General features: G+C 33.8%; 4 protein-coding genes, 1 non-coding gene and 1 pseudogene across 6 annotated transcripts; 3 read left to right on the forward strand and 3 right to left on the reverse strand.

Annotated features, from left to right (window-relative positions):
- Positions 1 to 3,358: 3,358 nt before the first annotated feature.
- Positions 3,359 to 5,249, forward strand: LOC114739358 (cytochrome P450 78A7-like). The gene is made up of 2 exons (XM_028927414.1): positions 3,359 to 4,360; positions 4,446 to 5,249. The coding sequence occupies exons 1-2, from the start codon at positions 3,359 to 3,361 to the stop codon at positions 5,067 to 5,069; spliced, it is 1,626 nt and encodes a 541-aa protein (XP_028783247.1). The 3' UTR covers positions 5,070 to 5,249.
- A 20,361-nt stretch (positions 5,250 to 25,610) lies between these two features.
- Positions 25,611 to 25,691, forward strand: TRNAL-AAG (transfer RNA leucine (anticodon AAG)). The gene has a single exon. It is a non-coding gene; the product is annotated as a tRNA-Leu (tRNA).
- Positions 25,692 to 25,776: 85 nt separating this feature from the next.
- On the reverse strand, positions 25,777 to 50,111 carry LOC114739360 (stress enhanced protein 2, chloroplastic-like). Of its 2 annotated transcripts, XM_028927416.1 has the most exons (4): positions 50,107 to 50,111; positions 34,536 to 34,540; positions 26,436 to 26,792; positions 25,777 to 26,296 (listed from the first exon to the last, which is right to left on the reverse strand). In XM_028927416.1, the coding sequence occupies exons 3-4, from the start codon at positions 26,757 to 26,759 to the stop codon at positions 26,027 to 26,029; spliced, it is 594 nt and encodes a 197-aa protein (XP_028783249.1). In that variant the 5' UTR covers positions 26,760 to 26,792; positions 34,536 to 34,540; positions 50,107 to 50,111; the 3' UTR covers positions 25,777 to 26,026. The 2 variants fall into 2 exon arrangements, with proteins under 2 accessions (XP_028783249.1, XP_028783248.1); XM_028927415.1 differs by lacking the exons at positions 34,536 to 34,540; positions 50,107 to 50,111 and having other exon boundaries at positions 26,436 to 26,909.
- Positions 33,277 to 35,510, forward strand: LOC114739361 (uncharacterized). Its single transcript, XM_028927417.1, has 2 exons — positions 33,277 to 33,746; positions 35,214 to 35,510. The coding sequence occupies exons 1-2, from the start codon at positions 33,453 to 33,455 to the stop codon at positions 35,427 to 35,429; spliced, it is 510 nt and encodes a 169-aa protein (XP_028783250.1). The 5' UTR covers positions 33,277 to 33,452; the 3' UTR covers positions 35,430 to 35,510.
- LOC114739362 (uncharacterized) lies at positions 37,698 to 40,246 on the reverse strand. Its single transcript, XM_028927418.1, has 5 exons — positions 39,819 to 40,246; positions 39,151 to 39,201; positions 38,907 to 39,040; positions 38,622 to 38,713; positions 37,698 to 38,238 (listed from the first exon to the last, which is right to left on the reverse strand). Exons 1-5 carry the CDS (start codon positions 40,122 to 40,124, stop codon positions 38,060 to 38,062), a joined length of 762 nt encoding a protein of 253 aa, XP_028783251.1. The 5' UTR covers positions 40,125 to 40,246; the 3' UTR covers positions 37,698 to 38,059.
- Positions 42,193 to 57,613, reverse strand: LOC114739359 (E3 ubiquitin-protein ligase RKP-like; annotated as a pseudogene).
- Between the last annotated feature and the right edge of the window lie 1,818 nt (positions 57,614 to 59,431).

Raw genomic sequence — 59,431 nt, forward strand, 5'->3', positions numbered from 1 at the left:
CTCATTTCCCCTTCCGTCAAATCTGACCAGCCTTGTTGTACCACCTTGCTAAAATCAGAATGTTCCATCCACATGAATTTCTAGCTTGAAGTTGTAATGGGCGCGTATATTATGGAAACACATGTCAACATATAGCATGAAGTGATCCGACCCTAAAAGTTCTAGGTGGAAGACTTACGCCTTGGGGAAGGTTTCCCTGAAGTGTACATTAGCCAAGGCTCTATCTAGCCTCTCTTTTACGTGGTTTTATTTGTTCTTTTCTTGCTCCAAGTATAATATGATCCTTGATAGCCCATATCCAGAGGCCACAATCAGAAATATGCTTCTGGCAATTCAGTCCTTTTTGTAGAGCTCTAGGTCGCCTTCCCTACTTTTCATTTTGTCTTGTGAGATCATTAAAGTCCCCAACGCACATCCACGGCCCATCGATGCCTCCTGCAATAGATCAAATTTTTTCCCAGACTTTCTTTCTGCCTTCTTCCTTAGGGGGACTATAGACACAAGTAAGATACTGTGGCACGCTGACTGAGCTTGAGGAGAGAGCTACGTGAATTATATTATTGGAGGAGTATAGGACATTGATGGGAATATCATTGTTCCACCAGATTGACAGACCACTGATTAGACCTACTAGATTGTTCAATCCATTCTTCATTAAAATCGCACCTTCTTCATAGCTGATGAACTGTCTTTTCTTTTTGCTTGGTTTCCATGACGAATACCAAGTAGGGTTTATGCTTTCTGCAAGCCTCTTTAAGGTTTTTTATTGTCAGAGCCACCCCAATGCCCTGACAGTTCCACGATAACAGCCTCATGGCGCCCCGAGGGCTGTTTGAGGCCAACCACTCCTGCCTTCAGTAGTATCCATCTCCTCCTTCGATCTTTCTTCGCATGCAGTTGAAGGAGGATCAGTCGGGAAAGAGAGGAACTCTGTTCCCCCATTTGATGTTTGGAAAGCTAACCTGCATCTAAGTTTCTCTGCTTCGCGTATCGGACATTTATCTTCTGGCCCCCTTGGGTTTCTCCTTATTCTTAGTCTTGCTGTCTTCTGTTCTGTTAACCTCTCCCTTGTGCTTCTTCCTTTGTTAGGGCGAGTCAATGTTGGGAGGGGATCTTTTCAGTTTCACCCCTTCTAATCTACCAGTCATGGTTGATATAGGTGATGTTGGGATAAAGGGCATTATTGCTTTTGAATTGTCTTGTTCTTCTGTTGTCAGCGTAATAATTCGTCCCTTACAACCCCCTGCGACCTTCTTTTTCTGGTTGTGGCTGTTGGACTTGCAATCCATATTGGGCCTCTTTGACTTGCCAAGGCTTGTTCTGAGGGCTCCCTTTGTAGGTGATTTGGTGGGCATGACTTTTAGAGTCATAGGATGGGAGCCCATCTCTATGCTTAGGCCCAATCTTGTTGCATCTTCTTGTAGTCTTGATTGAGCTGTCTTTTATCAATAGACTACTCGCCATATCCACCCTATTACAGGAGACTGTATCCCTCTAACAGCCCGTCTCTTGCCTATCACACATCGCCGAACTTGTCTAGAGGTATAGGACATCCTACCTTATGAATTGCCATGTCAGAACGCGTGGGTTGTAGGACGCGTCGCCCTGCTCTCCGGAGGTTTCGACATCTCTTTGAGTCACACCATTCCAGGTTCACCGGCTTGATTTGTTGTTCCATCATCTTTGGCAGTGCTACCTTCAACCAGCTTCCAAAGGAAATCTCTTCTTCCACCATTACGTCCTCCTTTTTACACAAACATTGTTCATGTCCGATGATTCCACATTTGTAACAAATACTTGGAAGTCTCTCATGACTCATACTTCACTTCTGTCTAGACATCTTCTTTTCCTGGCTTAGGGACCAAGAAGCTAGTGATTAAGGGGTCTCTGATATGTATTAGCACTCGGGCCCATAAAAAGTTACGTATCGTGCGTCCATCTCTCAGTGGGTCTTCAGCCATCATCACCTCTCCAACCTCATAGCCTATCTTGATAGCGTTCATTTTGTTCATGAAGATAAAGAGGAGCCCATTGAATTGGATCCAGAATGAGCATTTGTGAAAGCACACCTCTTTATATATCATATCGTCTTCCCACAGCTGCAAGTTTAGTAGGTGTGATTGTATTGCCCATGGTCTTCCACAAAGGACATGATGAAAGTCGTCTCTTTCCGCAAATTGGAAAACAAACACATTTTTCTCTATATCTAAGACTTCAATCTCGCCTTTCAAGTTCTATCCTTTTCGCACCACAAAGATAACAGTTCCTTTATACAAATCTTTGGTCACATCCAACCTTCCTATTAGTGAACCACCCATCCAGACTTGTTGATTTCGTTCAAGTTGGATTCTTCCTTGATTCCCTGCGGAGGAACCCTGCCCCACTTCCATTCCTTCGTGACACTACCAAAACCTACCGCCCACCTCCAAGACTCTGATTTTGCTGGACTCACACTCTTTCTCCGCAACTCTCACTAATCTTAGGAAGGCACTCTTACTCACTCACTTTAGGTCATCACAGTGGGTGATAACCGACAAAGAATGGGGAAGATTCTTAAGAACAACTGGAAAAGGCCACATGAGGATGGTAACAAGACTCCCCTAGGTGGAGAGAAAAGAGCTCACTCTGGTAGCGAGAGAAAGCTATCACTCTACGAATTGCCTCTAAAACAATTGGAACCATCCATTTGCATTTTTCCATGAAAATATTACAACGAGTTTCAAGTATGCAATGCAATTACCCAAAAGATCTCACAAGTAAACAAAATGCAATGATAAGTTCTGGCTACACTTTTTTTTTTTTTGTGGTTTTTTACGTTGGAGATATTTTGCTGCTTCTTACGACTCCTTAAATATGTTCTCAGTATTCACTGATGAGGAAGCAGCACTAGGCTGTGGATCAAGTCTAGTAGTCTAGGGCAACGGCATCACATAAAGACACATTAAATGACTAGCGTTGCTGCTCTCGATGCATTACATAGGTCGCCGTCTTTGGGGCCGTAATTTTAAGCTTCCCCCCTTCTCTCTCCTCTTTGTGCCTCCTTCCCCAGCCACACATCTCTCTCTTCTCTGCCATCGCACCCCCTCCACATACCATACCCCACTCTCTCTCCACCTTCCTGTTTTCACGTGAACCCTCCTCTCTCTCTCCTCATTCATAATCACTATATTCATTAACTTATTATTATCCATCAATTACTACGGCCATCCCCTTTTTAACCCAAGCCCCTCTACTTGCACTTTTCACCCCCGAGCAATATATATTCGTAGACTACCCATCGCTCTGAGAGCATTCTCGTGTTTTCTTCGTTGTCTCTGATTTATTCTCTGCTGTTCATTTCTACGCGAAGCCTCTTCAGATGGAGGTGGGTTCGTGTACGGCTACGAAGCCCGCGAACTTGTGGGTTTTCACCCTCCCTGCTTTTCTCGGCGCCGAACACTTTGTCGGCGACGCCTACGCTTTGCTTTCCATCTTTCTTGCCTTTCTCGCTATTGGCCTTCTCACCTGGGCCTTCTCTCGTGGCGGTCTCGCCTGGAAAAATGGTCGTAACTCTAGAGGGCGAGTTCCTATCCCTGGTCCTCGGGGTCTTCCTGTTTTTGGCAGTTTGTTTAGCTTGAGCCGTGGGTTGGCTCACCGGTCACTCGCCGCCATGGCCTGGGCTCGGGATAATACTCAGCTCATGGCTTTCAGCCTCGGCTTGAGTACTCCTGTTGTTGTGGCCTCTGATCCAACCACTGCCCGCGAAATTCTGACCTCCCCTCACTTCGCCGACCGCCCTCTCAAGCAGTCGGCCAAGAGCCTCATGTTTAGCCGAGCCATCGGCTTTGCTCCCAATGGAAGCTACTGGCGTCTTCTCAGGAGGATAGCTTCGTCCCACTTGTTTGCACCTCGGCGAATTATAGCCCACGAAAAAGGACGCCAGCTTGAGTGCGCCGCCATGCTGCGCAACATAGCAAACGAACAGAAGCAACTTGGAACCGTGTCTCTACGAAAGCATCTCCAAGCAGCTTCTCTCAACAACATAATGGGTAGCGTCTTCGGCAAAAGGTACGATCCATCGATTAAGAGCGAAGAACTTAAAGAGCTCGAGGATATGGTTCGAGAAGGTTTTGAGCTTCTTGGGGCTTTCAACTGGTCTGATTATCTTCCATGGCTTAGCGCTATCTATGACCCGCATCATATAAATGAACGTTGCTCGAAACTTGTTCCTCGTGTCAGAAAATTCGTCGGCGCCATCATAGAAGAGCACCGAGCCGCCAAGTCTGGAAAACCCACCGATAACGATGATTTCGTCGACGTGCTGCTTTCCTTGGAAGGAGAAGACAAGCTTGAAGAGGATGATATGATTGCTGTGTTATGGGTATGTAATATGTTCATTAGTTAATTAAGCTGTGAAGTTAGTTTCTTCTGTTGAACCGAAGTGACTCGGGTGTTAAATTTTGTAGGAAATGGTATTCAGAGGAACAGATACGACGGCGCTTCTGACCGAGTGGGCAATGGCAGAGTTGATTTTGAACCCGAAGGTGCAGGATAAGCTCTACAGTGAAATCTACGGGATTGTTGGGGACGAAGGAATTGTGACGGACGCCGACGTGGCGAGAATGCCGTACTTACAGGCGGTGGTGAAGGAATCACTGCGAGTTCATCCGCCTGGTCCACTCCTGTCGTGGGCCCGACTATCCACGTCGGACGTCCACCTAAGCAACGGGATGGTGGTTCCCGCCAACACAACCGCCATGGTGAACATGTGGGCTATGACGCATGACCCCCGTGTGTGGGATTCCCCGCTCGAGTTCTCGCCGGAGAGGTTTGTCGAGAACGAAGGTGGCGCTGACGTGGACGTCAGGGGTTCTGATCTGCGTCTGGCACCGTTCGGGGCGGGACGAAGGGTCTGTCCGGGGAAAAACCTTGGCCTCGTGACGGTGTCGCTGTGGGTGGCCAAGCTGGTTCAACGGTTCAAGTGGGTCCAGGATCCGACTCGACCCGTTGATCTCTCCGAGGTTCTAAAGCTGTCCTGCGAAATGAAACACCCACTGCATGCCATGGCCGTTGAAAGAAGGCATGGTTAAAAATCTATAAGGTCCCTGTAATGACGTATTTGGTGAAGTTATGGTTAGGGATATATTAGGGGCTTGGCCAGATAGTTTAATTTTACGAGTTTGTTTGACCTTTTTCTAAAATATGCAATTTGTATATGTTTATGAGGCAGCTTTTGCAGTTAAAAAAGAACCTAGGGTCTTCAATGCGAACGCATGTAGTGTAACTTTTTTATAATATTCCCAAGTTCCAAGTTCCAAGTTCGGGGCCATTCTATGGTGTTATCATATAAATTTGTACGGTCCGTCCAGACAAAAATACTGTTTGTGCTTGGTGAGTTTTCACTTTGTACGGTTTTATAGAGGGAGGACTACCATTTTGGTCAAGTCATTGTCGGGTTTCTTTGCATGTGCCGAATTTATCTTTGCTCCGCTTTTATTTTATCAGTCTTGCTTGTCAAAGTATTGTTGTTTTTGCCTGGCAATTACGAACGAAAATATTCGTAACTTCTAAACTATGTTTACTGACGAGGTTTATTTTTATGGTTTTGCAGTCTATAACTACTGCTGTATAGTATGATAACGATTGAAATATGTAATTTAGTCACATACGGATGAATACTGGCTGTTATTTGATGCTGACTATTTTATTTCTTAAAACTAGGGAGAGATTGAAGAAAATATTATATTTTGTATGATCCACTTGAGTTGAGTGTGTTTGTGATAGTTGTATTTTGTTGATGTTGGTCAAAATGTGGAGTTGACAAAACAAAACTATGTTTGAATCATAATGTGATTGTTTTGCTCAAAGTCAATACAATACTAAACATCGCCTAACCATGTGGGTGGTAGGATAGCTTAGCTAGTCCTACTTGATTAATTTGAATAGGTTAAGAAAGTTTGTTAACTTAGTTACCTATATTAAATAGGTGTCATGTGTATTAGTTAGAATTATTATTATATGAAACTTTTAACATTATTTTTAAAAAATAAATAAATATGAGAGACAGTAGATTGAGATTTTATATTTAGGACTAAATTAAATATTAAACTAGATATTATATGGATTACTTTGAAAAAAAAATAGACAAATATAAGATATAAAGGACTGAGTTCTTATATTTATGACTAAATTAAATATGAAACTAGTTTTTTATATGTTTTAACAATGATTCATGTCTTTTAAGTTCCAATCAGCTTTGGCGGGGAAAAAAAAAAAAAACCCGTTCCGATCAACAAGTTTTGTTTTCGGCTGACAAATTAATCAACATGTTAATATATAGAAATGAACGTTATTTTTTTTTTTTTGGGAACATGCTTCTACAGAACAAGAAATCGGGAGAAAAAATAAAAAGAATACATGCAAAACTAGATAACGTAATTAAAGAATAAGTGAAAGAGAGAAAGCGAGAGAAAATTAAGAAAAAATGTAATTAATTACAAATAAAATTAATATAAATGTATTTAATATTCTGCGATCTTGTGGAAAAAATTAATTTTATTTAAAAATTTGAATCTCATAAAAAACATTATTGTCATCTTTAGCATTTGGCACTTAATCTTATTTTGGTTTTTGTATGTAAAATTCAAATTCAGGGACTTTGGTACTTGAAGCAAGGTTCCAAAGACAAATTTTTAGATGAACCAAAATAAAATAAAATTTCAAGAATTGAAATTACTATTTTCAAATTTTATGTCCATAACAAAAATAAAATAATTTCAAATTTTGGATACTACAAATGATACCCTTAAAAAAATCACTACATCCGATCTTAAATACTACTTCTAATCTTTAATATAAGAGATAATTTAATTTTTATTTTAATCCTAAATATAAGATCTCAAACCCTTTTTTTTATATTTATTTTTTTTGAACACAGTCTTTGTAATAATAGTAGTTCTGACTCATATACTTGATCAATAAGGATATTTTAGAAAGGACAATATCTATTTATTACAAATAATTAACTTAACTAATTTTTTAATCTATTCAAATTAATCAATTGACTTTTATATTAAAAATCAAAAGTAATACTACCTCCGGTCCTGATTATAAAAGCCAGTTGACTAATTTGAAGAGATTAAAGAAGTAAGCTGAGTTAGTTATTTGTCCAAAATAAGTGTTGTCTTTTCTAAAATATTATTATTAATTTAGTATATTAATTAGAACTATCATTGTTAAAAGGGCTACTCTAAAAAAAATATATAAATATGAAAGATAAAATGGATTCGGGTCTTATATTTAGGATCAAAATAAAAATCAAATAGGGTCTTATATTAAGGATCGGAGGTAATATAAGAGCTAGTTTGTAATGTAAAAAAATATAAAAAAATAATTTATGTAGTGTAAACTTAACTCTTATATTCAAAGAGGAGGTTGTATTAAGTTAGGTGTGTCACCCATCTCTTGCTTCTAAATTTGGAAACCGTTGCTTGTTCACAAGCTCTACACGCGGAACGCAGAGAGCGTGAACTGGGTAGCCTCAGTTTGCCGGTTTCCACGTGGCATCTCAGTTTAATAATGTGGAGATCCATAATTGTAATTGGGTTGAATAATACTCCATCCGGTTTAAAATATAAACTAAATTTTTTTAAATGGGTTTATTTTTTTTATAAGATAACATTTATTTTTATCCAAGTATTTAATGAATTTTTTTAATTTTACCCCTATATATTCTTTTTTCTCTTTAATTTATTTATTACATCTTTTATTTACTCTTCTATATTAAGAAAAGCAAATATATGCGTTACACATTTATTATTTCAAATTAATTTTAATTAGTTTGTTGATAAATGTAATAAATAAAGTTTAGTTTATATTTTGAACGAAAGAGAGTAAAATGGATTTGGCTTTTCTCTAAACCCTCAGTTTCATGTTTACCCGTCAAAAATGAATCACATGATGAATTACAACACTAAAATATATTTTAAATCATTCAATTTTATATAAAATTTTAATATGATTTCTTAACTTTGTCTTTATTTTTAAAATTGTTAACAAAAATAATGGTATTGAGATTTTGAGTATTGATAAAATATTTAAAAATAATGACATGTTAAATTTAATTTTTTTAAAAAAAATAGTTATTATAAAAAAATCATTTAAAACAAAGTAACGATCTTAGGGATAAAAAATTAAAAACACTCCAAATACATATACACATACATATATATATATATATATATATATATATCTATGCGCGCGCCCCTTGCCAACACTATGGTGGGCCCTAGTTGCCTTTTTAAAAATAATAATATTATTATTAAATACAATTTCTGCTTATGAGTGTTTGAAATAAATCAAGATTTTAAAAATGATTTTATAATATACAAAATAAATATGTAAAAAAATTATTCAATTTATGTGAAAATACCTCTAAAAAGTGCTTTTGGAATCCATCAAATACCCTCATATTCTCTTAATACTTAAATACTTTGATGAAATTATGTATATTATATGGGACTTTTCTGAACCCTTGAGAACTGCATATACTTTTGAGTTTTGACCAACTTTCACAAATTAGGTTAGTGATTTTATATACTACCTCCAGTTCTAATTATAAGAGTTACTCCTCCGGTCCTTATTATAAGACCCAATTTGACTTTTTATTTGGTCCTAATTATAAGACCCAATCCATTTTGTCTCTTATATTTATGCATTTTTTTCCAAGATAATCCTTCTAATAATGATAGTTTTAGCCAATATACTTAATTAGCAAGGATATTTTAGGAATGACAACACTTATTTATTATAAATAACCAACTTAACTTACTTCCTTAATCTCCTCAAATAAGTCAATTGCGTCTTATAATTAGGACCGGAGGAGTATTTGACTAATTTAAGAAGATTAAAAAAATAAGTTAAGTTAGTTATTTGTAATAAATAAGTGTTGTCTTTTCTAAAATATCCTTACTAATCAAATATATTGGTTATAACTGCTATTATTAGAATGATTACTTTGAAAAAAATTACATAAATATAAGAGACAAAGTGAATTGACGTCTTATAATTAGAATCAAAATAAAAGTTAAACGAGATCTTCTATTAAAGATCAGAGACAGTATTTGATTATAAAAGCAGGGATCCCACTTACGAAACTTAAATCATCATTCCTTTCTTAAGGAGATCTTATCGATACATATCCACATGAAACCATTAGTGATATGTAATTTTATGTTTTTTAATTTATGGTTCGTCAGGAATCTAGAGACAGCTTCCCTGTTAATTAATTAACAGTACACATTACTTGATCAACTTAATTCAGAATTTTAAAAAAATTATTATAAAAGTTATTTTTTGAAATAATGAGAAATAGGCTTAGTATGCATTATGTATTATTGGTCACTATTCAAATAAAAATAAATTTATTGTTTAAGACTTATATGTATATATTGAAATAAATATTTTGCATAATGATTTTATACAAACCCTGGTTTTAGGCTTTAGAGGACACGAATTGGGGATACGACGGGTGGAAAACTATAGGTTTAATTTATGAAATCATTAGTACCTAAGTCAAAGGTCCTCTTCTCGGGAAAAAAAAAACAGAGAAAAGTTGTAATGTGGCCAAGCCAAATTTATTTGTTGCTTTTAGGTACAAGACTGAAAATAAATATATATATATATATATATATATATATATGCACATACACATACATATACATATGTAAAGTTGTTTAAAAAAGAGCACTAGGTTTTACATAAAGAGAATATATTTACTTGTAATAATACTAAATTGAGTATTTCCTTTGATACTGTACAATGTAAAAGCATGCTGAGGACTTTGGTTGTTTACTTAATGATTTTGTTTTCTTTTGTCTATCGTACTATTATTTCCGGTTCTTAATATAAAAGTTTATTTAATTTTTATTTTTATTTTAAATACAAGATCCAAATCTATTTTATCTCTCATATTTATCTATTTTATAAGGTAGTCCTTATAATGATGATGGTGTAAACCAATATACTTGATTAGCAAAAATATTTTAAAAAATACGTCTATTTATTACAAATAACTAATTTAACTAATTTTTTTATCTAATCAAATTAATCAATTTATTCTTATATTAAGGATAAGAGGTAGTACTAATTATTTTTTCCCCCTATCATGTTGAAAACGATAAATTGCGCAAGTATTTTTGTTAAAATATTTAAAGCTATACCAAAAGAATTTGACCACAAGTGTGACCTTCAAATTTAGTGGTCTTACAATAAATAAAGACATGGCCCTTCTAATTTACTAACATCTCCCGTTGTAAATATAGAAGTTAATAGAAGTTAAACGAAAGCTTTCTTTTAATCATAAATAAAAATTTCAATTCATTTTGTGTTTTTAAATTTCAAGTTTACTATGCTTGATAAGTACTTCCCCCGTCCTCTTCTGTTATATCTAAATTTTCAAATATTATCGCTTATTTTTACAGGATTCACTTTGAATGTTAAAGATTTTGTTATCAATTTTATTTCTAATTATTTTCTCTCATATATTTTCGTTCATTATTTTCTTTATTTTTATTCTCTACCATTTAATTCACTTATAAGTAAGCGCATCTTTCAAAAAAAATAATTTTTATATACTTATTATTTTTAACTAATTTTAACAGTTTTATTAAATAACATAATTTGATTATTTGAATAAAAAGAAGTAAAATTTTGAAAACTATGGATGCAAGTCAACGAGGGAAATTTAGATTCCCAAAAAAAAAAAAAGAATTATCATCAAGAAGTCTTAAGTAGTAAATTTAATTACTAACAAATCTTAAATGACAAGTAATCGGTTTGAACCTATGGCTCTTCTAGTCTTAAATATAAGAGTTATTTTATAGTATAAATTACACTATAAAATGGATTATTGTTTTTTATTCTGAAATTTGTCATTATTTTTTTTTTTTACTTGTTGATAAATTTCAGGGCAACTAAATCTCATTAAGACTGATTATAATTCTCCAAAAAAGTGAAATTTGGAGCAATTTCTGGGGGATATGCCGGATATATAGGGGGTGTTTGGATTAGTGTATAAGTATTTTTTTAAAATTAATTTTTTATAAATTAAAATAAATTTTTCTGCGTATTTATTTCATACACTGTAAAAATATTTTTAAAATTATGATTTTTTTTTTACCTAAATACGTCACATGAGAACAGAAATGGGGCATAATTGATGGGAGGCGGTTATAGAACGGGAGGAAAGAGAAAGAAAAGCCGAAAAGGAAAGGAACGGGGAAGAGAGGCCACGGGAAGTTGTCTGTGGCAGTTACTGTGGAGGGACAGTTCAGTTTGGGCGTCTCATCAAGAAAAAGATCTTCCCTCTCCCCACTCTGTCTCTCCCCCTTTCTATCTCTTGTCTGCCACAACCCTATGCTCTGCTCTTCAGCTCCCTACCCCTTGCCTTCCCTACTTTCATTATGACCCTCCCTCACATTTTCTTCTCTTAATTTACTAAAAATTAATTTTTTTATTTTTATTAAAAAATGTGATTTTTTTCCACTTATAATTCTCTCTCTTACTATTATTAATTATCCTGTTAATCTTTGATATTTTAGATCAAAATGTTTTTTTTTCACGACTTTTCATATTACCACCCAGAGAGGGAGTGAGAAGAAGTTCTTTTTAATCTTATTTCTAAATCATTTTATTGTATTTTTAACATTGATGTATTAAAAAAATAACAAAAAAAGTTGAAAATTACTCTATACTAAATAAGAAGAGTTAATAAAAATTTATTGTCATTTATAGATTTAATATTGTCAATACCAAATAAACTGTTATCTAATTATAAGCAATCAAGTATGGACCATTGTTCTACACCATCCTCAAATTAAGCTTTTTTTTTTTTTTTCAGTTTGCCAGGATGCGAGTCCTAGTCAAGTCTTCTAGGTAGCCTTTTCTCCACATTTAGCTTAGGCCTATTAGCTTTTTTTTTTAAAATATTACTCTTTTTATTTTTGAGTTGGTTTTGATCCTAAATATAAGATTTATTTATCATATTTATCAATTTTTTTTAAATTATCCCTATGAATACTCCCTTAACCATAATTAAGTAGAAGAGGAAGTGGGGGTATTAAGAAAGATGATTATAGTATTTTAAGAAAAACATATCACGTTTCTTATAATTAACTAACTTACCTAACTTTTTTAATATAATTAAATTAGTTAAATAGATATTATATTAAGGACCGGAGGAGTATTACACTACGCGTATTTAAAAACGTTTTGGATTAAAATAAGTGATTTTGTTGAGTCCAACAAAAAAAGTGATTTTGATGTGATCCCAGGTGGAAAATTTTCAGCTAAGCCATATATTTGTTGATTTTAAATTGTACTAGTAATAGTTTTTGCAAACTAAAAATCTAGGTTATCCCAATTCAAGAATAAACTAACCCGACTCAATTCAACCCAATAATCCACAAGTTAAAATCAGATTGAACCGAATGCTAGGTTCAGAGTCCTAACTTATGAATTGAAGATTTTTTTTTTTTAGCCAACCTTAACTTATAAATATATGATGATAACCAGTCCAGCACCTCAGATTGATGACCAATTCTTAACTAATCTGAATGCTCCAAATTTATTTTTTATTTTTAAAAATAATTATTTAGAAGGTATAAAATATTTCTAAAAATTAATTAGTTAGAAATTTAAAATGTGGACAGTTCAAATTTAATTTAAACCCTTCATATATGATAAAGGGAAAACCATATTGAAGGTACCTATACTTTCTCTTCGTTTTTAATTTGGTACCTATGTGTTTTTTTTCCTTTAATTAAACATTTAATTTTATCTTTTTAGCAATATTAGCTCTTATAACTTTGTTCTATTGATATTTTTAGTCTCTATATAAGGATTAATGATGTTAATAGAAGAAAAATAAAGATTTAGTTAAGAAAAAAACACATAGGTACCAAATTAAAAATTGAAAAAAAGTATAGGTACCTCCAATATAATTTTCCCTATAATAAATTTGGTTACTTATCACTTAATATTCTTGACAAGTATTCAAACTGGATATGAAGATGGGGAGGAGAGAGAAACAAATAAGTGTTATTTTGAATTTTCGATCATTTCCTCAATTTTTTTTAATTTTCCCCCCATTTCTCTTACCCTGTCCTTATTATTAAATTACCAAATAAACTGTTTAAATCATGAAAAAAGAAGAATACAAGTTCAACTTTCAGGAAACGCACTTGTTAGGAGGGTTTGAATCTTAATACTCTTGACTCGAGAGAGATTAGTCCCAAGTATAAAATGGCTTAAGAAAACTCTGAGTTTACGCCAAAAAAATTAACAAATAAATTTTTAAGATTCAAAATGTTATAAAATTATGAATGTAGTATCACATATAAAAAATTTAAAATCTTAAAAACTTGATTTGCACAATTTATAGTTTAAATTATTTTAATAGTTCATTCATTAATATGAAGTGTTTTTGGGATGTATTCAACACCTTAATACTTTAAAGACAAAATTACAATACAAAATATTTTAGAATATTAAATATATTTCAAAAAAAAATACTTCATAGTAATTAATGAACACAAAATATTTTAAGCCGTATTAAGAGACCAGGATTGAAATTAAAAAACCTATAAAAAAAGATTTAGTATAAGAGGTTATTTATTAGTTGGATTCAATAAATCCAAGACTGAGAAAAGCTACGAGAGAGGTGGTATTGATTATTGAAAATTTAATTATGAGATTGATTTTTTTAGGATAAAAACGCCTTTCCATCCTCCCAAATGAAAACAACTTTTCTGGCTTGTTTGGATTAATGTTATAAAAGTGGTTATAAACATTTTCATATAAGTTAAAATAAAACTCTTCTCACGTACTTATTTTATATTCTGTAAATTATATTTGAAATATTACTTATAAATCATTTCAATATTTACAGCAATGCATGTGCATGAAAAAATACTGCTCATCTATTCTAATTATAAAATCTTATTTATAAACTACTACCTTCAGTCCTAAATATAAAAGCTAGTTGTCTAATTTGAATAGATTAAGGAAATAAGTTAAATTAGTTATTTGTAATAAATAGATATTGTTTTTCTTAAAATATCCTTGCTAATCAAATTTATTTGTTAGAATTACTATTATTAGAAGGATTATTTTGAAAAAAATAGATAAATATAAAAAACAAATTGAATCAGGGTCTTATATTTAAGATTAAAATAAAAATTAAATAAGATTTTATATTAAAAATTAAAAATAGCATAAATGAAATTATTGAATCATTGGTAAGTGGAAACGCAAGACAAAGTTGATGAAGTAGGAGAAGTGGGGAAGGAAATGACAAGAGGGGGAGGGACAGAAAGGTGGGGGAGAAGCCAGCTAAGTAGCTAGTTATATGCCAGCCGCTTATCGCGGGATATGATGAACAGTGGAAGCACTGGTGATGGCATCATCCGTCCTAGTGCTGTCTCTCTGCTATCAAAATCAAAAAATATCACAAATCCTCCCATATATTTTGCATGTCAGAAAAGGGAGACCAAAAGCACGTGAAAACGGCAAAATTATTTACTGCGCCTTCTTTATTATTATCGTCCTTTTCCTTCCTCCCTTCACGACACGCTCGTACTCGTACGCGTGACCTCTTCCCCCCTCTCCTATATTTCTGTATCTTAGTGGGCCTTCTCAAATCCAAATTATAGTATTCCCTATTTCTAAATAATACCCCCTTCTGTCCTGTTCTTTCGCCTATGGACCTTGAAGCATTGCGGGAAAGGACCAACTGCATGGTACAGAATCAAGAGAGCATTATAATCAAATCCTCTGGGAAAAAACAAAAAAGCTCTGATCCTAATTATAAGAATCAGTTGACTAATTTGAAAAGATTAAAAAAGTAAATTGAGTTAATTATTTGTCCTAAATAGGTGTTGTCTTTCTTAAAATATCCATGCTAATCAAGTGTATTGACTAGAACTATAATTATTAGAAGGACTATCTTGGAAAAAATTAAGTAAATATGAGAGACAAAATGGATTGAGATCTTATATTTAGGATCAAAACAAAAGTCAAACAGGGTCTTATATTAAGGATCGGAAGTAGTATTACAAAACAAGTCGTAGAAGTTGTCATTCTCTATAAAACTTGTCATTACAGGCTATTTAAGTTGTTATTAGGATCTTTTAGTAATTATTTCTCTTCTCTAAGACTTGATTATAATTCTTCATAAAATCAATTGTGATTGCATTTAGCAAGAGGTGATAGCTCATCTTATGACACTGTGAATCAAAATTTAACTTCTCAGCAAAAGATCCCTCTGTATTTATTTAGTATTCAATGATATCTCAAATAGTATTATCTTTAATAAAAAAATCTTATATCATTCACATATTGACAGTGAATGAAGAAGACGCTGATGGCATATTTGATTTGAAAAATAAAACTCATAATACCATTTCTGATTCTTAATGTTTGATTTTTATTTTAATTCTAAATATAAAACCCTAATCTATTTTGACTCTAATATTTATGTATTTTTTTCCTAAGATAATCCTTCTAATAATAGTAATTCTAGCCGATACACTTTATTAACAAGAATATTTTAGAAAAGACAACATCTATTTATGATAAATAACTAACTTAACTTTTTTTTTAATCTCCTCAAATTAATCAACTAGCTCTTATGATTATGACCGGAAATAGTATTTAATACTCTCTATGGTCCTAAAAAATTGAGCTAATTAAATACTACATCTAATACTTATTATAAGAACCAATATGACATTTAATTTGATCCTAAATATTAAATCTCAATTCATATTGTCTCTCATATTTATATTTTTCAAAGTAGTTGTTATAATCGTTACATTTGTTAAAAGTTTCGTCAAATAACAGTTTTAAATAATATACTTATATACATGATTAATAAGGACATTTTAAAAAGAATAATATTTATTACTATAAATAATTAAATTAACTAACTTTTTTTAAATATTTTAAAATTAATTATCTAATTTTTATATTAAAAATAAAAGTTTTTTTTTTATAGATCAGGAGAGGAGTGAGACTCACTGTAAAGAAAGAAGCGAAAAGTCAGAATGGCTTGGTAAGCAAGCAACCGTGATGTAGGCACTAGGCCGAACCAGAGACCATTGCTTCTTGTTCAGCTGCGAGTCTCCATCAACGCCCATACCCGAGTCTGGTCACAAGTTTATTCGAACCTTTCGTCTGCTAGCTTGACCTACGACCTAAGCCCCAAGCTATGGAAACATCTCTTGGCTCTTTTGAATAGCTTGCCGTCATTCGCGATATGTCTTGTTTATAATTTTTTTTTAGACTAACAATTATATATATTAAAGTTTTTTTATTAAGTTATAACACAAATGATTAGATTTTTTTAATTTACAAAATCAACACCCATTTTTTTTGTAAATAATTAATTTAATTAATATTTTTAATTTTTATAAATCAGTTATTTGCGATGAGTGGAGTCATGTGAGAGTGCCAAAGATGGCGTTAATACTAGAGGGGAAGCAAGATACAGTTGGTCTAATAAGATAAGATGAGGCGCTAGGAAGTAAAGTCCAGAGTCTAAGGCTCTGGTGAGAGGAAAGAAAATGGGAACGGAGAAAATAGAGAGAAGGAAAAGATAAAAAAAAAAAAAATTGTTATCATCCCTCTTATTTGCTTGTTTGGACGGAAAAGAGAAAATATTAAAAAAAAATTAGCAAATATCTAAATAATTAAAATATCCTTATCAAAATGTATCATATTTACAATTAAATTAAATATTACAATAAAAAAATTATATTAATATTAGCATTATCAAATAATTTAAAATCAAGTTATTTGATTTATATATACTCTCAGATTATTATGTTTTAAAACCAAGTTATTTAATAAAAATATAGTTTTAAAATAAAGAAATAAAAAGTTATGGAAATCTTGTTTTCTTTTCCAAGTCTCTTCATATACTCCTCCGTCCATTATTATAAGATCTAATTTTTTAAATTGGTTTGTTCCTATTTATAAGATCCTTTTTGAATTTGTCTAAACAATAAATATATTTTTACCCATGTTATCCTTAATTAATATATTTTCTCTCATTATCTTTTTTTCCATACATTCTCTCTCATTTTTTTCTCACTCACACCTACCCATTTATAAATAAGGATATATATTTGAAAAAAATATATATTTTCAACATATTTATTACTCTTAATTAGTTTTAACATTTTTTTTAAATCACATAATATAATTAAGTAGATTTTATAATAAGAGTCGGAAGAAGTATGAAAAGAAAATAAGAGATGAGGCTTATTTTATTTTTTAATAAGAGATGAGGCTTATTTTATTTTTTCTTCTTTTCACATTTTCTTCCCTGTTTATTTCTCTTTATGTTTATTTCTCTAATTTCCTTTCCTCCCTAGTTTCTTCTCAATCCAAATAAAAAGTAAATCTTGGAATTGTGAATGGACGTACTGGCTTCGAAAAGTGGCCCTCCATGCGAGTCTCTGCAGTAGCTAAAGCGGATCGAATATCAGAGTACGCTCATCGGAAAACCAAATATTAGGGGGGAAGGAGAACTGCGGAAGGAGGGGATGGGGATGAAGTGCGTGCCAAGGCTTTGGTTGGTTGAGTGATTGATGAGTCGAAATTAATTGAATTGAATGTGTTTGCATTGGTTGAGTCTGTTGGCGGACACTGATCAGACGCACAGCTACTTTAGCCTCCCCCTCCTTCCTACTCCCCTAGCTCCTTTTGTTTTCATAAATAACAACCTCTCTAAATATATAACAAACTAATTAATTTTTTTTTTCAAACTTCAAATTTTTCATTTCATTTTTACGCTAAGTAAATATACGATTCTTTATTATCTCTTTACAATAAATTTATCCTAATTATTTTTCACATACTTTTCTGGTTCTATTTATAAGATAAAAAAATATTTTTTGGTCCTATATATAAGGTATTGAGAAAATTTTTTTATATGGATATAGAATTTTACCCTCTATTTAGTATTGTGTTAATTTTGTTTACTCGAAGTATAATATATACTCCCTCCGTTCCTTATTATAAGAGACAAATAACCAAATTACTTTAATCAAAAAAACAATTAAAATTAGTTGAGTTCAATTAATATGTAAAAAGTATAATGGCTTTTCCAACAATGCCCCTATTAATAAGGAGAGAGAATATGAGAGAGAATAATTAAATTATTAAAAAAAAAGAAAAGTGGGAGGGAGAGAAGTACGAGTTGGAGACAAAATAAATAGGGGTAAAATAGGATATCAATACAAAAAAATAGAGACAACTTTTAAGTGTCTCTTATATATTGAAACATGTCATAAGCATCAAATGTCTCTTATAATAAGAAACGGAGGGAGTATTAACTAGAGCTAAAGTTAAAAAGTTGTTAAATTTTAAATGAGAGTTAATAAAGTTTAAGGTTTTTCTTGATCTGTATGAAATATGTTAAAAGTGACTTATAAATAGGATCAGATGAATAATTTTTCTTTAAACAATTGTATGTTTGAAAAGAAGTATATATCTTACATATTTATTATTTTTAGCAAAAATTAACTAATATTTTGAACCGTGCGGTTTTAGTAGTTGTTTTTTTATTTAAAAAAAATGGTCGGAGAATGTAATAAGCATAACTTATTAGAATTTGACTCGTCATAAAAATAAAAAAAACTATTTCAATTGGTAATTTATGATTTTTGTATCAAATATTTGATTCTTAATCAGTTAGGCTTCACCATTTTTGAATCTCCCATGACCACCAAAGCCCTATATATGTAGGTGGGAGATAAGTCCTGACGACCGACATTAACAGCCACTGTACATGGTAATGGCATAGTTGTAACAGAAAATTCAGTTTCTTTTAAATTCAATGCAGTTTAAAAATGAATTAATGAAATATAACATTTATATTAACTAATAATATCCAGACGAAGGATCAAACAGACTGTGTGATCGTTTATAGTTGTGACATTGGATCCGTTTTAATAGATATTTAATTTAAAAAACAACATGCGAAACATATTTGAATTTGTAAACATTCTTGCATTTCAAAATATTTTAAAGGAAAATAGGCATTAAAGAATGTGATTGTTGTGAATATTGAAATTATTGCGTATGGAAAAAAATCATTTCGATATGCTTCTTTCTTCTTGTGGATAGGCAACTTACTGAATACTGTCTTGTGCCCCATGGTGGTTTCTTCTTAAAGTGTTCAAGTGATCTTTTCTTCATAGACGAAACTTTTTGTTTATTATTAAATTCTTTTATCTTTTACTTTTCTATCACCCTGTATTCTCACCAAAAAAGTTCGTTTAATATTGCTTTCTAAATATAGAGATAAAGACATATTTATTAATTTATAATTATTTTTTTTTCCTCTCCTTATAAATCAAACAAGAAATCTTTTCTCTCTTCTCCCCTCTAACCAAACAAAACCTATAACCTCCCTTCTCCTCCTCTCTCTGTTATTTAATTAACCTCCTCTTCTCTCCCCTCCATTAAACGAAACAAAACCCTAATGAAAATAGAGTATGATTCACCCACAGTAAAAATCTGTCCTTTTTTTTTTTAATAACTTTGGGATATTGATGATAAAAGAAACTCTCTCTAGTCTTTATTATAAAAACTCAAATTCAAGTGGTTTATAATATTAACCTTATTAATTGTACTAAATTTAAAAATTATATTAATTTTTATTTTCTTACTGTCCTAATTAAATATGGATATGTACAGAAAAATATTTAATACTCCCTCCGGTTCAAAATATAAGTTAAACCTTTTTAAATGGTTTGATTTTTTTTATAAGATAACATTCATTTTTGTCCAAGTATTTAATGAGTTTTTTTTCTTCAATTTTACCCCTATATATTCTCTTTCCTCTTTAATTCATTTATTACATCTTTTAGTTATTTTTTTATTAATAAGGATATATTAGGAAAAACAAATATATGTTTTACACATTTATTGTTTTAAATTGATTTTAATTAGTTTCTTAATAAATGCAATAGATAAAATTTAGTTTATATTTTAAACCAGAACAAGTGTAACACCTCACATAATTATATCAATATACGCCATAAAATATTTAATTTAAAAGTCCATACATATTTTTAATACTGCAATTAAGTCAAAATTTCAAAACATTTCTAACATAACTTAACAACATAAACTATTAGTCTTATAGTCATGGCAAATAAAAATATAACATAGCATGTGCTTGAGGAGCACAAAAGCCTTCACGGCTCACTCCATTGGTGCCTTCCCTTGATTCCTACTAGATCCGCCTGAAAATTGTTAATATAGGGGATGAGATCTAACGTCTCAGTAACTACTGAAATTCTAACCTATACAAGCAAATCACATATGATAAACCAAAAATCCGTTTATATGTGTGTGTATAAATATATTAAAAATCACGGATTTGAGACATCCAATTCAATTTCATTTTTTTTTTCCAACAATGTACCAATATCATTTTTCTAATATATCCAAAAATAATGCAATATGCTGCCTCCCTTATATCACCGTCCACCCTTATACCGCTGACTGGAGCTATAGGCTAACACATAGTCCGATAGGAACTAATCCATTTTACTGAATTATTCCAAGCTCACCGATACTAGAGATATATCTGGCCAAAGATATAGAGCTCAAGCTCGGACTATGGCTCCCCTCCTTTGTGAATAGGGAGGTGTCACATGTCCCACAGCTCCAATGAATTCCCGGCCAAAGGAAAACATGGAAGAAGGGGCCCTGACAAGTGCCATCCACTGTGCACCGAGTGATGGCATACCACGTGGTAATTTCATATCCATGCAATCTCCTTCTATCCTTAGCCCAACAATGCATGTCAGATGCCAATAATGTTACATCATAAATACGTCTTCAAATATTTTAAAGATAAGATAGCAATAAAACTTATATACCATTTAATAACAACTCATGACAATTCCTCAGCCATCAATATATTTAAACATTGATCATAATTAATAGCAATAAATCTTGACAAAATCAAATAACATATCAAAACATTTATTTGAAATGATAATACTACTTTTCAGTATGATATAAAAATTAGTAAATCCACAATATAATCATACACAAGTCACATGTACAAGAAAGAATTTTCAGAGTTACCTGGTACTCTTTAGCTTACAAATATTCACACAAGGATTACTTCAAAATCTCAAGGGTCTACACAATTACACATAAATATTTATTAATATAAACTCAGAACTACTCTAAAGCTACTCTAAAATTCTAAAACTACCCTCTAAACCAAAATTACATAAGTATATTAACTCTCCCAAATCTAGGCATTTATAATAGATATTATTTTGAAAAATAATTTACATATAAGGCTATTTAAATTTAACAAAAGTATATATATATATATATATTTAATTATAACCAAACTGTAGCTTTATTTAATTTTACAAAATTCTCAATTTATAAATTTTCAAGCCTTCAAAAATTATTTCAACAATATATCTAACTTATTCAATATTTAAACCGATTAAAACCTCAATAATATATTAAATAACTCAAATAAATTATTTAACTCAAATTTAATCGGTAAAAACATATTACAAGTCTAAATAACAAATCTTTCAACTAAAATCTTAGTTTAAAATTCTCAAAGTAATCATTCAACAAAAATAAACCGATTAAAATTCCTTAATAATGGATCTTTAAATTTTTACGGTCATATATTGTCAAAACTCCATATTTACTCTATACCCAAACAGTAAAATTTTCTCTAAACATTATAATGATACTAATAATATAAAGTTCTAAATATATAGGAAATGTTCATAAAGAAAATATGATAACAAGAAGTAGTTTTGTGTACCTAAATGATCTCCAAAACCGTCAGGTACTCTGGAACTCGGCTCTCTCTCTCTTTTTCTCTATGCTTCTCTCTCTCTTTTTTTTTCTTTTGCTCTCTTCCTCTTCCGCACTCTCTTGCTCTTGCTTGAAAAAGATATGGGGTGAAGGTATTTAACAACACCATGTTCAAATTTTTTCCACCGCCCCTGCCCATTTTTCTACATCCATCTGCTCCTTTCCCATTCTTTTCCTTCGACCATTAATACCTCCCCCTCCTATTTTCCTTGTTTCATTAAATGGTGCCCAGCCTTTCCACCGAATTCGATGGAAAGGTGGGTATTATTATATTTTTTTTAATATAATAATATAATATTATTTAATTAATTGATTTTGATTTTTTTTAATAATAAAATATTATTATATATATTATTTACATTTTTTTTTTTAGTATGTTACAACAAGCACTGTTGAAACTTTTATAAAGAAGACCAACAACTTTTTGTTAAAATGGCTCCCATAATAGGAACAACAAGAGAGAGTAAATCCCTCTTAATCAGAAATATTCCATATATTAGGATTAGAGCCGGTAATATGGACCAACCCACTAGTTACGGGTTGGCCCATGATAGGCTCAAGGATTGACAGGTTGGTCCTAAAAAGATCGACTTATGACGAGTTGATATTTTTCCAACTCAACCATCAAGGAGGGTTGGTGAGCCGCCACTTTTTTTTTTAAAATTTTTTTTGTGCCTTTCATTTTCTTTTAATAAAATTTATTTTAATTCTTAAACACCTAAAATAAAATATGCATATAGAAATTATCATAAATAAAATATGAAATCCAAAGTTTCAAATATTCCAAAATACTACTATAAGCATACATGATTCATCATCCTAAATGATTAAACATACATCCCAAATTAAAACATAACAAATCTAAATTAATAACAATACAAACACAATGTTACAAATCACTATCAAGTGCTCAACAATGAACTATTATTCAATGTTGATATAGTTCAAAGAATGATAAGAAGATGTGAAATTATTTGGTTAAGCATCATAATTATAATCACCTTCTTTTTGCTCAACTAACTTTGTCACAAGTAAAATTCAAAATATAAAGTAAAAGATATATTACATTATGATAATTTTAAATAATAAGAATAAGATAAAGGACCAAATGAGTAAACATAATTATATTTGAGGGAGGGAAAAAAATTTAAAAAAATAATATAAAAAAGAGCTAGCCCGTCAACCCTGCGGGTTAACCCGTCGCGGGTTCGGTCTTGCCGGTTATGGACTCAAAAGATCTGTTTCAAAACGAACCTGATTTTCATCAACCTAACCTGTCACTTCTTGGCTCTAATTAGGATTATAAATTGAAATTTTCCAAAGGCCACAGTCAAAGTTTTTAACACAGGAATACTTGAAAATGTGCTTTGAAAACAGGTTTAAAAAATTGGGAAAACCAATTTGAAGATATTTACAGTTTTCATCAACTTTGAATCAGTCCTCATGTTTTTTCTTCTTTCTTTTTTTTTGGGTGCTTTAATTTATAATGTTAGATATATTAATCCTTAGAGTTAAATCTATTAATAGTGTTAAATTTTTCATTAGTCCAAATCTGAAACATTTTGCCTACCCGGTCCTTCCACCATATCGAACCAAGCTCTCCTCTCTCCATTCTTTCCATTATTTCATCTCTTTACCCATCGTCTCCCTACTGATAATTGGCTCACCGTTGCTTTCAACCTCTCCATAATTTTAGTGCTGATTTTTTAATACTATAAATTTAATTCTGTTTGGCCAGAGAAACCCAGAATCTCCTACTATTTTATTTTTACCTCCATAGATGATTCTGCAACAATACATGTTTTAATAAGCAGGGGAATGGTGGGTAGGAAGATAAAGTTGTTGGGCGAATGAAGGAGATGGAAGAGCTGGGTCAGGTATGGTCGAAGGAGAGAGTGCCAGAGTGGACAAAGATGTTTCAAACTTGACTAACAGAAAATTTAACACTCTTACTAGATTTAACTCTAAGGGACTAATAGCCTTAACATTATAAAATTCAAAGAATCAATAAAAAGAAAAACAAAAGTATAAAAACCTGATTCAAAATTAATAAAAACTATAAAGCTCTTTAAATTAGTTTTTTTTTAAAAAAAACTTTACAGTTAAGTACCAGTTTGAAAGAGTAAAAAATAACAAGGTCAAAAAGAGAGAGTAAAAATATACCATTACTCTCCACAAAGACAAAACTCTTATTTGCGCTAAGTTATCTTGGTTAATTTTGAATTTTTCTTGCCTTGAGAGTTCAGAATTAAGAGGTCAATTTTTTTAATTCTTTACTCCCCTTGTTTATAAGATAGACATGATTTAACTATCGTACTTAGATACATTTAAAAAAATATTTCTTCACAGCCGGATGAATATTAAAAAGAAAAAAGAAAAGAAAAGACATGAGCATTAATTAATGAATGTAGACGTGTTGTTGAGAAGTGTTTTTGGCTTTTCTCTCTGCATGAACTGTAGAATTACAGCGTTTGTATCCCCTCTACAGTGTGCCCCATATTGCTTTGACTCACTGCAGCTGGCCCTACTGCGCAAGTTCACATGTTAACAACGAATTTATACCTTTTTAGGCAAGAAATAGGAGAATATTAATTATACCATCTGAATTCCTATGCCGACAGTTGTCCCCGTCAAAACTTTTAATGTCCATTTCTCCGGAATCATATAAATCATCATTCCTGTGTTCCAATGAGTTTTTTTTCTCTTGTGGCTTAGATTAGCATTAATCAATAATTAAACTCAGATTATGAGCATAATCATGCTCAGAACTTCATATTCCAATGGAGAATGGAGTCTGGTACTATAGAGCAAGCTCCCCTTTCATTTTGCGACACAGTAGATTCTACTGTTCCATCTACATTCTCATATTGTCATTTTTTTTGATTATACTATCTCTGATTCTTAATAAAAGAGTTAGTTTGATATTCAAATTTGTTTTAAATTTAAAATTCCAAATCCATTTTATTTATCATATTTAACTTTTTTTTTAAAGTAGTCATAATAGTAGTTACGCATTTTAAAGGTTCCATCAAATAACAGTTCCAGTTAACACAGATAATTAATGAAGGCATTTTAAAAAAGATAATATCTATTTATTATAAAAAACTAATTTAACCTACTTTTTAAATTTACTTAAATTAACCAATTAGATCTTATATTAAAAACCAGAGTTAGTATTTGATTTTTATCTAATTTTGGTAATTCAAATCATGAAAACAATTTTGTCCAAGAAAAAAAAAGCATGAATACAATTCCTTCGTGCTTTAGGGAAGAAAATATAACCACAATTCTTAACTAATCCTTTCCTTGGGCCCACCAGTATACAAAACCCCAAGGCAATATGATGGGCCATCACATGCCAGTACTCCTATTTTATTCTGGACCTTTTTTGTCTTTTGGGGAGTTATAGATTTTAGAAGAAACAAAAGAGAAAAGGCCCAACTAATTTGGAAAAAAAAAAAGAGTTAATACCAACTTTGATTGTTTTTATTTTGTTTTTGGTCTCTCAAATTTTAAATAATAAGTTTTGATCTTTCAAAAAAATTTTAATAATATTTTTTCCTATAATTTAATAAAAATTTAAACCATTTTACTCTTTTTATGATATGAAATTACAGAGATTAAAACTAAAATAAAGATATTAAAAAAAAACTATTAATGGAATGTGTATTGTGAATTAAAAAGCTGTCTTCTAAGTTGAGATGGCCGAGTTGGTCTAAGGCGCCAGATTAAGGTTCTGGTCCGAAAGGGCGTGGGTTCAAATCCCACTCTCAACAATTCTCTCTTTTTTCCCCTCTCTGAAATTAAACTAGTGCCTTCCCCAAAGATCTAACTCGACACCGAAACGCGAAATCAGTCTGGAGCTTTTGAATGTAATTCTGACGCTCCATATCAACTAGCTACCATTCTTCTTTTCTATATAAAACACCAAACATATATAAGCTGTTTACATCATCATGCTATGTACTATCCAGCAACGTATAAAGCTACAGAGGTGCTCATCAAATCCAAGTCTTGGACTCTCACTTGCCTAATTATACCTCCACCTCTCATTTTCTATAGTTTTCTTTTACACACAGCCAAACCAAAACGCTTAGATACTGACACAGCTTCACAATTCATCAGACCAGTCACTAAGCTCACTTTCGTAGAACAAGCTATCCACGATCCGATCAATCACAGAATCGATGAAAGTGTTGCATCCGATTGTGAACGCCTTGCTCACTCTGTTTCGAGCACTTGAGAACCACGCAAATATGGCCGCAAAAGCTACCGCTCCCAAACACACCCCTCCTGCTTCCACTATCCCTTCCATCTCCATCTTTCTGAACACTGAGTTCCCCGTCACGATTTCCATCGTCAATGTCCCTGCAAACACAAGCTTCACCGAACCCCCAAGTGTTATTCTTACTAATCCATTGCTTTAAAATGATCGATCATTTAAAAATATTAGATGATTCATTGTGGATTTCTTCTTTTCCTCTTTGAAATTGCAAGTGATTAGTAAGTTGAGAGATTACCATAGCCAGGCGACCTGAGATGATCTCGAAATCATGGCTTTTCCGAGAGCTCTCAATATATTCAGACAGGGTGGCAAAGAAGGGGGACACGTCATCGGCGGCATCAACGCCGTCGTTTCTAGTCCGGATCACGCCTCCCGACCGATCGGACCCGTAAGATCTCAGGTTACACAGACGGGGCTGGAGAACGATGTTTGTGGCTTCTAACTCCGCCGGCTTGGGTTTCGGAACGGGAATCTGACCCGGAACAAACTGCTCCTTCGACCGAACCGACGGTGCTGGGGGCCGCAGCTGGCAGTGCGCAACACGCGCCGAAGATGCCATGTTAAAACGGGATGGAGAAGAGACCTCTGCAGATTCCGTGAATCTTAGAGAGGTCGTTGGCGTGAACAATTTGGCGCTATGAAAACTGGAACGGAAGGTGGTGGTAGGACTGAATGGCCATTACGTGTCAAATGCTGCACTGGGAACGTGGTTTTCGAACACTGGATAAACGTTTTAAGGAATGGCTCGTAATAAACGGGGAATGAAAGCTAGTTGTTTGGAGTGTGCGAAGATTCCAGAGAGCAAAGGGCTTCCCATTCTCACGTTGAGTCCATGTTAGAAACTCCAACACGGAATGCGTGACCCACCAGGGTACGAGAATTCGTGAAAGAAGGAAAGAGACAAAACTTGGTAAGGCGGAGGCTATATATGTCATTTCATTTATAACGATATTTTGATTTCTCAAGGACTCCCTCCGTTCCTTTCTTAAGAGTTAATTAATGGAATAACGTTAGTAAAAATTTTGATTAAAATGATTTAGAGACAATAAATATGTAAGAAATGATTTTTTTAAAAAAAATATTTTTATTTGTGAGGACATATAGTGTAAAAGAGAGAATTGACCATCTAAATTCTAAACAATTTACGTGATAATAAATACAATAATATTAATATGGGTAATTAATGGGAGAAAATAGAAATTTTAAAAAAAGGGAGACAACCTCAAGTGACTTTTATAAATATAAGTAAGTTATACAAAAAAAAAAAAACTAGTTTTCTTGTTATAAATTCACTGTCTATCACTTCAAAAGACACCAGGATACCACCGCAGACTTCCTTGCATAATTAGATCAAGAGGTTGTGTTATGGGCTCACCATTCTTCGAGCCTGCTTCACAGTCAAAATGGGCCAGAAGTTAGACCAACTCGGGATCAGGCCCATCGCACCGAGATCTCCTTCGTTCCCTCTCATGACTAAAACACTGTTGGGTTCACAGTGGTCCTTTCTGCAGCCCCTAATTCTTCCCATCCGTCTCGCATTCTAACGAGATCCTAACTTATCAACGGGATTTAGGTCTAATAACAGGAGTTAATCTCTCATAAAGTGATAAAACAAGGTTTGAATCACAGTTAGGAGAGATACCTATATTTAGTACCTGACATTGACAATGTCTTGAATAGGATTTAGGAGGATACACATGTGTAGCAAAAAACAAATAAATAAATAAGAAATCCTAACTCTCATGCGTGTTGTTACCCGAAAAACAAAATACATTCATTGCGTGTTTGGCATTCCTTCAACAACAACAAAAAATCACATTTAAATTTTATAAATTTCAGACGCTTTCGAAGTGTCTCTCTCCTTCTAAAACGCATCCGTATTGAAAAAAAATGGACTAATTAGCTTCAAGCTTTTCTTTGCTTTTTCCTGCCAATCCAACCATGTGGGATCTAATATTTCAGCATTATGGAATTCAATTGAAGTGAGCTCTTTGAACAATTTTTGTTCCCCTATTTACTAGATTCGGACAATTCATTTTTTTTGGCCTATAATCCTCCCATGGAAAAGCAATATTATTCGAAAATGGCTTGTATACATTGAAGAAAAAACATATTAAGTACAAACCCAACCCAATATTATACTGGCCAGAATAATAACTAACACATCAAAGTGGCAAAAGGAGGAAGGACTATTCTCATAAAAGGAAGCCCAAATTGGCGTTTTTTTTTTTTCCACTAGATCCAACTCCTGTTGGTAGCTCAAAGTGGCGTTGTTTTCATGTACTTCATCATTACGGAAGATATAGCTTTTCCCAATGAAAAGACCATTCATCTACTAAAAAGAAAAGTTTCTTATTCCTTAGACGAAAAGCTATGTAGCCATAAAATAAAGACTAAAATGAAACAGAAATGAAACCCTCGTTTATTCCATATTTTGGACTTATGAAACGGTATATGCTACAAAAAACATGTGAAAGAACTGAAATCTTAGAATAAAGCATTATTATGTACGGATTATATTATTAAAATTAGAGAAGCTTCAGGAGTGTGCACACTTACCATTAAAAAGGTTATAATAGCTTGTTACTGTGCAACTTCGATTGATTAAAATGGTTCGCCCTGTGACGCTAACACATTAAGTTAGATTCAACACCCTTGTTTGTTCTATAACAAGCTTGCTCCCCGAGTTCAGGCTTTGGTTACCCGCCTTTAGGGTTAATTTTCCATCCATTTAGCTCAGGACCACTTCCAAAGTACTACTTCCCGATCTACTTTAGAGTACATATGACATTATAACTTACATCTTAATTATCAATTAGATCTTATATTTAAAACTAGAGGTGGTAGCATATTAAATACACTATTAATTTTTAACTCGCCGAATAAGTAATTGGAGAATTACAATCAAGTTCTAAGGAAAAAATAATTACAAAATAAGTTCTAAAAGTTGTCAACCTGTCATTGTCTACTTTGAAACTTGTTATTATAGGGTGATAAGGTTGTTATTAAAACTTTTTCGTAATTATTTCTCTTTCTTGAGATCTAATCATAATTCTCCCATAATTCATGCACCTTTGGTCTTATTTATAAGTAAAAGAAATTACTACCTCCAGTCATTAATATAAAATCTCTTTTAACTTTTATTTTAGTTCTAATTATAAAATCTCAATCCATTTTATTTTTTATATTTATCTATTTTTTTCTCAAAAGGGTCTTTCTAATAATGGTAGTTCTACTTAATACACTTGATTAGTAAGGATATTTTAGAAAAAACAACACATATTTATTATAAATAACTAACTTAACTACTTATACTCAAATTAGTCAATTAGCTCTTATATTAAAAATCAGAAGTAATATTTTTTAATTTATCAGTTATGTCATTAAATTTTTCACAATTTTGTAATGATACACTAGATTGACATTTTTATTGCGTTTAGATTGACCTTTTTTTTTAGTTCCGTACAGAGCTCGTAGATTTCACTGGTTGTTGAGAAAATTTTATTGGCCTTTTTTTTTTTTTAATGGTGGACGGTTAGATATCTGCCCTTCTTAACATGTTTAAGAAATATTTCTTCCGTTATGGACTATCAAGTGATACAGGAGTCACTAACAGGAGTTGGTCTAAGTGGTAAGCGGCTTGGTACTGTTTAAGCGAAGTCTCGAGTTTGAGCCTCAGCGTACGTAGAAATCCCTGTTGGGAGACTCACTCACCACAGCTAGGTGCGCGACGTAAGTTGAATCCAAATGTAGTCGAAACAAAATTCCGATAAGTTGGGTGGGTAAAAAAAAAAAAAAGTGATATAAGAGTCAAATCTGCACCATCATTACATCTTGAATGAATGTATTTTGTTACGTATTTTTTTTTGTTGGTGTTTTTTTGCTGAAAAAATTTGTATTATTAAGGCCCACAATAATTACTGTAAATAGTATTTTGTCTTATAAATTATGCGGCTAACTGTCTCTTCTCTTTTGTTAGCGTCCAAAAAGTAATGTGAAATCCCTGTAAATGTCCACCACCAATTTTGCCAACGGCCAATGCGCGTGTGCAACACTCGCGCAATTGTCTCCGTATGCAAGTTGCAGCATTTAGCCCTCGTTCAATGCATGGCCATTTAAAATGTTTTTAAAACACTAAAACCGTACTCCGCTCGGTCATGTCAAAAACGATTATGGTCAGGAAAGATAATCAATTGTGAGAGAAACTTTTGAATATATGAGTCCTTAAAAAATAGGATTAATTAATCTGCAAGTCTTTATAGTTTTAATGAATTTTGAATCAGGTCCTTATAGTTTTTTTTCTTTTTATCAGGTTCTTATACTTTTATCTTTTTTTAATTAGGTCCTTATATTTATTTTTCTTTTAATTAAGTCCTTATAATTTCACTAAATTTTAAATCAGGTCCATGTAATTTTAATTTTTATTTACTAATTAAATATAAGCTTAATTAAATAGATTAATACTAAAATATAAAATATTAATAATTAAATTAAATTAATAATTATGTAATAAAAAGTAATAGAATTAATTAATTCAGGAAAATTTTTTAGAACAATTAATTTTTTTACTGAAAAAATTAAAATCATTATAATAATTCAATATCTTTAGAATATTGTTGTTTATAAACTAATATTAAATAATATATACTATTTTATGTTTATATAATAGTACTATTAGAATTTATAAAATAAAGAATAAAAAATTCAGGGACTTAATTAAAAATAAGGTGAACTTATAAGGACTTGATAAAAAAAAATAAATACAAGGACCTAATTAAAAACAAGTAAAAGTATAAGGATCTAATAAAAAGAAAAAAAACTATAAGGACCTGATTCAAAATTAGTTGAAACTATAAGGAGCTGTGGATTAATTATCCCTAAAAAATACTACTTCCGATTCTAATTATAAAAATTAGTTAACTAATTTAAAAAGATTAAAAAGTAAGTTGAATTAATTATTTGTCTTAAATAAGTGTAATCTTTTCTAAAATATCTTTACTAATCAAGTGTATTGACTAGAATTATAATTATTAGAAGGACTATTTTAGAAAAAATTGAGTAAATATGAGAGAGAAAGTGGATTGGGGTCTTATATTTAGAATCAAAATAAAAATCAAACAAGGTTTTATATTAAGAACCGAAGGTAGCACTACATTATTTATATAAGATCTTGTTTAATTTTTATTTTGATTATAAATATCAGATTTTAATTTATTTTATTTTTCATATTTATATTTTTTTTCAAGACAGTCTTTCTAACAATGATAGTTATAACCAGTATCTTAATTGGCAAAAAATATTTTTAAAAAGATAACACATATTTATTACAAATAACTAATTTAATTTTTTTCTTAATCTCCTCAAATCAGTTAATTAGTTTTTATAATTAAGATGTGAGGTAGTATTTTACTACTTTCCAATCATACTCTTCAAATATAGAAAAGAAAAACTTTATTTAAGATACATTTAATCACTTAATTTAATTAACTTCTTGAAATAGGTAGGAGAGGGAGTACTTGCAAAAGAGAGGAAAAACTAATAAATACTCTTACCAAATTTATTATAGAAATTACTTGAGAATTAAATTTAAATCTGAATATAAAATTTCAATTCATTTTTTTCTAATATTTGTTATATTCTCTCAGACTAATTTATTTAATTTATAAATAAATATATAATATAATATTACTCAATACTTTTAGAAAATAAAATCATATTTTTTATAATTAATTAATTAATCTAGCTTTTTCAGACCGCTCAAATGAATTGGGCAGGTCTTATAAATTTATTTTGGACAAAAGAGTAGATGTTATATTAATGATCAAAGAAGTACTTGGCAAAAGCAAAGAAAAGTAATAATTGCAAAATGTGTTTGTCATTTAACTTGTATAATAAATTTATTTTTATCATAAACGGACCAGAAGGAAATAGTTCACCTTTTGAGTTTTATATAGGTTTTTTGACCAACTATTTATTATGTTTAATTTTTATTTTGAATTTTACTTTCACTTCTAAAGTTAACGTAACTCTTCAATTCTATTTAAATTGTTTTTCCATCTAATATATTTCAAGCTAACTAATGTTTTCTGACCCATTTTTAGTTGAGTATTTTTACCTAATATATTTTTAGTATTCCTTAAATATATAAACATAATTTTTATTTATTCATTTTTATCATTAAATTAATTTATATTTTCTTAATAAATATACTTAATTTTGTTCTTATGCTAATTACACCCAATTTTTCCGTCAATGGTTGTAGGCTGTCATGCCCATCCACACACAGATAAAATAGGTAAATATTTTATATGGAAACACGCAAGTTGTTTTAATAATTCGGTAATGAATATTTTTAAAGCTAATATTTTAATTGTTGAAAGGTTTAGATTAAACATCATTTTCATCACATAAAAACCACAAATGATGGAATGTGTCAATTCAATCCTTATCAAGGTGGGTTTTTTTGCTTCGAAGTTGTGTTGTGTGTGGTTGTTGACTTTATATTTTTAGGGTCACTTTATTCAATTTGCATTAAATTAGAACTAATTTGAAGAAGATAATTAACTAAGGCTATACAAGGTAATTTATTAACCCAACTACACAAAAAAAAAAGTTATCCCAGCATACTACAAACAACTGTAAACTCAATCGCATTGATGCATTTAATAAATATTTATATTACAAAATAAAAAGCAACTATTTTTTGCAGTTTGTATTTAACAAAAAGATCAACTAAACTATAACTAATTTAGGATTTCAAAATTTATCCTCCGAAAATAAAAAAAATATTTCCAAATTTTAGCTAAAGTTAGATTATTAAAATGTCAATTTTACCATTATTTTCCTTCCTTTGATACCTTTTTCCCCCCATTTTTTCGGGTCATGAAGAGAGAAAAAAAATTAACCAGAAAAGAAAAGAAACAAGGAAGAGCGGTGTCTACTGTCGAGTACCTTCTGGCATGTCAACGTCTACCAGGCAGTAGAAAAGGATGGGCGGAATCTGAAGCGAGTTCTAGCACGCGCAGAAGGAAGCGCGTGAACCTTCAGCCTGAATTTCTCATAGAAATGACTGAAAATCCACCATTTTTGTGCCAGTGACCCAGAGGGAATCCTTTCTCATCACTCTCCCTCGTGTTGAAGTTTACTTCAATTCAAAGTTCAACTTCAACCCGTCAACGAATCAATGTTCTTCTCTCTTTCTTCTTAAATTTGCTATCTAAATTACTATGTCCCCAGATTATTGTTAATTACTATGTTCGATCCTGGGGACGTGCTTGCCTTTCAGAGCTCTGGGATTCCATGGCTGATTTGGATTCAGCTGGTGGTTCTGTTTCTCCTCGTCGCTCTTCTATATTGTTTCACCGTCTTCGCCTTGGATTCCTCCGACGATGCCTCCACCGTCGCAGCCACGGAGGGCCCCACCGCTGCTGAATCTGCATCTACCAGTCGCTTCCTTTTCGATGAGATTCGACAGGTAGAAAAACCCAGTGCTAAACACGATCCCTCGACCACTACTTTCGTAATCAACCGAAGATTGGCTACACAGGTACCGAATTTTTCTTTCTTGCTTTATATTTTTAATATCTTCCTCTCATTTCGCAGAATTTGGGTTTATGATCTTGATATTTAAACTTAATGTATTTCTTGGTCTTCATCTAGTCAAAGAAATCGCGGTGTTTCGGCTTGGCATAGATTGTTTTCCTTTTCTCTTCGTTCTCTTTTGACATTGGTGTCTCGATCTGTGGAGGAGGGATATGAACCTTTTCTTTTATTGTTAACATTCTTAAGTTCTTAATTCACCCTCTCAGAAACCTAATTATCGTGGAAACGAAGAAATTAGATGGCATTTGAAATCTTGATTTTCTCTTACTCCAAGCAACAACCGCATCGTGTTTATCCATAGCAATAATTAGATGGTTTAATAGTTCTTGTTCATCTGATTGATTCTTCCTTCAGATTTTAGCTTTAACCTAATAGCTAGTATTTGAATTGGACATAGAGGATGAAAGTCATCACCATCCTTGAAGTATTCCACTCCTTTCAGATTTGGACCCTCTAATGTTCTTATTTATCATTCCGCATTGTATATTGCTTATGTTTGGGTATTTTCTAATTTTGGGACTTCGAAGATAAGGAAAGTTCTTGTTTATTCTGGATAACGTATCCCTAATTAGACGGAGAAAGAAGTGAGTAGGATTGGTCCCAAGAAGTGTTTTCAAGGACAGATTGTAATTATCGACAAGTTTAGATATAACTCGATTTAACCTAGACCTATGCAATTACAAATTGTCCATTGGCTTCTAATACCCACCCAAAATTTCTTTTTTCTGCCACTGTTCTCTGCCTTCCCTGTAGCGAGTATTTGTTTAGGAATTTGGTAGCCCCTCTGGATTGGCTCAAAATGGCTGAGATTTGCTAATATTAGAGGGACAGTATAGAAAGTACATTAGAGATAGATCCAGTGGAAATGGAGTTTTGCTAAGGACTAATAGATCCGAAACGTTTTCTCATTTGATTGATCCTATTTATGCTCATCAAGTGTTCGACATCCATTTATAATTATTCTATTAAAAAAAATTTAAAAAACTGTGGTGTTCTGTTGGATGAGATCTATAATCTAAAGTTCTAAACTACATAATAATCCTCCTGGTTTTGATTCAGTCTTGCATTATAATCGTGCTAGCATCATTTTGGGACGTATAAAGTTTTTTTGCCTTACTGGCTTAAACAGTGGCTGCTAAGGCTACAAACATTTGCACGTTGCAATTATGTTCTCGTTCATTATTGAACTTGCCCAGCTTAAAATCACTCTGGTTTTCTTTCATGTCGTTTACCTAGTCGAAAAGCAAAGATCTCTGATAGATTATCAAAATGTGATGTCCTTAAATTCCTGAATCCTGAGAGCTAGGGAATCCATGTTTATTTATAACTCTTACATTGAGAACAGATGACTGATACACGCACAAATAGCTTGTCATTGTACTGTTGTGATGGGAATTACATAATTTTGCAGGGGGGAGAGAATCGCAGTATAAAAGGTGAAGTATCATCAGGAACAACGAGAAGGATAGTGAGTGCAGAAGAATTTGGAGAGAGGGAGGGTTCCTCCCGGTTCCACCCTTGCCATTATTTCCAGTTAGCTAGGGTTGCCTTTCTCAAATGTCTGGGTTTGGACCCTGCACCTGACTCCCCTCCTACCCAAAGATGCAGAAAACCAAAACAAAGCTGATTCTTACTTCATATGTTGTCATATCATTAAATGATCCCACGAATTTATCAACATAATTAGCATCAGTTTTATTCAGTGCTCTGTATAATCTTCCCAGTTCCTTACTTCTGCTCGAATCCGAATTTCCCATAATGGTCTCACGCTCATCATGATTTATGGCCACGGTAAGAATTTAAAGAACAGACTTCTGATAAAAGAATGGGATTGGACTCGTGGTATGATATTTATTCAATTAAAGGACGGTAAACTTTCGGCTGAGTAATCTGACGCTTGATTGTATTTTGGGACTGAACCTGGCACCTGGTGGAACAGACGAAAGTCACGAAAATGATGGGGTTTATGTACAATTTTAATGTTTAATCTTAACAAGCCGTTCTGACTATGACGGGGACTCGGGGCAGGAGAAAAGAAAACGTTAAAATAGGATCTCCCGACCGAAATGTTGTTATTATTTGATAATGAACAGGCTTCCACAACATTCCAAAACGATCCTTGGTGTATGATATAACGTATTCATTTTAGCAGAATATTATAGAAAGTGCAGGGTGCAGTTTATAGGAGTTCAAATTCCAAAACCCTCGTCTTTTAATACAAGCTGATATAATTGTATCTGAATTAGTCATGGAAAGCACGAGAGCAAGATGTAAGGGGAAACTGATAAATTGGAACCGAAAATGCACGTGAAGGTACCCGAAGCGGCACGCGTCTAATTGCTGCAACATGTTGGAAAGCTGAAGCATGAAGTGGCGTGTCAATAAGCACTCTTTTAAGAACCGATGCAGCAAAAGAAAGGGGAAGGAGCTAAATGGTATTTGGGGGGAAAAAACACTATGGAGACGGAAAGAGAGAGGGCTTTCAATTTATACAAGCCCTGTTATTTCATAGAACGATTGGTGAAGGCTGTTTCCAAGTGCCTTGGTCTCGACTCTGCAACTGAAAAGAAATACGGAGAAGGAACATCACGAAACCTCAGGAAGCCATCAAGACCGCCATTAACCAAAGGGCAAGGTGGCCAAGTTAACGTTTCTACTACTTGAATTTGCAGCCCCATAGGTTTTAAACTCTCTCTCTCTCTCTCTCTGCTTAATAATAATGTTAGCTCTGTGTTCGTCTTTCTAGCTTTATGGGTTTCTTCCTCCCTCCCTGTTCTTGCTGCGCATGCGAGAATCTGGAAGTCTTAATTTGAGGGTTTTGTTAAACAAGGTTTGTTTTTTTTTTTGGGGGCCTTTTATTATTGGACGTCTTAATCAAGTACTATACTGAAAGAGGCAGCAGGGGTTCTGCCATTTTAATGGTTCAATTAGATGTTGGGCCATCGTATTTGTGTTCAAAACGTATCAATAGCTGAACTTACTATAAAATATGAATATTGACATCGATGCACGTCTAACCCCGATGAATATGAATAGAAACAGTAATCATGGTCTAACCTCGATGCACGTCGTCCCCCTGGTCTCATTGTTTCTGCTTCAAATATCAAATGGCTGAGCTCTCTTTTGTTTCCCCAAAAAATTAGGTAAACTAGTTGCACTGAGTATCATCTAGTCAGAGACATCATCATATTTGATGTTGAAAATTGTTAGGGCCTCAGGTAATGGCCCCTCCCGATTTTTTTTCCTTTCGGCCAACGGTCCCTCCATTTGATCTGGCGGTCATATCAGTCCTCATCATACCCTTGCAACATCAGCGTTCTTTGATTGGGGAAAAAAAAAAAAAATTCTACACCTGAGAACTAGTATGTACTTTTACCCTATAATTTTATTTATTATTATAAAAAAACAGTTTACTTTTATCTAGATTATTTATTGTTTTTTCATTTATATCCTTGTTAAAACAAGGAGAGAAATACTGGTAACACATCCAATAATAAATGAACTATTTTAATCAATTTCCTGGAGGTTATTATTAGAAAAAATTTATGTCTACCCACATACTTGAAGTTTCTAACTAAACTAATCTACCTTCTTGATATTGAGGAAAAAAGGTATTTATCTTATTAAAAAATGAAGACTAGATTCCATTCATCATCATTCAATCACACAGAAAATGAAAAATGTGATAAAAAGAAATGCCTTATTCGGCCTTCAAAATATAAAATCTTTGACAAGTTCTGCAATTCACAGACCGCACATAATATAGCACTTTCTCATATTCCATAAACGCATAGTATGACAGTAACATATTTAGCATGCCATGAACATTACCTACACAAAAATAAAAACGACGTTTGAAAAAAAAATGCTGAACTTGACATATGCGAAGAACCACGACAGGAAAGATGGACAAACCCTATATTAACCCACAAATCAACAGAAAATCATTAGATCCAAACAAAAAAAAAATCAGTAACCAATGTATTCGAGAATCTGAAAAGGTCCCTCAACCCCTTTATGGGAAGAACTATTCCAGAGTTTATCGGCATCTGGTTTCCAGAGTGCCAAACTCCTTTATACCAAATAGGCCGTGAAGCATCTTCGATTCTATTCCACCTTAATGCGTTGTCATTAGTCTAAAGGGAAATGCATAATCCATAACTATTTCCACGTTCTCATGAAAAAGAGAGGAACAAAAAATATACAGAAGAGAACGTCTATATTGCTCAGCAGGAACATATAGCATCTTCTTTGGCCCTAACTCTTTCTGCTTCTAGTGATGTAGTTAAGAGCAAACTTTGAAAAATGGGTAAGAGTGAAAAACATCTGCAAGATTGTACGACCCTTCACAAGACCCTCTCTCAAGCCCCTAGCATTTTTTGCTACGAGAGGCTCAACTGGCTGGGCTCTCGGGCTCGCCCCTGCCTGCAATGAAGCTAACCAAAGTGATCATGAAGTGAAATTCTTTGCCACAGCCCCAAATTTAATGACAGAAGTCTTATTTTGATCATAGAAAATAGTCTAATTATTAATCCAGTGCTTCAAACTTTTTGCATCACTTTAGTAATCCAATGCATGATTTCACTCTAATTTTCCCTTTCTAGGAGTATTAAGACAATAAAAAATTCTTCGAAGATCAGATAATTTGATTCAACCAGATCATATTCTCAGATGCTATGAATTGATACAAAATGTTCATGAAGCATATTAAAGTAACGGTCATGACATAAGAACCAAAATAGATTTTTATTTTCATTTTAAAAGAATCTTATGTCTAAAATTTAGACAACTAGATTTTGCAGCATAATTAGGAAAGTACCTGATGAAGCCATGGTTGTGAAACCTCGAAGTCTCTCTTCAGCTACGCGGACTGCTCGAGTGGAGCTCCTCACACCTTGGGTAATCTCTTGACTGCAGATTTTAAGTAATCAAATATGAAAGCTGTATACTCATATCATAGATCAGCTTGATAACTCACTTTAATTAACGTAAATAACGCTTTAACTCAAGAATAGCAGCATTTTTATTAAGAATAATAATCGCCATATAGTAGTTTACTGATATTTTTTTATCAGCAAAATGAATTTGCAGTTAATAATGATACCCAACATCACTGAGCTCCGTTGTCAAGTCGCATATTTCCATCCCAGATAGTCGAATGGCAGCCATTGTATCAGGAAGCTCCTCCCTTGTGGAATCCATCAGCCTCTCCATTGATTCTGCTGCTCTCTTGAAAGCCTTTATTAAGAAGGAACATTGCAATTTGAATACATTGGTCTAAATTAATCCCTCCAAAAGCAATCCAATAAGATAAAAAGTCATGGAAGCCAAGTTTTAAGAACCCAAACCAGAAGCGTGGGAATTGCAGAACAAAACAGCCATGTGGTAGATATTGCCGTCTGCACAACAGAACAAGACATGACTTTACCAGTTACATCTAACTAAAATTACAAGCAAAAAGAGGGAGAAAAATAGTAATATCCGAAGAGTCTATGTAGCGAGAGGAAATATAAGAAGTTACAAAAGTTCCAACAAAAAAGCAACCGGCACATGAATTCTGTCTCCTTCATCTATTCGTTCATGCATTAATAGAAACGACACAAAAGAATGCGACTCTGGCTAACATCTCCATATCATTATATCGATCATATATTTTTTCCCTCGTTATATCTCTTCAAGTGCTCTATTTGTATAATTATTCCTATCATTATATATATTCATTATGTCCCTTCAGATATAATACATACATTCACAAAACATCTCTCTTCCAATGTACCATTTCTACCATATACAAGTGCATGCACCACATGATACGCATCATATACATTCACTTTTGTGAAGCAGGGTTCCGGATTTACCACAACATAACAGCTATGAATTTATTGCAGGATAACGAAACAGAATTCTGAAATAGAATTAACAAGGAAATTCCGGAAACGAATTTGGTGAAGCTGAAAGAGAACCCACAAGTGAAAGTAACAGAACCAAATAAAAGAAAGAAAGAAAAGTAATATACCGCGCAAGCGATAACATTGAGAAGAGCGATATGGCGATTGGTAAGATTCCAGTGAGAGAGATGAAGAGAAGGAGAAATTGGAGAAGATCCAACGGAGAAGGTGTAATGCGAATGCGAGGGCTCGGAAGTCGAGGGAGCAGCTGCATTAGAATGCGATTGTAGGGTCAAAGAAACGAATGGTAGAGGAGGTCTTCTCCTACAGAGTAGTCTCCGACGGCCGGCGTCGATGTTGTTGCCGGCGAAAAGATTCTTGGAAGGCGGACAAAGTGGTGATTTCGTTGCTCGCACTTGCAGAGAGCTCGCCATTTCTGGCTCTCCGCTATACAGTAATCCTGAAGACGACGACCCAATACAAGAACGGAACGATTTTGGTTCTAATAGAAACTATAGTCAATGAATTATAACAAACTAACAAAGTAATCTATTCTTCTCTCGTCATCGCCATCTCTTGAATTCAAGAATGCAAAATACACTATCTGGGAAACTGAGAATTCCTAACTACTGAATCAGCAAAAATTAGCCTCTCCATGGACCACCTGGCATCACACTACGCCCCCAAATTTGTTTTTCAATTTCTTTTTTTTTTGGATGTTTTAAAGAATTTTAATTTTAATTTTAATTTTAGAATAAGCTAAATAAATTAATTAAGTATAATTAGGGTAAAAAATTTTAGAAGAGTACGCTGACAAATGATAAGACGTCTAAAATTTTGCTCAATTTAATTTTTTTGATCAAATGTCCTCTTTATTTATTACTATGTTCTTTTAGCCATAGCTTCCCAAAATATTCTCCAAGCAAGTTTTGGAGAGTGTCTGGAATGTTTTTACAGAAATCCATGCAAATTTCCATTGTACACTTAGGGGGTGTTTGGCAAAACCAAAACCACGGTTTCATGATTTACTTCGTAATCCATAAAAACACTTCTGAAACTATGGTTTGGTTTCTATCCAAACACCCCCTAAGTGTACAATGAACTCTGTAAAATTACTTTTAAATTTATTTAGAATAAGCTAAATAAATTAATTAAGTATAATTAGGGTAAAAAATTTTAGAAGAGTACGCTGACAAATGATAAGACGTCTAAAATTTTGCTCAATTTAATTTTTTTGATCAAATGTCCTCTTTATTTATTACTATGTTCTTTTAGCCATAGCTTCCCAAAATATTCTCCAAGCAAGTTTTGGAGAGTGTCTGGAATGTTTTTACAGAAATCTATGCAAATTTCCATTGTACACTTAGGGGGTGTTTGGCAAAACTAAAGCCACGGTTTCATAATTTACTTCGTAATCCGTAAAAACACTTCTGAAACCATGGTTTGGTTTCTATCCAAACACCCCCTAAGTGTACAATGAACTCGGTAAAATTACTTTTAAATATCTATTTTAGAGATGTTTAAATAAAAACCAAGTCATAATTTTAAAAATAATTTTACAATGTACAAAATATTTGAAAGAAATTTTATCTTAATTTACATAAAAGCATTTTATACACTCATCCAAACACTTTTTTAGTAGACGTCACTTGTATCAAATTGAAGAATCCTGCTATCGAAAAAAGAGTTTGAGGAATCCTCACCGACACATTCAACACATTTAATTAATAGTATAACGAAAGTAATATCAGCGCAACAAATTCAAGTATTTAAATTTTTAAAATGGGAACTAATAACACTCCGGTACTAAATATGAGTAACTTGTAAGGAAAAATTTTAATCTTAAATATAAATTATTTATAATATATTTAATATTTGCTTTTCAATTTCACCGTTATTTTATTTGCATTGGAAAGAGAAAAAAATATTAAAATAATTTGAAAACGTAGAGAGCAAAAACAAGAGTAAAATTCAAAATTTTTGTTAATTTAATACATTTCCTAATATGTGAAAATATGTTACAAATAACTTATATTATGAATCAGAGTAGTATAATTTTAACAAGATGCATGAATTCAAAACGGATAAAATATAAAAACTCCCCTATCATTAATTCATCCCTAACCAAGTAATCTTCCGTCAGAAACTTGCGAGTTTCATGCCATTCGCTTAACCTATACCCATGCTATGCGCTTTACACAATGGAGAAGCTTCTCCTCCACAACTAGGAATATAAAACATATAAACTTTAAAGTCATAAAATTTAGGGCCAAACTTTGTCACGCATAAATGAAAAGCATAACAAAATATTTTCGGAGCACTTTTTCCCTCAGATTCTTCCTTGAACTGTAAGCATTTAACTTGTAGGTTTTGCGGCTACAATATATTTAAGGGATATTTGAATAAAAACCCAATTATGATTCTAAAAATAATTTTACAATATACAAAATAAATATATAAAAAGTGTATCTTGATTTACGAAAAAGTTTTTTTTAAAAGTACTTCTGCAGGAATACAAACAACCCTTTAATTGAGGAAAAAACCTGTCAGCTTCCCCTATACATCCTTTTTCCTTGTCTTATAGAATACTTCAGCTGTACATTGCTATGGCCTTAAGCCAGCATTATGAATACTGAAATACGAGGATCTGCGAGAATGCTAACAGAATGGATACCCCTGAGAAGACTTTCTTTGCCATTTACATATCGCATATTTACAGAATAATGATACCCTCTAACTTAACCTGCAAAATTCTTCATTCACCGATGGCTACTTCCTTCGTGGCCTGTGTTTAACCCCCCAAAAACTAATTACACGTCAATAATGATGTCAGCATTTCAAAGTCCTGAATAGAATTTCCCCTACACTAAACCCCCCACCCCCACTTCCCCCCTCTATTTCCCATCTGTGTTTCATTTCCTCTGTGCAATGTCATTTTTCAAATCTGGGGTTCATTGATAATCAAATAATCAGTCACTGACGGCCTAAACTTCCACCAGAAAGGCCAAGCAAACCCTCAGGTGAAGGACTTGTAGTCTGCATTCTAACCGATTCGGGTAACGTCCGTCACCGTTGCATTGCAGAAGAAACATCTCTGGCAGTTTAAAAGGTGCCTGGTAATACAGCCATAGCAAGACTTGTGCGAGCAAGGCGCAATTCGGGCATTGGCTTCACTCGCATAACAAATGCAGCACATGCCATCATCAACATCTGCATCCTCCACAATATCCATTTTCTCATGATGAGCTCCCGTGCGGCAAGTAAGGAGGCTCAGAAAATTCTCTAGTTGCTCATATTTTGCAATGTAAGTGCCCCCCCTACATAGTCCATCCTGATAAAATGAAAATCACAGACAGTGAATCTATGCATGATGTCAATAAGATTCATCTTTTAAATTAATATACAACCACTTCAGAGATCTGTGTGAAACTGAGCAAATTTCAAATAAAAGCAGGAGAATCCCAAATTTATTCAACAGCTCACATTTCATTTTGCAAATGGTTCGTACTCCACACCAGTGAGACTGTCAGAGGTTATTATAGAAATAAGACTTCCGATAAAATGCAGAACTTCAAATGACTTCAAAGATCTCTGGAACTTATAAAGCTCTACTCCAAAAGAGAAAATCTACTGACACAGAAGCAGATCCGCATAAGAACCAGAACCAGAAATAAAACACTTATTTTGTGCCACTAGCATATCTTTTCTCATAACAGGTCCCGGCAGCATGACCCTAGTATACAGTTTTAAGACAGTTCAATTAAATATACGTCTAAACTACTTGAGACTTGCATGAAGTTGAAGAAAGGATACATTAAGCAGGAAAATGCATAAAGACTCGAGGACTAAGATTCAACATGGTCAAAGAGTGATAATATCTAACCCAGTTATAATCCAGAAGATACAGGAATCCACATTGAACAGTATCCGGACAGTCCATGCTTGCAAAGATGTCCACAAGATCATTGCTCTCCTGGCATTCTGCCTTGTTAGAGGCATCCAATAAATTTAAGATTATCCCTACGAGCGGTGCCAGAATCATGCCTCGATTTACTTTCTCCGAAGTTTGGCCAAATCTTCTAAGAGATCTGGAATAATGGAACCCAATTTATCAAATAGCATAAATGAAAACTACATTAAGTTAGCCCGCATAGTCTCAATTTTTCAAGACACTGATAAAATAACAAGATCTGATATATAATACTAAGGAACAATGCAGTTAAATAGCAGATTCGAGTTAAAAAAGATAACTTCCATTTCCCTGTCCTGGTGGTTTATAACCTCAAGTTACAAGCTCAGAACTTACAGGTCAAAAAATTCACCGTCTGCCGCAGAAGTAATGTGATTTAAGATAAACACAATCAACTCAGTCAACCTTCGAAGATTTGTGTCAGGTCCTAACAAGAATGCTTGAGGAATCTCACGAGTATAGAACTCCAGGATCCGTGCAAGATTGCATGAAAGATCAAATATAACACAGCATTTCCTTTGCTGGAATTCTATAACCTGCGATAGGTGTATTTCACCAAATAATTACAGAATGAAAAGTAGATAGCCAACAGAACATTATTAGAATATCTGCAAATTTGATACAAATTAATTTCAATATTATTGACATGTAACATCTTGAAAACAAAACTAAAACTGCTTAAAACGGATAACCTCCACAATAACAAGTGCATTTCATAACAAAAAATCCAAGAACCCAAAGACTTCCAGTTCCAGCCATGCAAAGAAACAGATAAGTAACAAAGTACTCCTCCGGTCCTTAATATAAGACCCAATTGTTAAGTTGATTTTAGTCTTAAATATAAAACCTATTTCTTATATTTATCAATTTTTCCTAAATTACCCCTATGGATACTCTCTCAACTATAATCAAGTAGAAGAGGGAGAGGGGATATTAAAAAAGATGATTATGGTGTTTTAGGGAAAAAATATTATATTTCTTATAATTAACTAACTTACCTAACTTTTCTAATCTAATCAAATTAGTTAAATAGGTCTTATATTAAGGACCGGATGAGTATAAACTTAATCCACCCACATCAAGATCCAATTAGAATGCTTACTACTACCAAATAACTAACTTAAGCAGCATAATGATTGAATAGTAAGCCACATACCAACTTGCAACCTGTAAGAATAAAAAAGAATACTATATCCATACCTGATACTTCTCTTGCATTTCCCTAACAGAAACTGAAAATTCAGTCATTGTCCAGCTAAGTGTATTAAATAAACGGTTTAGAAAAGCTGAGAACAGTCCTTCATCATTCATGCAAGCATCTTTAAGTAACCTCTGCATCAAATCAAAATGCACAAACAAAATGATAAATCTGATTAGAATCAATCTGAGAAAAACAAATTACCAAGTACAAGACGTCCGGAGGTTGTTACAGACCTGGAAATGCACTGATGATGAAGATGACTCCCCATTCTTTGAAGAACCAAAACCAGAGCCCTTGCACAACCGCAGAAGTATGTTTGTCACAGGGATCCATGATCGGTTATCAAATGCTGATAGTAACGCTTTCGGCATCATTTGGGTGGCAGCTTCATTGCTTTCAAAAGCAGCCAAATACTCCCTGTACTGAACCAGTACGGATATAGACTGAAGAAGAAGATCCCTAAGATCAGCATTTGCTATTCTTGGATCATTGAAATGGGTAACAACAAAGGTGACCTGGCGGAAACAAATCAGACACAACTCAAGAATTCATGGATAAGAAACAGCCAACAATCTTATTAAACCAAATGTGCAAGGAAGCCATGCCCTAATTGCTAATTGATTTGTTTAAGCACTATTACATTAATAACACAATAAATAATTATAGCTATTTAAAATTACTCAATCATTTGACGATCACACTGGACAAAGCACAAACTGAAGGAAAAATCACCAACAATCCATATCTCATCAGTTATCACTAGACACGAGCGTTCCAACCAAGATATACTTTGATAGAAATGCTCAGGTCTTAAATCTATTCAATGCTTCCTGATGGCTTTTCATATTTTTAATACTAAAAGAGCTCAATGCTTCCTGTTATCTGTACTTTTTCCAGTCAATTTTAGATCAACTATTTTGCATGGTATAATTACCATTTTAGATCAGCCAAGCACCAGGTCCAAATGAAACTAAACATGCCACCAAGAATTGCAACATTCTTCTGATAAGAAATATCAAGTGGTCTCCTACCTACGGAGTGTTTAATGGGGGAAATCCTTTCTATATCAATTGTATAGCACAAGAATATCAAGAAATACAAAAGCGTTACTTGAGACATCATAAAAATGCTCAATGCTTACTTTAAAAGTAAAAGAAAGTATCAAATTACTTCATATAAAAGCGTTAAGCATTTACCATTCGTCGCATTGAATCTTTCACAAGTTTTTTTTTTTTTTAAAGACAACGTTTTACCAAGATTTAAAGCCCAAAGCCCAGTAACAGACAATTAGGCGTGTTCATTGTCAGGATAAATGCTATTTAAGGGTCAATCTCCAATAAAAACAGCCTTCACCATTCATTAATTTCAGAAACCTAACAAGTGAAAAGTTCTAATAGAAGCGCCCAAACAAAACCACCACTCTCAACTTGGTTCGGCTCCAAGTCATAGTTCATCAGTGTTTCAGTGTGTGAACAATTGACTTATTACATTTCAAAAGGTAAAGCACACGAACTCCGCTCCATATTCACACTAGCCAGTAACAGAGGTTTGCGTGCGTATCACGCGCCTTGAGAACTCAAGGAATTGTAAAGTAACAGTGATTATCCAACAAAAAAAAAGAAGGTAAAAAAAAGACAGTTTGTGTGTGGATGCTGACACATATGGCATGGCCATGAAAAATACACTTATAAGTGAAGAAGCTGGGTCCAAATGGGTCATGTCATTCCTCACAGCAACTTGGTTTGGTTCCTCCAACACCCGGATAATCAACTTTGAGTGGAAAAACTTTTTGTCCAACAAAAAGAAAGAACGAGTAAAAAAATAAAGACTAAAAAGGTTATACATACAAATGAAGCAAGTCCTTGCTTGATCAAAATTGTTGAAGGAACAAATGGAGGATCACTTTTCCGTAATGCATGAAAGCAATCAACCTGCATGAGGACAAAATATTAATGAATAATAATGAAAGAAGTATTTTAAAAAAAAAAAAAAAAGGTGAAATGTAACTTAGAAGCACATTAATTCAGGCAGGTCGGATCTGTATAAAAACAGCAAACATCCTATCAATTTCTATGCATTTTAAGAGGCCCTCTCCTACTATAAACACTCAAGGCACACATAAAACACCTGAGTACAGCCCTTCAAGGCCACGAAACAATAACGGTCAAAGAACCATTTTAATTTGTTTGACATGCGACAGGAAAAGAAAGGACGAAGGATAACCACTGATTGAATAATATTTCTCTGCAACAAAGTGAAGAAAATTTATTCTTAAATTTCAACCAGTAAAATTACCAGAGCTTCCAGATAATATTCAGGAACATAAACAAACACCGAATCCATTTTGCTAAGAACCAACAGCAGCTGGACAACCCACATGCACATTGCATACATTCCTCTCTGTTTCCATCGAGAAAATAGAGAGATCCGATACCTGTATAGCATGAAGATTTGGCCATAGGTAACAAATAATATGAGAAAAAACAACAGTAACAAGACTCCTCAAGTTTATCAAGTTTGAGATTTCTAAACTAAAATGTTCAAGGATGCTATTATGTGGGAAGCATTCAGAAAACAAAGATTGCAAAAGCATAACATTAAGTACTACGCTACATTTGTGATTTTATCATTAACACAGAACCAAAAAATAGTATATTTAATAGCAAAACTTAATTGTATCATGCCCCACAAGCATAGTAATAATAATAACTGTTTAAAACTAAATATAATAACAAAGTCTTAAAAATGCTTAAAATACAGCTGAAAATACTTTAAGGCTCTATATGGGTTATTACAAGTCCTCAGAAACATCAAACTACACCAGCAAAAGAAAAGCATATCATTTTTTTGGTCTGAAAAGATTTAAATAATATATGATAATCCCAGTGACAACCTCATGAAACTCTCCTTACTTCACAATATCTAAGTCAGGCTAATGAGCATTCAACCTTAACAAGGGGCTAAAAACTACAAGGACTCCACCAGACAGAAAAAAATCCCAATAAGACAAGTTGAAGTAGAAGTTTAAAGTAGGTACACTGTCACATGGAGCTATCTATTCAAACTGGATGCACTATAAAGGAAAGTGCAACTTGCAGGAAGGAGAAAAGCAAGACTAATTATTAATTGTGACTAAAATGTGTGCTTTGGAAAGGGGGGAAAGGTCAACAACGAGCTGTTGAATTGCAAGTCCTTAAGAGTGGGTTAACAATAAGATCAAATGAACAAAAATTACATTGACTACTGTTGATTCAGAATCAATATGAGAGAATCATTCTATTATTCACTAGTGCGACTAGCGCACATATATAAGGACTTGAGTACAAACAGTAATCCCAAGAAATCAGGAAAGATAGTGCAATCTGTAATCCCAAGAAATCAGGAAAAAATAATGCAAATAATAACAAGAGAATAATTACTAAATCTGACTTATTCTAATTAGGTCTAAGCTGGGTTAACTTAAACCTATTGGGCTTAAGTAGATGGCCCAACGTGTCTTCCAACACTCCCCCTCAAGCTGGCGAATATATATCAAGCATTCCCAGCTTGCCTACTAGTTCATCAAACCTCTTCTTATCCAGTGGTTTAGTGAGAAGATCAGCAACTTGTTGATGAGAACTAATATATGTCATGTTGACTATGCCTGCCTGTATCTTCTCCCTTATAAAATGTCTATCTATCTCAATGTGTTTAGTCCTATCATGTTGGACAGGATTATTAGCAATTTCCATTGCTGCTTGGCTGTCACACCAGGTCTGAATTGGAATATTCAGCTTCAGTCTTAGTTCCTTGAGAAGTAAAGTCAACCAGATTCCTTCGCATATACCAAGGGCTAATGCCCTGTACTCTGATTCAGCACTACTCCTTGAAACTACTGGCTGTTTTTTACTTTTCCATGTCACTAGATTACCCCATAGGAAGGTAAAATATCCTGTAGTTGATCTCCTTTCATTAATTGATCTTCCCCAATCAGCATCTGTATAAAGTTCCAGGCCTCTTGAGTCACTTTTTGTAAAGTAGATTCCTTTGCCAGGAGTCATCTTCAAGTATCTCAGAATTTCATAAACAGCTTCCATATGCTCCTCTTGTGGATTGCTTGAGAATTGACTTACTACACCAACTGGATATGCAATGTCAGGTCTAGTATTAGTAAGATAAATTAGCTTCCCAACCAAGCGTTGATACCGTTCTTTGTTCACCGAAACACCATTCTTCTTAACTTCCAGATTAGTTTCTGTGAGCATCGGGGTACCTGAGGGACTTGCCCCTAACATACCAGTCTCTTTTAGGAGATCCAACGTGTACTTCCTTTGTGAAACTACAATACCTCTCTTAGATCTTGCTACCTCCATTCCCAAGAAGTATCTCAAGCTACCCAAATCCTTTACCTCAAATTCTCGTGCAAGTGATTGCTTTAAGTTTGATATGCCTTCATGATCATCCCCTGTCACAATTATGTCATCTACATATACAATCAAAACTGTCATTTTACCTCTATCATTTTTAACAAATAAGGTATGATCAGTTTGACATTGCATGAACCCAAGTCTGATTACAAAGCTGGTAAATCTTTCAAACCATGCACGTGGAGATTGTTTCAAGCCATATAGTGACTTATAGAGCCTGCATACAACACTAGGTTCACTTGGTCTCTTCACTCCTTCTGGAATAGCCATGTATACCTCCTCTTTCAAATCACCATTAAGGAACGCATTTTTAACATCAAGTTGATGTAGTGGCCAATCTAAATTTGTGGCAATGGACAGCAATACCTTAATAGTGTTGAGTTTTGCCACTGGTGCAAAAGTTTCCTCATAGTCTATCCCTTGGGTTTGAGTGAAGCCTCGAGCTACTAATCTGGCCTTGTACTTGTTTATACTGCCATCTGGGTTGTATTTTATAGTGAATACCCACTTAGATGTCACAACAGATTTCCCTTCAGGTAGCCTCATAAATTTCCAGGTCTGGTTTTTATCCAGTGCCTTAAGTTCTGCTTCAATTGCCTCTTTCCATCTTGGGTCAGCTGCAGCCTCTTGGTAAGTGGTTGGCAATACCTCACTGTTGATATGAGCAATAAATGATTTATAGGTAGAAGATAAATTTCCATAAGACACAAACCTCTGAATGGGATATTGTGTGCATGTTTGTTTTCCCTTTCGAAGTGCAATAGGCCAGCCCAAATCATCAGAAACTGGATTCAAATCTGATTCTTGGCGTTGCTGTAGAGTGTCAGGGGTTATATTACCTTCTCCTTCCGGTGTTTGCTGCTGTTCAGAATTTTCTGCCATACTATCTTCAGTTGCATTGTTGATTTCTGATTGTTGCTGTGATCCTTGACCAGATTCTTGACCAGAGGGTGATTCAGGTTCATGTCTAGGTGATTCAGGTTCAGGTTCAGGTTCAGGTTCAGGGGTAGTTCGGGTAGTTCTAAGGTCTGGTTCAAGTGTGTTTGGTCTGTTTTCTATGAGCGTTGGTGAGGGTGACACATATGTTTCCAAAAAGGCCAGTTCTTTCCCATAACTCTCCCCCTGAAGTGGACTTTTGGGATAATAGGGTTGGTCCTCAACAAAGGTAACATCCATAGACACAAATGTTTTCTTTAGGTTGGGTGAATAACATCTATAACCCTTTTGCGTAGGTGAGTATCCAAGAAAAAGGCATTTGAAAGATCTGGGTGCGAATTTATCCCCATGATAATTGTGAACATAGGCAACACAACCGAAAACTTTTTGTGGGATTGAGGAAATCAAATGGGTATCTGGATAAGTGTGAGCAAGTGTATGGATTGGTGAATGATAGTTAAGGGTTCTAGATGGTAATCTATTGGCAAGGTAGGTGGCTGTGAGAATTGCATCACCCCAAAAAATAGGTGGTACATTGTAGGTTAGCATCAATGTTCTAGCAATCTCAAGAAGTTGTCTGTTTTTCCTTTCAGCAGTTCCGTTCTGTTGTGGTGTATAGACACAGCTCGTTTGGTGTACAATTCCTTGTTCATTGAGGTAAGTTGTAAACTGAGAACTTAGGTACTCTCGGCCATTATCACTCCTAAGGATTTGGATGGAGGTTTGAAACTGAGTCTTGATCATTTGGTGAAACTGTTTGAAGATGTGAAACAGATCAGATTTTTCTTTCATTAAGTATACCCAAGTTGTGCGTGTGTGATCATCAATAAATGTGACAAACCATCTATTTTGGGTCAGAGTTAGGATTTTGGCAGGACCCCATATGTCACTGTGTATTAGGGAGAATGGTGAGGAGGGTTTATAAATTTGAGGTGGATAAGTTTTTCTGGTATGCTTGGCAATTTGACAAGAATCACAATGAAGAGAAATATCCCTTTTATTCATAATATTTGGAAACAACTTCAACATATAACTGAAACTTGGATGCCCTAATCTGTAATGCAAAAGCATCATTTCTTTATTGGAAATAGAAATACTTGCAGAAAGAGCCATCTTCTTCTCCTTGCTGATCTTGCCATCAAGGTAATATAACCCTTCACACTCCATAGCTTTGCCAATCATCTTCCTTGAGTCCAGTTCCTGGAAAACACAGTGAGAGGAAAACATGTTAACATTGCAATTGCTGTCTTTTGTAGTCTTGGTAACAGATAGCAGGTTACACTTAATACAGGGAGCGTACAAAACATCATACAAGCTTATTTCAGGGGTAACATGTACAGTACCAATCCCAAGAGCTCTACTTCTATTTCCATCTGCTATTTTAATGTTTATTCCACTGCATGGTTTAATTTCACTAAACAAAGACAAATCATCTGTCATATGATCCGTGGCACCTGAATCTACAATCCAAGCATCAGGTTTTTCTATTTTAACCTTCATTGCTTGAACATATTTACCTGTTTGGGCTAAATTACCCATAGAAACTGTTCTTTCAGGTAAGATATCACCTCTGCTGCATTTCTCAATCAGTTTGCGTAGGTTCTCAATTTCATCAACGCTTAAGGCTCCAGGTTCTCTTGTTTCATTCTCTTGTGGAGATACTGAATATCCTTTTGCATCTGACCGTGACTGTCCTCTGCCTCTTGGGGGTTTTCCATGTAGCTTCCAGCAGTTTTCTCGAGTGTGGCCACTCCTATTGCAATGGTCACACCAACCCTTTCCTTGTTTTCCACGTCCGCCTGAACTATTAGCAGTTTTACTCACTAAAGCTGATGATTCAGGATTAGAATTAGAATACACTCCCTGGGTTAGATTCTTTCGACTTTCTTCAAATTTGACCATATTTAGAGCCTCACGTAAGGAGGGCAGAGGTCTGGTACTCATAATTCTGCCACGGACTTCCTCAAATTTAGAGTGCAGACCAAGTAAGAACTCATAGGTTCTTTCTTTGTCCAGCAGCTTCCTATACAACGCACGATCTGTTGAGCACTGCCAGTCTTGTGTGTCGTAGAGGTCTATTTGCTGCCAGATTTTCTGCAGCGTTGAATAATACACAACCACTCGTTGTTCTCCTTGTTGCTTTAAGTCTTTGATCATACCTTTCAGTTGTAGAATAGCTGCAGTATTCTCTAAGGATGAGTATGTTTCCCTTGCTGAATCCCATATTTCCTTTGCTGTTTTTGCCAACAAATACTCTTCGCTAATGTCCAGGTTCATGGAATTTATTAGCCATGACATTACCATGGAATTTTCAGCATACCAAGTCTCGAACTTGGCATCACTTTGTGTTGGTTGAGCAGCATCTCCAGTAAGATACTTTTCCTTCCCTTTTCCCCTTATGAACATCAGAATGCTTTGGGACCATTGTAGATAGTTGTCCCCATTCAGCTTGTGTCCGACAACGGAGAGAGGAAAGGTCTCACTCGCAGGGTTGGGTCGCACACTGTTGTGCTGTTCTATGTTCTGCGACTCAGAATTAGGGTTGTTGCTGCCTCCATCACTGTGGAGTGCCCGATATCGGCCGAATTGAATTTGATTCTGAGTCATTGCTCTGATACCATGTTGATTCAGAATCAATATGAGAGAATCATTCTATTATTCACTAGTGCGACTAGCGCACATATATAAGGACTTGAGTACAAACAGTAATCCCAAGAAATCAGGAAAGATAGTGCAATCTGTAATCCCAAGAAATCAGGAAAAAATAATGCAAATAATAACAAGAGAATAATTACTAAATCTGACTTATTCTAATTAGGTCTAAGCTGGGTTAACTTAAACCTATTGGGCTTAAGTAGATGGCCCAACGTGTCTTCCAACAACTACTATTATACATCACTTCATAAAATTGTCAAGCTAATACTGTTTGAAGCAGATGGTTTAAAAGAGTAAAAAGGAAGGGGAGAAAACAGATAAAGCAAGAATGAGTTGAGAGGTTCTCCATATGATCATATTACCAAGCACAATGTCTCACACAATCCATAACCTCCTCCCGATATTCATTACGAGCTTCTTTTAGTTTCTTCAGTTGCTCACTGCAAGCTCTATCTCTAATTTGTTTATCAGCTTCTTCAAGAAGGGAGATTGACTGTGACTGATGAGTCAAGTAGTATGATGCCTACAAAACCAGATCAAAATTTCACATTCAGTACTGAGATGACCTCCAGAAAATAAAATTCTTCCCCAAGCCCCCCTCCTAGTTAACACTAGAAAATCAGAACGCATTGTTTAACATTATATTTGGGACAAAATCATGGAGATAGTGATTATAAAAGAGTTAAGAGTTAAGAACGGAAATGAGGAGCATCCTCAATTCCAGTTGACACAGAAATATTGAGCGTTGACCCATAGAAAATGCAGAAATCAACTATCAGCAAGCCATACCTAGTTACTTCGGACAAGAGCCAAAGGGGAATATGACTGACGCACCTCATAATAAGCCCTAACATTTCCTCCTCAACAGAGAATTAAGGCATTTTGGACAAACCCAAGACCCTTACCACTAAAACTTCACGAAATTTCAGGAATAAAGTCAAATGACACAAACACGTGGTATAATCTAAAACAAGTTTTTTCAACATCATCTGTATTCACCTGCTTAAAATTCGTAGTAAGACCAACATGATATAACCACAGCAACACATCTAGTAGTTCCTCTTCTTGTAGCATAGCTGTAGAAATATTACTCTCCTTTAGTACACTCTTCATATGATGTACATGGCGATAACTATACTCGGGTTCAGATTGATCGCTTGTGCCAGGCTTATCTGTTATCTCATCATCCAAACTCCGGTCACTACATTCTGCAGTGACATGAGCTGGTCTTTCTGGAATAGAACTGCAATGGCCGCGAGAACCTTTGGCCATGTACTTGATTGGATTCTTCGAGATTCTAGTAAAATCAGCATCATAACTTGAACAGCAGCAGGGCTTCTGCCTTGATGTATGAGTTATTCTGCATTCTTCATCATCCATGCATCCTCATCCCACCGAACTACTTCATTTTCATGATCTATTGCAGGGTGCAGTTTAAATAAATGAGTATAAGATCCCCCAAGCCTGGAAATATCAGTCTTATGTGGATCATCTTTTAGGAATAATCCTACAGGAAAACTTTGTTGACCGCCTTTATGAAGAAAACCAACATCTGAGCCATCAGATTTGCAGCTCTTCAACCAACCACAGATGTCACCCAAGCCAAATCCTTCAGATAGAAAATGGAGCACAACAGTATAAACTGAAACAAGAACAGAGTTATTTGAAACTCCAGGAGGTGGGACATTTCTATCTACTCCCCTGTTCTTCAATAGAAGACTATGCAAGAATGCCCTAAACACTGCCCCAGGTAACTGGGGAGGCGATGTAGGTGGTATGAATTGTATCACAAGGCGACAAAGGTCTCTATGTTTCTCCTCAATCTGCTTGCAGAAAAGGTATATTCAGAGGAAAATAAAGAGAGACATGGCAGAAGAACAAACAGAAGAAAACTATAGTCTAAGTTATTATGCCAGTATTTCATCGTCCTTACATAATATTCTTAATGCATATGATTTATCATGAGCCATGGTTCCCAATTCCCAGTCAGGGCCAAACGAGATGGAACTATTAATGATAAGATATTCTCAAATAAAAGTGAAAGCGACTCCATAATTACAAAAATACTGATATAAGAAACATATAGATCCATTTTGCCCAATCAAGCCATTTATTAACATGGGAATTCCTAGAAATAAGCACTTACAAGCATTAATTATATAACATGATTTGTCTAGCAGAATAGTTAGATAAAGACACTTTTTGGCCTCATTGTCAGTAGTAAAATTAACTAACTTTTCTCATAGTTGTTTAGCTTCATGTATGCGTGATGGAACCAACGTGTCCACATACTTGACACATATCTTGACGCACATGAAGTTAGAACGCCAGCAATGATAGCACAGCAGTATATGCGTCAAGAAAAGGGATCCTAACTCCACCAGTCCAGGTAAGCGCAAAATTCAAAACAATCCAATTGCATGTTTGTCATTGAATGCAACTTTTTCTCATTTTCCACTGACATATATATTACTCTTCATATGTAAGGCTTCAACAATAAAGTTGCTTATGTATTCAAACTTTTCATTGGTTATCCGTTGTTGGCTCACTGCATCTTCAAAATAAAGTATTATGCACCACAAGACAGTAAAGAAAAAGAGATTCAATTAAGATATTAACTAAATAAAGCTATTGCAATGAGAAAATCTAACCTTGCTTATTGCTTCAGACAAAGCTGTGGTTGTCAGCACCATATTACCTTCGTGAGATGCATCTTCACATGAACCAGGCCACCAAACAGTTGGCATCATAGATTCAAGGTCATGTTTGTTTGGATTCTTTTGAGACAAAAAGCCTTCAAACAAGAATTCAAAATCTGGTGACTTCCACCAAAGAACCATAAGTTCTTCTCGTCTTAATAGATGACAGAGCAAAGCAAGGTAAGGATATGATCCAGAGTAAGGGCAGTCCGTTAAAACTAATGATGCAGTTTTGCAACCAAATGAAAGGGCATTTAAGAAGTGTTCAAACAGCACATGTGATCCTCGAAATTCTAAAAGTGCATCCACAACTTTATCCAAGCTTGAATAATCATGTGGTGCATGCAATCCAAAAACCTCAAACATGAAAGACAACAGTGGACCCCAAACCATATACTCTGTGTTCCCAGCATCTGCTTCGAGTACAGAGAAAAGCTCCTCACATATTGCATGAGAAACAGGATGAAAAACTCTTCTAATGAATCAAACCTCTTCATCCTTCTCAATTTCTGAACTAATGAATGCTCCTTCCGGTCCATAGAATGCATGCTCAAAAGCCTTGACCAACACTGCAGCAAATGGGTGACAAAATAGCACTTTGAAGGAGGAGCTTGAAGAGGACGATAACCTTTGATTGGATACTTGAAGGGACGAGCCCCTAAGTTTAACTCACATCGTTCACCTTGAGAAAGAGAGACTGCTGGGTAATAACCAAAACCAGGCCCCATTTTTCGAATTCCATGGAATGCCACCCCAAGTGAATTACCATTCCTGAAAAAAGTATTTCATCACGATCAAGATCTATGCAACATCCTATGACATCACCAACACCCATGACTGACCATATGTTTCAGATTTCTTATTCCACTTGCTAACTCTTCTACCATCGTATGCATATGAATCATCACCATCACCAACACCTTCATGTTCAGTAAAAGGGGACGAGAGAGTGGCCCAACCAAGCTGCTGTATACCAGAAGTTTCTAACAAAACCTCATACATCCATTTTCCTTTCCAAACACAAGCATTAGCCCTGGCACTACAAACATTGCCAGGCTCTCTATAAGCAATGGCGGCTTGATGATTCTTAAGTCCCCATAGATACTGTAATCTTCTAGGCCAACAAAACGTCACGTCCAGAGCCATTCTCCATAATACAAATTCCATCTCTTTCGCAAAATGAATCACCCAATTTTGCATTAAATCTAGAGAAATTGTTCCTAATGATAGAGAAATTATATTGCTATCAACTGGACCAGTCAATGGACTGAGTGATCTATTGGGGAGGCCAAACACGTATTCAAGGGTTCGCTCCACAGACTCATGACCTGATTCATCACAACATGATAAAAGCCGAGTTTTCGGCAAATTTTCTTTACTGTCCTCCCCGTTCAATATAACTGCCAGACCAGCTGAAAGGCCACTAATGCGCAGTCCGTCTTCTCCCATCGATGATTCAGAAGAAAACTATCCCTCACCCAGCCTAACGCCAGCTGAAGCTTTCAAATTTCCTTGGACCGCAATTGTACTTTGAATACGGTCATGATCCATGAACAGTGGAATCTTCAACGGCACATGAAAACAGTTTAGGAGTAAAATTTAAAAATGGGCGAGAACAAAAAAAAAAGGGATATACAAGTAAGCGCAAATGCTGAAAAATAACAAGGTCTTGGAGGGAAAAAATCGAAAGTTCATGAACCGCAGCGAATTCCCACGCCAATTTTGACAAAATAAAAACAAACAAAATGAAGAAATTGGATGGAAGCTCCAAGAATTGAATTGCCAGTGAAGAATTATATATCTTGTGAGAATTCAATGCGGAGAGCCAAAAGTCATTACGTCACTATTACACGAAAAAGGCATTTTAAGTTAGCATTGATCAATACAAAAACAAATACTTACAGATGAGATTCATATCCTGGACGAACAATAGGCGGCTGGATGGTGGCTAGGGTTTTGAAGGAACAACTGATCACGAACTTGCGAGTGACCACCACCTCAGAAGGAGAGGGAAAAAAAAATTGGACCGAGAAAGAGAATAAATTTATTATTATAATTATAGTTATTTTATAAGTATTATGAAAAATACTGTTATTATGAAATGATGATAAATCTGGTTTGTCAATTTTTTTTGCCAAAAAGTTTGGGGAAGAAACGAAGGAAGAAGCAGAGGGCGAGACAGAGATGCTCCCGCTCAGAGGACGTGCGCGCTGACCCTAGCCCTACAAACGGGAAACGAACTGACACGTGTCGTTTTGTGGTTGAGAAATGTATTGTTTGGTGGAGATTTTAAATGCAGATAACATCGTGACCATCTTAGGCCCGAGAAAATATAAAATATCGTGACCCCTTTTCGCCTTTACTGGCTTTTTGGGAATCTCAGCCGGCGCTAACAGTGTCAGCTTCCGGAGCGGCGGCGGCGCCTGTTACTGGGTCAATGATCCGTTTCACCGCTCCTCGGGAGCTTTATTCGCTCAGGTACTCAACAGTGGAAAAGGAAAAAGATGCTCCCTCGCTTTATTTATCGGAAATATTCTTCTTTGTGGGCTGGCTTGGAGCCGGGGGGTTATAAATTTTTATTTACCATTCGATTTTTTTTTCAGGTAGAATCCTATTTAAATCTAATTAAAATATTAAATTTAAGATCAGGTATTCATTTTGAATAAATTTTTAATTAGGCTAAGAAATTTATGAATATTGTTAAAAAAAACCAAAAATATTTTTATATTTTCTCCCTCTCGCAAATTGTTTTGCTAGAATATGAAAATAATAAATTATAACATTGTCCTTAATCCATAATCTGGCAAAAATTTGTTGTCTAGATAAGTTTTCTACTCTTAAAATGTACATGTGTTCTATTCAAAAAATATGTGTTTAATAAAAAAAAATTACATATATTTGTTGTCTAGATAAGTTTTTACTCTTAAAATGTAGTATATAGAAGATGGGTTAATATTAAAATGAACAGAAATTAAAACGTTCAAAATTAAAATCTATCCGTGACCTGCACTGTTACATTAATGATGGCGTTGGGGTAATTATTAATGCAAATCTATGACTGTGTTGTAATTTTTTGTCATTTACTAAAGATTTACTGTTTTTATATTTTTGGAAAATCTGACAAAAAAATTCAGGAAAAAAATTGTGAGGAGGATATAACAACTCAAATTATAATCATATAGGGGTATTTTAGACTTTTAACATGTTTATATATCCCTAATTATGTCTTTTGGCTTGATTAGGAATTTATCTAAAATGTAGGTCTAATTTTAGATTTTTAGTATTTTAATCAGATTTAATTGTAAAGTCTGCGGGAAAATTTTTAATTTATTTTCAAGATAAGCTTATTACAGCTCCTCTACCGTTGCCTCTAGTTTTTTCTTTATAAAATATAACTAACTGAATTAAGTAAATTTGAAAAGGAAAAATTGCAACAAATCACATCCAAGAGAATTAAGTACAAAAAAAATCTTTTAAAATTATTAATTATTCTGAAGTCTTAAGATACCTTATTATAAAAGAATTTATTTATTTATTACCAAATTACTTTTTTTTTTAGTTTGTATTGACAACAGAAAGAATAGTCGTTGACAACTTAAAGTATAAGAATTAACAACCTATATTACAACAAGTATTAACAACTCATGCATTATATTTTGTATGTGTTGAGAAAAATATGTTGTGAATACCTACGACAATAGTTGTTAATCATTACACTTAAATTGTCATCGATTGTTTTTCAAGTTGTTAATACAAACTTAAAAAAAAAAAAAAAAAGGCAATTTAATAATTAAACAAATAAAATTTATTGCAATAATGTTTTTTAGGACTTTAAAATAAATTAATGATTTTAAGAGACCTTTTGTATTTAATT

This window comes from Neltuma alba, unplaced genomic scaffold (genome assembly GCF_004799145.2).
Source record: "Neltuma alba isolate B1F8T4 unplaced genomic scaffold, ASM479914v2 tig00013914_pilon, whole genome shotgun sequence".
Taxonomy (NCBI): domain Eukaryota; kingdom Viridiplantae; phylum Streptophyta; class Magnoliopsida; order Fabales; family Fabaceae; genus Neltuma; species Neltuma alba.

Coding starts and splice junctions, on each gene's coding strand:
- LOC114739358 (XM_028927414.1), top strand. CDS start 3,359: ATGGAGGTGGGTTCGTGTACGGCTACGAAGCCCGCGAACTTGTGGGTT. Junction 4,361..4,445: donor ATATGATTGCTGTGTTATGG/GTATGTAATATG, acceptor TAAATTTTGTAG/GAAATGGTATTCAGAGGAAC.
- LOC114739360 (XM_028927416.1), bottom strand. CDS start 26,759: ATGGCATCTTCGGCGCGTGTTGCGCACTGCCAGCTGCGGCCCCCAGCA. Junction 26,297..26,435: donor TCTCAGGTCGCCTGGCTATG/GTAATCTCTCAA, acceptor GGTTCGGTGAAG/CTTGTGTTTGCAGGGACATT.
- LOC114739361 (XM_028927417.1), top strand. CDS start 33,453: ATGTTCGATCCTGGGGACGTGCTTGCCTTTCAGAGCTCTGGGATTCCA. Junction 33,747..35,213: donor ACCGAAGATTGGCTACACAG/GTACCGAATTTT, acceptor ATAATTTTGCAG/GGGGGAGAGAATCGCAGTAT.
- LOC114739362 (XM_028927418.1), bottom strand. CDS start 40,124: ATGGCGAGCTCTCTGCAAGTGCGAGCAACGAAATCACCACTTTGTCCG. Junction 38,714..38,906: donor ACGGAGCTCAGTGATGTTGG/GTATCATTATTA, acceptor TAAAATCTGCAG/TCAAGAGATTACCCAAGGTG. Junction 38,239..38,621: donor CACAACCATGGCTTCATCAG/GTACTTTCCTAA, acceptor CACTTTGGTTAG/CTTCATTGCAGGCAGGGGCG.